We start from the raw sequence: 72,089 nt of genomic DNA on the forward strand, positions 1-72,089 counted from the left end.
TTGAATTATTTAAGAAAGACTGAATGTAATATTTAAAACAAATGATTCTCTCTTCTCCTCCTAGATATCATTTATTGAGCCCCATTACATTCTATGAAGTATGCTAACTTCTTTGTATACATTATGTTAAATCTCTACAACAACCTTGGTTTGGCAGGATTATTAAAGATGAAGAAATTGAAGTTCATAGAGGTTTGGTAACTAACTGGTAGTGGGGTCCCATAATTCAGAAGTGGCAGAGCCAAGTCTTAAATATAAACTTTCCATCATTCCACACCATGGACTCAGTTTTCTTCTTCACTCCTGATCTTCATAGCTACCCAGTTTTCTCTTAAACTTACTTTCTTCTTGGGGAAAGGACATACTATTTACTATGAAAGCTTCACTGACTTTGTTAACCAGGAAAAGGAATTCATTATCTGATCCCTATCTTAGTACCCTGAAACCCACTACAGCTTGGGGGCTGCCCTTCTGGGGCTCTGTGAGAATTGTTTCTGGAAAGTGTTTTGGGCTTCCAGGAAAACTGCAATCCTAAAGGTCCATTCCTAAGGGGAATTTCAACTTGCACAAGAGGTCTGGGTGACCATTGTACCCAAAGAATAGCCCTGTAGGCTGAAGAAAGAAACCCAAATAATCTTTCTTGGCCCTACTGTGGAATCCCATTGTGTCAATAGTTATCTGCACAAAGGACCAGTCTGAAATAGCCTGCTCTGTGAAACTTGTGGGAAGCAGGGCCTCTGTGACAGCTTCTTTAATTGGACTACCTTGTCCTTTCAGAAACTGGAAGAACTATACCACGGTAGCCTAGGGTTGGAGAAGGAAGAACCAGGGATCAGGAGACCTGAATTTCAGTCCTGGTTACCATAGCCCTCTGTGTGAACTTGAGTAAGTCAGTTCACCTTTCTGGGCCTCAGAGGTTCTGATATTTAACATGGAGACATTGGAGGGATTGGTTTCTTAAATTTGCTTCTGGACTCCAAAGTTTTATGATTGCAGATATCCCTTTAGATTGTAGACTGGCTTGGGACCCCTGACCCCAATAATGCCCCCTAGTCAGTCTTGTCTGGGCCCAGAGAGGCCCATGTGTCAGGTCTCTGCACCTCAGGCCTCATGTGGGCCATGTGTGTGTTTTCCTGGAAGCTGCATATAGGACACTCATTGATGGGGAGCCTGTGGTCTGGAGCTAGTGGTGAGATGGTAAACATCATGGAACAAGCAGTCCTTTCAAGCTGTCAGCCTTGGCAGGATAGTATGAAAAATAATTCTTGGGAAGCTGGGGACTGGTGGCAGCTGCTTCTCCTCAGCCTGCCTGCCAGGCCCTACCAGAGCTTGGAGGGCTGGAGCTCCTTGCTGGGCCTGCCACGGACTGTGCTGGTAGTTTTCCACTCTGGGAAGCTGGAAGAGTGAATTGGATTCTCTGTCCAGGAGATAGGTGGGTAGAGGAAGCATCAGAAAACCACTAAGGCAACTCAGCAGGAAAAACCAGGAGACACTTCTTTGCTGCAGGGTCTCCTGTTTCCCTTGACATTCCCCACTTTTTCATGCTTCTTTACAGTTCATAATAGAACAAAGACAAACTGGTGGGATTTGATGAATGAGGAAGTGGAGTTGGGGGAAAGTAAGGAGACCTGACATTTGGGTCTTGGGCCAACTTGGCAGTTCTGAATCTTGACTATTGGCTGAGATCCCTTCCACAGAAGGAGTTTACCCAAAATAGACACATTCAATGGGAAAACCACACTGGTACAGCTGAGAAGTGCCATGTTGGTTGCCCTGGGCTTCTCCTGGTTCCAAAGATTCAGTAGGATGAGAAAGGTCATCCAAGATCATCTTGTCCATTTTCCTGTGCCCTTTCTCTAAGGCCCTTGGACATACTGAATCACTGAGAAACATTGCCTATTTTCTTAATGTGGCTATTGCTGATTTACTAAATTCTTATCTCTGAATTGTCTATCCTCATCCTTATATTACTTTGTCCCAATTTCTAGACCTCCATCCTAACTTTCGTTGTCTGGAGATTGTGTGCAATACTTGTAGCCCTCTCTGCTTTTTCATCTACTTATTTATTTGCCAGATGTGTATTGAACAGCTCATGGATGTTGTGTGTTGGCAGGTACTGAGGGAGAAAAGGAAGAATCTGACATGATTGCTATTCTCAAAATTGCTCACAATTTCAACAAGGAGGTAAACAAGCACAAGAGGAACAGAAAATCTCCATTGAAGTTTGTTACTTAAAAGAGCCCCCCTACACACCATCAGCACTTCTATCTGATATCATGTTTTAGTATTTTCCATAGCTTCATCACACTACCTGAATAGAAAGAGCCAGTAATAGCTACTGTCAAATACATAATCAAATTGTGTCTATTTGATTATGAAAAATCTATGGTCTTTTTTTCTGTTTCTCCTACCAGAATGTAAGATTCATGAGATAAATTACTTTATCTGTCTTGCTTACTACTGTATCTTCAAAAGAACACCTGATACACAGCAAAAACTTATTTATTAAATAAATACATACATATTCATAGAAGAAATACATTTGTTAACTAAATACATGCAGGTAAAGATAGATTGCAAAAAAATATATCATGACTCAGACTTACAAGGAAGTTTCCTGTATCTGTTGTCTGCTAAAGCACCATTAGCCAAGGCAGCCCTTGATCAAACTCCCGGGACTTTGTTTTTAAGACTTGTAATAATGAACAACAGAAAACACTTCCTTTATCACTTTTCAACAGACGTTTATTGAGCATTTGATTAATGCCAGACATCCTACTAGAAACTGGAGATACAACAGAGAAAGATAGACATGATCCTTGACCTCATAACACATACTGTTGAGTGGGCAGACAAAACTTAAGCAATTATTTACATTACAAGTGTAAAAAGTGTTATGAATGAAAACCAGTGTGTTATAAGAGCATATAATAGAAATTCCTAACTTAGCTGGGGGCTTGGAGGAATTCCTTGGGGGAGTCACTGGCTGACAGCTGGAGGATAAGCAGGAGCTAGTGAGTGAAGGAGGGAGGATGCACATCCCAGGTAAAGGGAGCATCATGCGCAGAGACCTTGAGCCTGGAACTGAAATAAGGTCAGCATGCTTGGTAGAGAACAAAGAACAGGGAGTAGCCAGAGATGAGGCCAGAGTGTAGGCTGAGACCCGATCATGTGGACCTCATGGGTCACATTTTCTTGACAAGAATGGAAACCTGTTAGAAAGTTCATGACAGAATAAAGTTTTAGGAAGCTAATTTGGGCTGTTGTGTTGAGAAGGGATGATAGAGGAATGACGAAGAAGAGCTAGAAGGCATTATAGTGGCTCAGATGGGAGGTCATGGAGGTTGTGCACTGCATGGGAAGAATAGAGGAGAGAAACAGCTGGACTTGACTGCAGGAGATAGGATTTGTAGAACTTGCTGATGGACTGGATGATTCTCAAAGACCAAGCTTGCTTCTCATTCCTTGACTGCCTACTGTTGAGAGTAACATGTTACCTATCATTCCTGAACTCTTTCTCTCCAAGAATTCTATGTTGGTCTCCAGGCAGAGGTTGACTTAGGGAGAGCCTTTCCAATTTTCATCAATGTCATTGCCACGCTGCTGTCCACCATACTGTTGACCTAAACCCTCTGTAAGCTGGAAGGGCTAGAGGAGTTGAGGAGGAGGGGAGAGCAAATTATTTACATGAAGTGAAGCCTCATGTCCTCCCCTACTTCTAGTTCTCAAGCTTGAGTCTGCATTAGGGTCACCTAGAGGAGTGGTTAAAACACTGTTCCCTCCCCCCTCCCAGCAACCCCACCAGAACTTCTGATTCAATAGATCAAATGGAGACTAATAATTAGCATTGCTAATGAGTTCCCAGGTGATGCTGATGCTGCTGGTCCTGGAAGCATATTTGGAGGATCACAGCTCTAAATGGTAACTGAAATGCAATCACAGTACATAGATCAAAGAGCCTTCGGGAAGGAAACTGGCACTCCTTTGAAACCACATAGCAGAATATCCTATGTGGATCTATCCCCACCCTTCCATCCCACATACTTCACCTCTCTTTTGCTCCATTTTTCTAAAACCTCTCTAGGCTTTTCTAATGCTATTGGTCCATGGACTGGCTTTGGGAACCACTGCCTTACAGAAAGCCTAATAGAACTCCCTTGCTTTCCACATGAAGAAACAGACCCAAAGAGAGCCAGGAGCTTGCTCAGATCACACATGGTATAAGTGGTAGAACCGGAAGTGGATGTGAAGCCTTGATTTTCAAGGGTTGTGTGCTCAGTGGAATTACAGGCTTTAGAGCCAAGTTCTAAGATGAGTTAGTATTTACTCGATGAATGGTCTTTGCAGTTAAAACTTACCTGTTAGTGGGAAACATGAAATATTGGGTGGAAAATGCTTATCATATTGCCTGACACTTGATACATGCTTCTAAATGGATATCATCATTACTGCATTTTACTGAATTTAAGCAACTCACGACCCATTATCATTACTTTATGTGCCTCTAAGAAAGAAAAAAAAGCTACTGCCAGTTAAACTATGACACTATTTGCTTGTGAAGTGCATCCAGATTTCAGAGATGTTAATATGTGAAAGAATGGGCAGTGTGGTATTTCACTTCTCTTTTCTCAACTCTATTTTACTTTACTGAATTAGATACTTAATAGCACATTAAAATTCCTGAAGGAGAAGTATACTTAGTGTGTTTGAGGAACAACAAGGGTGCCAGTGTGGCTCATTGTAAGGACAAGGTCCAAGAGAGCCAGGGGGTGTCTGATTCCATGTCTTCACTATAGTGAATAGTGTCAGCAGAAGAGTTTCATGATCTGACTTACATTTTTTTATGACTACATAGTGCTCCATGCTGTATATGTACCACATTTTCTTTTCTCTTCTTTTCTTTTCTTTTCCTCTTTGCTTTTATTTTCTTTTTTTGTTTTGTTTTGCTTTTTGAGATGAAGCATCTCTCTGTTGCTCAGGCTGGAGTGCAGTGACACCAACTCGGCTCACTGCAACCTCTGCCTCCCAGATTCAAGCAATTTTCCTGCTTCAGCCTCCCGAGTAGCTGGGACTACAGGCACCCGTAACCAGGTCCTGCTAATTTTTTGTATTTTTAGTAGAGACAGGGTTTCACAGTGTTAGCCAGGGTGGTCTCAATCTCCTGACCTCGTGGTCCACCTGCCTCAGCCTCCTAAAGTGCTGGGATTACAGGCGTGAGCCACCGCGCCGGAACAATTTTTTTTAAAAATAGAGACTTTCCAACCAGTTGAATTAAATCAAAGGTTTACTTGTACAAGATGAATCAAGACATCACAATGCTATTTTAGAAAAAGCTTTTTTCTAGTTTTATTTGGTTATATAACACCTCCATTAAAAGAATAGTAAAACTCCATAAGATGAATTCACACATCACAAAGCCATTTCTCAGATAGCTTCTTTTTAGTTTTTATCTTGCTATATATCCTTTGTAGCCATTGGCTTCAAGGCGATCCAAAGAATCCCTCGTCAGAGTCCAAAACCAAAGTGCTAAAAAACTGCTCCATGAGAAAACTGGTGTATCTCTGTGAGACGAATGCACACATCACAAAGCTATTTTTCACAAGGCTTCTGTCCTCTTTTCATTTGAGGATATTTCATTTTTCACCATAGGCCTCAAAGTGCTCCCATATATCCCATTGCAGATTCTACAAAAACAGACTCAGCAAGCTGCTGAGTGAAAAAGTGTAACTCTGTGAGACGAATTCACACATCATGAAGCACTTTATCAGAGAGCTTATTTCTAGTTGTTGTATAGGGATATACCCTTTGTCACCATAGGCTTCATGGTGATCCAAAATAGCCCTTCTCAGATTCTATCAAAACTTTGATGCTAAACTGTGCTATGAAAAAGAATAGTTCAGCTCTGTGAGATGAATTCACACATCACGAAGCAGTTTCTCCAAAAGCTTCTTTCCCCTTTAATTTTTTTAAATTATATTTTAGGTTCTAGGGTACATGTGCACAACATGCAGGTTGGTTACATATGTATACATGTGCCATGTTGGTGTGCTGCACTCATTAACTCATCATTTATGTTAGGTATATCTCCTAATGCTATCCCTCCCCCCAATCCTCCCCACAACGGGACGTGGTGTGTGATGCCTTCCTTCTTGTGTTCAAGTAATCTCATTGTTCAGTTTCCACCTATGAGTGAGAACATGCAGTATTTGGTTTTCTGTTCTTGTGTTAGTTTGCTGAGAATGATGGTTTCCAACTGCATCCATAACCCTACAAAGAACATGAACTCATCAGTTTTTATAGCTGCATAGCATTCCTTTTTGTATGTGGGCCACATTTTGTTAATCCAATCTGCCACTGATGGACATTTGGGTTAATTCCCAGTCTTTGCTATTGTAAATAATGCCACAATAAACATACATATTCTTGTGTCTTTAGAACAGCATGACTTATAATCCTTTGGTTATATGCTCAGTAATGGAATGACTAGGTTGAATGGTATTTCTAGTTCTAGACCCTTGTGGAATAGCCACAATGTCTTCCACAACGGTTGAACTAGTTTACAGTCCCAACAGTGTAAAAGTGCTCCTATTTGTCCACATCCTCTCCAGCACTTTTTTCCTGATTTTTAAATGATTGCCATTCTAACTGGTGTGAGACGGTAACTCACTGTGGTTTTGATTTGGATTTCTCTGATGGCGAGTGATGATGAGCATTTTTTCATGTGCCTGTTGTCTGTATGAATATCTTCTTTTGAGAAGTGTCTGTTCACATCATTTGTCCACTTTTTGATGCGGTTGTTTTGTTTCTCGTAAATTTGATTGAGTTCTCTATAGGTTCTGGATATTAGCCCTTTGTCAGGTGAGTAGATTGAAAATTTTCTCCCATTCTGTAGGTTGCCTGTTCACTCTGATGGTAGTTTCTTTTGCTGTGTGGAAGTTTAGTTTATATCTCATTTCTCAATTTTTGCTTTTGTTGTCATTGCTTTTGGTGTTTTAGACATGAAGTCCTTGTCCATGCCTATGTCCTGAATGGTATTACCTAGGTTTTCCTCCAGGGTTTTTATGGTTTTAAATCTAACATTTATGTGTCTAATCAATCTTGAAATAATTTTCGTATGAGTAAGGAAAAGATCCAGTTTCAGATTTCTAATAAAGGCTTTCTACTAAAGAGGGCATCCCGGGTGTGGATTTGTCATAAATATTTCTTATTATTTTGAGATACATTCCACAAATACCGAATTTATGGAGACTTTTTAGCATGAAGAGCTGTTGAATATTGTCAAAGGCCGTTTCTGCATCTATTGAGATAATCATGTGGTTTTTGTCTTTGGTTCTGTTTTTATGCTGGATAAGGTTTATTCATTTCCATATGTCGAACCAGCCTTGCATCCCAGGGATGAAGCCCACTCGATCATGGTGGATAAGCTTCTTGATGTGTTACTGGATTCGGTTTACCAGTGTTTCATTGAGGATTTTTGAATCGATGTTCATCAGGGATATTTGTCTAAATTACTTTTTTGTTGTATCTCTGTCACACTTTGGTGTCAGGATGCTGTTGGCCTCATAAATGAATTAGGGACGATTCTTTCTTTTTCTATTTATTGGAATAGTTTCAGAATGAAGGGTACCAACTGCTCCTTGTACCTCTGCTAGAATTCTGCTGTGAATCCATCTTGTCCCGGACTTTCTTTTGTTGGTAGGCTAATTACTGCTTCAACTTCAGAATCTGGTATTTGTCTATTCATGGATCTAACTTCTTCCTGGTTTAGTCTTCGGAGAGCATGTGTCCAGGAAATCATCCATTTCATCTAGGTTTTGTAGTTTATTTGCCTAGAGATGTTTATAGTGTTCTTTGACGGTAATTTGTATATCTGTGGGGTCAGTGGTGATATCCCCTTTATCATTTATTGCGTTTATTTGATTCTTCCCTTCTTATTTATTAGTCTTGCTAGTGGTCTATCAATTTTGTTGATCTTTTCAAAAAAACCAGCTCTTGGGTGCATTGATTGGAGTTTTTTTTGTCTCTATCTCCTTCAGTTTTGCTCTGATCTTAGTTGTTTCTTGCCTCCTGCTAGCTTTTGAATGTGTTCGCTCTTGCTTCTCCAATTGTTTTAATTGTGATGTTAGGGTGTAAATTTTAGATCTTTCCTGCTTTCTCTTGTGAACATTTAGTGCTATAAATTTCCCTCTACACACTGCTTTAAATGTGTCCCAGAGATTCTGCTATGTTGTACCTTTTTTCTAATTGGTTTCAAAGAACATCTTTATTTCTGCCTTCATTTCGTTATACACCCAGTAGTTATTCTGGAGCAGCTTGTTCAGTTTCCATGTAGTTGAACCGTTTTGATTTTCTTAGTCCTGGGTTCCAGATTAATTCCTCTGTCATCTGAGAGACAGTTTGCTATGATTTCATTCTTTCACATTTCCTGAAGAGTTCTTTACTATGTGGTCAATTTTGGAATAAGTGTGATGTGGTGCTGAGAAGAATGTATATTCTATTGATTTGGGGTGGAGAGTTTTGTAGATGCCTAATAGGTCCACTTGGTGCAGAGTTGAGTTCAATTCCTGGATATCCTTGTTAACTTTCTGTCTCATTGATCTGTCTAATGTTGACAGTGGGGTGTTAAAATCTCCCATTATTATTTTACGGGAGTCTAAGTCTCTTCATAAGTCTCTAAGGACTTCCTTTATTAATCTGGGTGCTCCTTTATTGGGTGCATTAATATTTAGGACAGTTAGCTCTTCCTTTACCATTACGTAGTGGCCTTCTTTGTTTCTTTTGACCTTTGATGTTTTAAACTTTGTTTTATCAGAGACTAGGATTGCAATCCCTGCTTTTTTGTTTGTTTGTTTTCCATTTTCTTGGTAGATTATCCCTTTATTTTGAGCCTGTGTGTGTCTCTGCATATGAGATGGGTCTCCTGAATACAGGAAACTGATGGGTCCTGACTCTTTATCCAATTTGGCAGTCTGTGTCTTTTAATTGGACCATTTAGTCCATTTACATTTAAGGTTAATATTGTTATGTGTGAACTTGATCCTGTCATTATGATATTAACTGGTTATTTTGCTTGCTAGTTGATGCAGTTTCTTCCTAGCATCAATGGACTTTACAGTTTGATGTATTCTTGCAATGGCTGGAACCAGTTTTTCCTTTCCATGTTTAGTGCTTCCTTCAGGATCCCTTGTAGGGCAGGTCTGGTGGTGACAAAATGTCTAAGCCTTTGCTTGTCTGTAAAGGATTTCATGTCTCCTTCACTTACGAAAATTTTGGCTGGATATGAAATTCTTGGTTGATATTCTTGGTTGAGAATTTTTAAGAATGTTGAATATTGGCCCCCACTCTTCTGGCTTGGAGAATTTCTGTCGAGAGAGCTCCTCTTGATCTAATGTGCTTCCCTTTTTGTTTAAACAGACTTTTCTCTCTGGCTGCCTTTATTTCAACTTTAGTGAATCTAACATGTGTCTTGGAGTTGCTCTTCTCAAGGGGTATGTTTGTGGCCTTCCCTATATTTCCTGAATTTGTGTGTCAGCCTACCTTACTAGGTTGGGGAAGTTCTGGAAGTTCCTGCAGACTGTTTTCCAAATTGGTTCCATTTTCCCCATCACTTTCAGTCACACCAATCAGACGTAGATTTGGTCTTTTCACATATTCCCATCCTTCTTGGAGGCTTTGTTCATTTCTTTTTACTCTTTTTTCTCCACACTTCTCACTTCATTTCATTCGTTTGATCTTCAGTCATTGATGCTCTTTCTTCCAGGTGATCGAGTCAGTTACTGAAGTTTGTGCATTTGTCATGTATTTCTCATGTTATAGTTTTCATCTCTCTCAGTTCTTTTAATGTCTTCTCTGCATTGATTATTCCAGTTATCCATTCATCCATTTTTTTTCCAATGTTTTTCCTTCTTCGCTTTGGTTACGTAGTTCCTCCTTTAGCACTGAGAAGGTTGATCGACTGAACCTTCTCTCAACTCGTCAGTCATTCTCCATCCAGCTTTGTTCCATTGCTGGTGATGAGCTGTGTTCCATTGGAGGGGGAGATGTGCTTTGATTTTTTTGAATTTCCAGCTTTTCTGCCAAGCTTTTTCCCCCTCTTTGTGGTTTTATCTCCCTTTGGTCTTTGATGATGGTGACGTACAGATGGGATTTTGGTGCAGGTGTCTTCTCTTTGTTAGTTTTCCCTCTAATGGGAGCCTTAGCTGCAGGTCTGTTGGAGTTTGCTTGAGGTTCAATCCAGACCCTGTTTGCCTAGGTATCAACAGCGGAGGCTGCAGAAGATAGAATATTGCTGCACAGCAACTCTTGCTATCTGACTCTTGCTCTGGAAGCTTCGTCTCAGTGGTGAACACTGCCATGTGTGGAGTGAAGTGTCAATCTGCATCTAGTGCGAAATATCTCCCAGTTAGGCTACTCAGGGTACAGGGACCCCGTTGAGCAGGCAGTCTGTCAGTTCTCAGATCTCAACCTCCGTGCTGGGAAACCCACTGTTCTCTTCAAAGCTATCAGACAAGGGCATTTACCTCTGCCGAGGTTTCTGCATTTTTGTTTAGATATGCCCTGTCCCCAGATGAGGAGTCTACAGAGGCAAGTTGGCCTCCTTGAGCTGCAGTGGGCTCCACCAAACTCGAGCTTCCTGGTGGCTTTGTTTAAACACTTAAGCCTCAGCAATTGCAGGCAGCCCTCTCGCAGCCTCACTGCTTCCTTGCAATTAGATCTCGGACTCCTCTGAAAATAACGAGGCAGGTTTCTTGGGCATGGGAACCTCCGGGCCAGGTGTGGGATATAATTTCCTGGTGTGCCATTTGCTAAGACCTTTGGTAAAGCACAGAATTAAGATGGGATAACACCAGATATTCCAGGTGTTGTGTGTCTCCATTTCCCTTGGCTTGAAAAAAGGGATTCCCTTCCCCCTTTTGCTTCCCAGATGTGGCAATGCTTTGCCCTGTTTCAGCTCTCTCTGGTCTGGCTGTGCCAGCTGACTAGCTTCTATTTTACAGCACTACCTAGTGAGATGAATCAAGTGCCTCAGTTGATGCAGAAACCAACCATCTTCTGTGTCACTCACACTGGGAGCTGGAGGCTGGGACTGCCCTATACAGCCATCTTGGTCACGCCACTCTTTCCAGTTTTCACCTGAAGAAATTTCCTTAATGGAATACCAAATATCCCTTTGCAGTTTCCAGGAAAAAGTGTTAGCAAACTGCTGTATGAAAAGAAAATTGTAACTCTGTGAGATTAATTCAACATCACAAGGCAGTTTCTCACAGAACTTCTTTCTAGTTTTTATCTTGGGCTATTTCCTTTGTCACCTTCATCTTCAAGGCAATCCAAATTCTCTTCTCAGATTCCAAAAAACAGTTTTTAAAAACTGCTCCATGAAAATTAAGGGATAACTCTGTGGATGAATTCACACATCACAAAAAATTTTCTCAGAAGGTTTCTTTCCAGTATTCATCTGAGGATATTTTGTTTTTCACCATAGGTCTCAAGGCACTCAAGAATATCCTGTAGCAGATTCCACCAAAAGAGTGTTAGAAAACTGCTCAATGAAAAGAAGAGTGTATCTCTGTGAGATGAAATCACACATCACAATGCAGTTTGTCACAGATATCACTTCTTCCTAGTTGTTATCTTGGGCTATTCCGTTTGTCCCCCTAAGCAGTTTCTCAGAAAGTTTCTTTCCAGTTTTCATCTGATGATACATTGTTTTTCCCAATAGACCTCTATGTGTTCCAGAATATCCCATTGTGGATTGCACGAAAATAATGTTAGTAAGCTGGTCTATGTATAGAAAATTGAACCTCTGTGAGATGAATTCGTACATCTTAAAGCAGTTTCTCAGAAAGTTTCTTTCTAGTTGTATTCTGAGGATACTTCCTTCAAGGTGATCCAAAATATCCCGTCTCAGATTCCACAAAAACTGTGCTAACAAACTGTTCCCTAAGACAGGTATAACTCTGTGAGATGAATTGACACATCACAAAACAGTTCCTCAGAAAGCTTCAAATTCCACGAAAACAGTGTTATCTAGCTCCTCAATGTAAATAAATGTGTAACTCTGTGAGATGAATTCACACATCACAAAGCTTCTTCCTAGTTTTCATCTGAGGATATTTCATTTTTTTCACAACAGGCCTCAATGTGGTCCAGAATAGCCCATTGCACAATCCATGAAAAAAGTGTGAGCAAAGTGCTCAATGAAATGAAATGTATATATTTATTATGTATCTAATGCTTTGAACTATGTATACATTGTAAAATGGCACAATATTGCTGTCTAACATATATAACCTCTCATACTTACCACTCTTTAAGTGATTTTTGTATATACAATACATTATTATTTACTATGCTCACCATATTGTACCACAGATCTCTTGATGTAGAGATGGTTTAAGGTATACGAGAGAATATGTGTAGGTTACATGCAAATATGATTCCATTTTATATAAGTAAATTGAGCATCTGCAGATTTTGGTAGCTTTGGTGGTCCTGGAACCAACACTCTTTGGTTGCCAAGGGATCATTATAATCTTTTCATTTATCACATATTTTTTAACTGTCTGTTCTGCAAGAATTGTTAGATTAAGTTTTATGTATAAAATAATGTAAAAATAATATTACAAATATACAATCAAGGAAGTTTACACATATGCGTGCGTGTTAACATGTACTGTACCATATATAACACACCATTCCTAGGCTGGGCTTTGTTGGAAGGTTAAAGATGATACATAATGAAGCCATGATCTAGATAAAGTTTTTATTTTTTCTAAGGTGTATCTTGATGGCCTTGTCTCTAGGCCAGACTACCTGCCTGTCCAAGAATAAACTGATTCATCCGTAGTGAAGCTATGAGTCAAATATTTTGGCTTTGCTATAAAGCATTTGTTAACTTAAACACAAGATACTTGAAATTTGTCTTCCAATTTCCCAAATTCTGCAATCAAATCTTCTAAAAACTATTACACAAAGAATGAACAGTGGGAATTATCCAACAGACCTTCTAAATACAACACACAGTACAGCAACATTGGAATTACATAAGACTATTTTTCACTAATTTCTATCCTTGATCACAAGGAGTTTAGCCAACAGAACAAAGTAATCCGTTTGAAAGAAACCCAGTATTGCAAAATAACATCAGTGTTAGAAGTACTAATGAAACAAAACTCTTGGTATGTGAGTCATCATAAACTCACCAAATACAGTAGAGGAAACATGAACAATACTCTTATAATACAATGATAGTCAAAGCTATAAACACAAATAAAACATTAATCTGAAAAAAAATCACTTTTGAAAAAGTCAATTTCAAAACCTTTTTAAAAATCACAAGCAGGGGCTGTGTGAACCATTCAATATTTTTTCCTCAAATAATCTGCAAATGAATATTTTCTCAGTTCTATTACAAGAAGATTATCTGAGATTGCTTGAAAAGTTTGCTGTTTTCTGGATTTATGCCACAGACAAGAAAGACAGCAGTCATGTCCAAGATGCTCTGCCGAAGGACACCTGGGTCTTGGGAGCCAGTAATGTAGTGTAGGTGAACAATACTGTATAATACAGAGTCATATTTATCTTGTAACCTCAACCATTTCTCAATGGCTCCCAGGTAATTGCGCAGGTGGAGGATTCCTGTAATCTGAATGCCAGAAAAGATTCACTTCCTGTTGTCTTTCTGGAATAAAAGAAACAAGCATATATGTTTTTGAGGCAGAATCCCATGAATTCTATTCCCGTATTTTCATAGCTATGGCAGCTAGCTGTATTTCTGTAAACTACAATCTGAGTAGCATCATCCATTTATTTTGGGCCTACTGTGTAAATCACTATGCTAGATAGTACTAGGGAGAAAAAAATTAAAAATATTTTCACTCTCAAACACATACAAATGTAAAGACACAGGTGAAAATAACTGCAGGCCAGCCTACTGGCTCATGCCGGTAATCCCAGCATTTTGGTAGGCCAAAGAGGATGGATCACTTGATGTCAGTGGTTTGGAACCAGCCTGGTGAACTGGGGAAACCCGGTCTCTACTATTGTGATGTGTGAAAAAAAAGTACACCTTTTATTCATTGAGGACTTTGCCAACACTCTTCTCGTGGAGTTTGCAATTGGGTATTCCAAAGTGCATTGAAGCCTAGGGTGAAATAGGAAAAATCCTCAGATAAAAATAGGAGAGAAGGCTAATGAGAGGTGCCTTTTTGATACGGTCATTCATCTCATAGAGATAAATGTTTTTGTTGAGAGAGCAGTTTGGCATCAATATTTTCGTGGAATCTAAGAAGAAATATTTTTGACGCATTGAATGCTATGGCAACAAAGGGAATAACTTCAGATAAAGCTAAAAGGAAGCTTTCTCAGAAACAGCTTTGGGATGTGTGAATTCATCTTTTTTCATTGACCACTTTACTAACACTATTTTCGGGGAATACGCTTTGGGATATTCAGGAGCACCTTGTGGGTATGGTGACAAGCAAAACATCCTAGGAAAACTGGAATGAATCTTTCTAAGAAGCTGCTTCATGTTGTGTGCATTCGTATCACAGAGATACAGTTTTCTTTAAATTTACCAGCTTGTTGACACTGTTTTTGTGGAATCTGCAAAGGGACATTCAGGAGCAGATTGAGGCCCAAGGTGAAAAATGAAATATCATCAGGTGCAAACCGGAAAGAAACTTTCTGAGAAACTGCTTTGTCCTGTGTCAATTCATCTCACAGAGTTACCTCTATTCTTCTTTGCATAGCTTTCTAATACTGTTTTCGTGGAATCTGCAATGGGATATCCTGGAGCACTTTGAGGCCTATAGTGAAAAATGAAACATCTTCAGATGAATACTAGAAAGAAGCTTTGTGGGAAACTGCTTTGTGATGTGTGAAATCCTCTCACAGAATTACACTTTGCTTTATATTGAGCTGTGTACTCTCCTTGTTTCCGTGGAGTCTGCAATGGGATAATCGGGAGGGCATTGAGGCCTAAGGAGAAAATAGAAATATCCTGAGATGAAAACTGGAAAGAAGCATCCTGAGAAACTGTTTCATGATGGGCCTATTCATCTCACAGAGTTACACCTTACTTTTCATGGAGCACTTTATTAGGACTGGTGTTTTGGCATCTGAGAAGGGATATTTTGGTTGGCCTTGAAGCCCATGGTGAGAGAGGAATTATCCTCAGAGTACAACTAGAAAGAAGTTTTCTGAGAAATCTGTTTGTGATGTGTGATTTCATCTCACAGACGAACCCCTTTCTTTACATTGAGCAACTTGATAACACTGTTTTCATGAAATCTGCAGTGGGATATCCTGGATCGCACTGAGGCCTATGGTGGAAAAGGAAATATCCTCCAATGAAAACTGCACAGAAACCTTCTGAGAGCCTGCTTTGTGATGTGTGCATTCAGTCATAGAGTTAAACATTTCCATTGAGGGAGCAGCTAGCATGAACATTTTTATGGAAAGTGAGACTTCAAAGAAAGCTTTGAAGTCTATGGGGACAAAGGTAATATCCTCAGATAAAAACTAGGAAGAAGCTCTGTGAGAAACTGCTTTGTGATGTGTTAATTCATCTCACAGAGATATAACATTCCTTTCCTGGAGCAGTTTGTAAGCCCTCTTTTTGTATAATCTGGGAAGGGATATTTTTGATCGCCTTGAAGCCTATGGTGACAAAGGAATTATCCTCAGAACACAACTAGAAAGAAGGTCTCTGAGAAACAGCTTCATGATGCACGAATTCATCTCACAGAGTTACACTACTCTTATATTACAATTTGTTAGCAATGTCTTGTAGAAATCGGAGAAGGGATATATCGGATGGCCATGAAGCCGACGGTGAAAAGGAAATATCCAAATATAAAAACTAGAAAGAAGCCCTTTGAGAAATTGCTGTGTGATGTGCTAATTCATCTCACAGAGTTACTCTTTTCTTTTCATTGAGTTGTTTTCTTACTCAGTTTTCTTGGAATATGCAATGTGATAATTCTGAGCACCTTGAGGCCTAAGGTGAATAAAGGAACATCCCCAGATGAAAACTGGAAAGGTTTCTGACAAACTGCTTTCTGAAGTGTGAGTCCATCTCTCAGAGTTACACCAAAATTTTCACGGAACTGTTTGTAAACACTGTTTTGTGGAATCTGAGAAGGGATATTTTGGATGGCCTTGAAGCCGAAGGTCACAAATTAAATACCGTCAGAATACAACTGAAAGAAGCTTTCTGAGAAAAGGCTTTGTGATGTGTGAATTCATCTCGTAGAGGTACACTTTTATTTACATTGACCAGTTTGGTAGCACTCTTTACGTGAATTATGCATTGGTATATTCGGGAACACTTTGATGCCTATGATAAAAAATGAAGTATCATCACATGAAAACTGGAAAAAAGATTTCTGAGAAACTGTTTTGTGATGTGTGCATTCGTCTCATAGAAGTAAACTGTTCTTTTGAGGGTGCAGATTGGTGTCAATGTTTTTTGGAATCTGAGAACGGATATTTTGGAATGCAATGAAGCCTATGGCCACAAGGGTTTTACCCTCACATAAACACTTGAAAGAAGCTTTCTGAGAAACTGCTTTATGTGGTTGAACTCATCTCACAGAATTACCCCCTTGCTTTTCATTGAACACTTTGCTAACACTGTTTTCTTTGAGTTTACAATGGGATATTCGGAAGAGTATTGAGGCCTACGGTTAAAAAGCTTATATCCTCAGATAGAAACTGGACAGAAGCCTTCTGAGAAACTGCTTTGGGATTTGTTTATTCACTGATGGAGATAAACCTTTTTCTTTGTGGAATCTGAGATGGGATATTTTGGAACTCATTGAAGCCTATAGCGACAAAGGGAACACCGTCAAGCAAAAACTAGAAAAAACTTTGTGTTAAGCCGCTTTGTGATGTCTGGATTCATCTTGTACAGATAATTTTTTTTTTAATTCAAGTGATTGGAAAGGCTTTATTTTTTTGGAAAAATCATTTAAGGGACACTAGAGAGGCCTTTGAAACCTATAGTGAAAAAACCGAATATCCTCGGATAAAAACTAAAAAGAAACTGTGAAATCACTTTCCAATGTGTGGCTACATCTCCCAGAATTTAATTTCATTTGACTCAGCTTGTTGGAAAGGAATTATTTCTCTAATCGACCCTGGACATTTCTGAGCCCATTGAAACCTGCAGGATAAAAACCGTCTATCCACAGATGAAAACTACAAAGAAGCTATCAGCAAAACTGCTTTGCAATGTGTGGATTCATCTCACAGAGTGAAAATTTTCTTTTGATTCAGTACTTTGGGAAATTCTTTTTTAGAATTTGTGAAATTAAATCTGTGAACACATTGAGGATTATATGCAAAAAAAGTATGTCCAGTTAAAATCTTGAAATAAATATCTGTGAATTTGCTTTGTGATATGTGCTTTCATATCACAGAGTTAAACGTTTCTTTTGATTCAACAGGTTGGTAACGCTCTTTTTCAGAATCTGCAAGGGGCCATTTTGGAGGCTCTTTAGGCCTGCAGTGGAAAACAAAGTATCCATAAGTAAGTACTAGAAAGAAGCTCTCTGTGGAACCACTTTGGTATACGTGAATTCACCTCACCGGGTTAAAGGTTTTTCTTGATTTATTTGGTTGGAAACACTCTCTTGTAATATCTGCAAAAGGACATAGTGGAAGCCATTGAGGCCTAAAGTGAACAACAATGTAGCCTCAGATAAAAACCAGAAAGAACCGATCTGTGAAACTGCTTTGAGATGAGTGAATCCATCTCACAGTGCTACATGTTTCTTTTAATTCAGCATGTTAGAAAGAATCTTTTTATAGAATCTGTGAAAGGACACTTAGAGCCCATTGTAGCACATAGGGAAAAAAGGAATATCCCCAGTTAAAAACTACAAAGAAGGTATCTGAAATTGTTTGCAATGTGTCGATTTCTTTCACAGAATTAAACTTTTTTGACTCAGCAGGTTGGACATACGCTTTTTGTAGAATCTCTGAAGTTATATTTGGGTGACCATATCAGCTTATAGTGAAAAAGAATGTACACAAATAAAAAATAGAAAGAAGCTATCTGTGAAACTGCTTTGCTATGTGTGGATTCATCTCAAAGATTTAAATTTTTCTTTTGATTCAGTAGGTTGGAGACACACTTTTTGTAAAATCTGCAAAGGAGCAGGTTTGAGACACTATAAGACCGCTAAGACCTATAAGGAAAAACTGACTATCCCTTGATTCAGTCTAGAAAGAAGGAAAATGTTATATCAATTTGCAATAAGTGGATTTATCTCAAAAAGATAACTTTTCCTTTCATTCAGCAGCGCAGAAGCCGTCTTTTTGCAGGATCCACAATGGGACATACAGGAGCCCATTCTGGCCTATAGTGAAAAACTAAATATTCGCAGAAAAAAAAAAAAAAACTAGAAAAAGCATATCTGTGAAACTGCTTTGTGATGTTTGGGTAAGTTGTAACGATCCTTTGGAGAAACTCCAAAGAGACCTTTAGAGAACTTACAATGATAATGTAAATATCCCCGGATAAAACAAGGAAGAAACTAGTTGTGAAACTGCTTTTTGATGTATATATTCAACACACAGAGTAAATTTTTATTCAGCAGATAGGAAACACTCTTTTTATGAGTCTGTGTAGGGACATACGGATGCCAGTTGAAGCCTATAGTGAAAAACAAAATATTCCATGCAAAAGCCACAGACAATCTATGTATGAAACTACATAGTTCTGTCTGAATTCAATTCACTTAGTTCAAACTCTCTTTTGATTCAGAAAATGAAAAACTGTTTTTGTAGCATATGTGAGGGGACATTTTAGAGCCCATTGAGGTTTCTAAGAGAAAACTGAAAATCACTTGATGAAAACCACATAGGCGGGCGGAGCAAGATGGCCGAATAGGAACAGCTCCAGTCTCCAACTCCCAGCGCGAGCGACACAGAAGACCGGCGATTTCTGCATTTTCAACTGAGGTACTGGGTTCATCTCACTGGGGAGTGCCAGACGATCGGTGCTGGTCAGCTGCTGCAGCCCGACCAGCGAGAGCTGAAGCAGGGCGAGGCATTGCCTCACCTGGAAAGCGCAAGGGGGAAGGGAATCCCTTTTCCTAGCCAGGGGAACTGAGACACACAACACCTGGAAAATCGGGTAACTCCCACCCCAATACTGCACTTTAAGCAGACAGGCACACCAGGAGATCATATCCCACACCTGGCCGGGAGTGTCCCACACCCACGGAGCCTCCCTCATCGCTAGCACAGCAGTCTGTGATCTACCGGCAAGGCAGCAGCGAGGCTGGGGGAGGGGCGCCCGCCATTGCTGAGGCTTAAGTAGGTAAACAAAGCTGCTGGGAAGCTCGAACTGGGTGGAGCTCACAGCAGCTCAAGGAAACCTGCCTGTCTCTGTAGACTCCACCTCTGGGGACAGGGCACATAAATAATAACAAATGCAGCAGCTCTGCAGACGCAAATGACTCTGTCTGACAGCTTTGAAGCGAGCAGTGGATCTCCCAACACGGAGGTTGAGATCTGAGAAGGGACAGACTCCCTGCTCAAGTGGGTCCCTGACCCCTGAGTAGCCTAACTGGGAGACATCCCCCACTAGGGGCAGTCTGACACCCCACACCTCACAGGGTGGAGTACACCCCTGAGAGGAAGATTCCAAAGCAAGAATCAGACAGGTACACTCGCTGTTCAGAAATATTCTATCTTCTGCAGCCTCTGCTGCTGATACCCAGGCAAACAGGGTCTGGAGTGGACCTCAAGCAATCTCCTACAGCTACAACCTACAGCTGAGGATCCTGACTGTTAGAAGGAAAGCTATCAAACAGGAAGGACACCTACACCAAAACCCCATCAGTACATCACCATCATCAAAGACCAGAGGCAGATAAAACCACAAAGATGGGGAAAAAGCAGGGCAGAAAAGCTGGAAATTCAAAAAATAAGAGCGCATCTCCCCCGGCAAAGGAGCGCAGCTCATCGCCAGCAACGGATCAAAGCTGGACGGAGAATGACTTCGACGAGATGAGAGAAGAAGGCTTCAGTCCATCAAATTTCTCAGAGCTAAAGGAGGAATTACGTACCCAGCACAAAGAAACTAAAAATCTTGAAAAAAAAGTGGAAGAATTGATGGCTAGAGTAATTAATGCAGAGAAGCTCACAAACGAAATGAAAGAGATGAAAACCATGGCACGAGAAATACGTGACAAATGCACAAGCTTCACTAACTGACTCGATCAACTCTAAGAAAGAGTATCAGAGATTGAGGATCAAATGAATGAAATGAAGCGAGAAGAGAAACCAAAAGAAAAAAGAAGAAAAAGAAATGAACAAAGCCTGCAAGAAGTATGGGATTATGTAAAAAGACCAAATCTACGTCTGATTGGGGTGCCTGAAAGTGAGGTGGAAAATGGAACCAAGTTGGAAAACACTCTTCAGGATATCATCCAGGAGAAAGTCCCCAACCTAGTAGGGCAGGCCAACATTCAAATCCAGGAAATACAGAGAACGCCACAAAGATACTCCTCGAGAAGAGCAACTCCAAGACACATAATTGCCAGATTCACCAAAGTTGAAATGAAGTAAAATATCTTAAGGGCAGCCAGAGAGAAAGGTCGGGTTACCCACAAAGGGAAGCCCATCAGACTAACAGCAGATCTCTCAGCAGAAACTCTTCAAGCCAGAAGAGAGTGGGGGCCAATATTCAACATTCTTAAAGAAAAGAATTTTAAACCCAGAATTTTATATCCAGCCAAACTAAGTTTCATAAGTGAAGGAGAAATAAAATCCTTTACAGATAAGCAAATGCTTAGAGATTTTGTCACCACTAGGCCTGCCTTACAAGAGACCCTGAAGGAAGCACTAAACATGGAAAGGAACAACCGGTACCAGCCATTGCAAAAACATGCCAAAATGTAAAGACCATCAAGGCTAGGAAGAAACTGCATCAACTAACGAGCAAAATAACCAGTTAATATCATAATGGCAGGATCAAGTTCACACATAACAATCTTAACCTTAAATGTAAATGGACTAAATGCTCCAATTAAAAGACACAGACTGGCAAACTGGATAAAGAGTCAAGACCCATCAGTCTGCTGTATTCAGGAGACCCATCTCACACGCAGAGACATACATAGGCTCAAAATAAAGGGATGGAGGAAGATTTACCAAGCAAATGGAGAACAAAAAAAAGCGGGGGTTGCAATACTAGTCTCTGATAAAACAGACTTTAAACCATCAAAGATCAAAAGAGACAAAGAAGGCCATTACATAATGGTAAAGGGATCAATTCAACAGGAAGAGCTAACTATCCTAAATATATATGCACCCAATACAGGAGCACCCAGATTCATAAAGCAAGTCCTTAGAGCCTTACAAAGAGACTTAGACTCCCATACAATAATAATGGGAGACTTCAACACTCCACTGTCAACATTAGACAGATCAACGAGACAGAAAGTCAACAAGGATATCCAGGAATTGAACTCATCTCTGCAGCAAGCAGACCTAATAGACATCTATAGAACTCTCCACCCCAAATCAACAGAATATACATTCTTCTCAGCACCACATCGTACTTACTCCAAAATTGACCACGTAATTGGAAGTAAAGCACTCCTCAGCAAATGTACAAGAACAGAAATTATAACAAACTGTCTCTCAGACCACAGTGCAATCAAATTAGAACTCAGGACTAAGAAACTCAGTCAAAACCGCTCAACTACATGGAAACTGAACAACCTGCTCCTGAATGACTACTGGGTACATAACGAAATGAAGGCAGAAATAAAGATGTTCTTTGAAACCAATGAGAACAAAGATACAACATACCAGAATCTCTGGGACACATTTAAAGCAGTGTGTAGAGGGAAATTTATAGCACTAAATGCCCACAAGAGAAAGCAGGAAAGATCTAAAATTGACACTCTAACATCGCAATTAAAAGAACTAGAGAAGCAAGAGCAAACACATTCGAAAGCTAGCAGAAGGCAAGAAATAACTAAGATCAGAGCAGAACTGAAGGAGATAGAGACACAAAAAACCCTCCAAAAAATCAATGAATCCAGGAGTTGGTTTTTTGAAAAGATCAACAAAATTGACAGACCACTAGCAAAACTAATAAAGAAGAAAAGAGAGAAGAATCAAATCGACGCAATTAAAAATGATAAAGGAGATATCACCACCGACCCCACAGAAATACAAACTACCATCAGAGAATACTATAAACACCTCTACGCAAATAAACTGGAAAATCTAGAAGAAATGGATAATTTCCTGGACACTTACACTCTTCCAAGACTAAACCAGGAAGAAGTTGAATCCCTGAATAGACCAATAGTAGGCTCTGAAATTGAGGCAATAATTAATAGCCTACCAACCAAAAAAAGTCCAGGACCAGATGGATTCACAGCTGAATTCTACCAGAGGTACAAGGAGGAGCTGGTACCATTCCTTCTGAAACTATTCCAATCAATAGAAAAAGAGGGAATCCTCCCTAACTCATTTTATGAGGCCAACATCATCCTGATACCAAAGCCTGGCAGAGACACAACAAAAAAAGAGAATTTTAGACCAATATCCCTGATGAACATCGATGCAAAAATCCTCAATAAAATACTGGCAAACCGGATTCAGCAGCACATCAAAAAGCTTATCCACCATGATCAAGTGGGCTTCATCCCTGGGATGCAAGGCTGGTTCAACATTCGCAAATCAATAAACATAATCCAGCATATAAACAGAACCAAAGACAAGAACCACATCATTATCTCAATAGATGCAGAAAAGGCTTTTGACAAAATTCAACAGCCCTTCATGCTAAAAACGCTCAATAAATTCGGTATTGATGGAACGTACCTCAAAATAATAAGAGCTATTTATGACAAACCCACAGCCAATATCATACTGAATGGGCAAAAACTGGAAAAATTCCCTTTGAAAACTGGCACAAGACAGGGATGCCCTCTCTCACCACTCCTATTCAACATAGTGTTGGAAGTTCTGGCTAGGGCAATCAGGCAAGAGAAAGAAATCAAGGGGATTCAGTTAGGAAAAGAAGAAGTCAAATTGTCCCTGTTTGCAGACGACATGATTGTATATTTAGAAAACCCCATTGTCTCAGCCCAAAATCTCCTTAAGCTGATCAGCAACTTCAGCAAAGTCTCAGGATACAAAATTAATGTGCAAAAATCACAAGCATTCTTGTACACCAGTGACAGTCAAACAGAGAGCCAAATCAGGAATGAACTTCCATTCACAATTGCTTCAAAGAGAATAAAATACCTAGGAATCCAACTTACAAGGGATGTAAAGGACCTCTTCAAGGAGAACTACAAACCACTGCTCAGTGAAATCAAAGAGGACACAAACAAATGGAAGAACATACCATGCTCATGGATAGGAAGAATCAATATCGTGAAAATGGCCATACTGCCCAAGGTAATTTATAGATTCAATGCCATCCCCATCAAGCTACCAATGAGCTTCTTCACAGAATTGGAAAAAATTGCTTTAAAGTTCATATGGAACCAAAAAAGAGCCCGCATCTCCAAGACAATCCTAAGTCAAAAGAACAAAACTGGAGGCATCACGCTACCTGACTTCAAACTATACTACAAGGCTACAGTAACCAAAACAGCATGGTACTGGTACCAAAACAGAGATATAGACCAATGGAACAGAACAGAGTCCTCAGAAATAATACCACACATCTACAGCCATCTGATCTTTGACAAACCTGAGAGAAACAAGAAATGGGGAAAGGATTCCCTATTTAATAAATGGTGCTGGGAAAACTGGCTAGCCATAAGTAGAAAGCTGAAACTGGATCCTTTCCTTACTCCTTATACGAAAATTAATTCAAGATGGATTAGAGACTTAAATGTTAGACCTAATACCATAAAAATCCTAGAGGAAAACCTAGATAGTACCATTCAGGACATAGGCATGGGCAAAGACTTCATGTCTAAAACACCAAAAGCAACGGCAACAAAAGCCAAAATTGACAAATGGGATCTCATCAAACTAAAGAGCTTCTGCACAGCAAAAGAAACTACCATCAGAGTGAGCAGGCAACCTACAGAATGGGAGAAAATTTTTGCAATCTACTCATCTGACAAAGGGCTAATATCCAGAACCTACAAAGAACTCAAACAAATTTACAAGAAAAAAACAAACAACCCCATCCAAAAGTGGGCAAAGGATATGAACAGACATTTCTCAAAAGAAGACATTCATACAGCCAACAGACACATGAAAAAATGCTCATCATCACTGGCCATCAGAGAAATGCAAATCAAAACCACAATGAGATACCATCTCACACCAGTTAGAATGGCGATCATTAAAAAGTCAGGAAACAACAGGTGCTGGAGAGGATGTGGAGAAATAGGAACACTTTTACACTGTTGGTGGGATTGTAAACTAGTTCAACCATTATGGAAAACAGTATGGCGATTCCTCAAGGATCTAGAACTAGATGTACCATATGACCCAGCCATCCCATTACTGGGTATATACCCAAAGGATTATAAATTATGCTGCTATAAGGACACATGCACACGTATGTTTATTGCAGCACTATTCACAATAGCAAAGACTTGGAATCAACCCAAATGTCCATCAGTGACAGATTGGATTAAGAAAATGTGGCACATATACACCATGGAATACTATGCAGCCATAAAAAAGGATGAGTTTGTGTCCCTTGTAGGGACATGGATGCAGCTGGAAACCATCATTCTTAGCAAACTATCACAAGAACAGAAAACCAAACACCGCATGTTCTCACTCGTAGGTGGGAACTGAACAATGAGATCACTTGGACTCGGGAAGGGGAACATCACACACCGGGGCCTATCATGGGGAGGGGGGAGGGGGGAGGGATTGCATTGGGAGTTATACCTGATGTAAATGACGAGTTGATGGGTGCAGCACACCAACATGGCACAAGTATACATATGTAGCAAACCTGCACGTTGTGCACATGTACCCTACAACTTGAAGTTTAATAATAATAAATAAATTTTAAAAAAAAAAAGAAAAAAAAAAAAGAAAGAAAGAAAGAAAGAAAGAAAGAAAGAAAGAGAGAGAGAAAAGAAAGAAAGAAAGAGAGAAAGAAAGAAAGAGAGAGAAAGAGGAAGGAAGGAAGGAAGGAAAGAAGGAAGGAAGGAAGGAAGGGAGGGAGGGAGAGAAGGAAGGAAGGGAGAGAAAGAAAGAGAGAGAGAGGGAAAGAAAGAAAGACAGAAAGAAAGAGAGAAAGAAAGAAAAGAAAGAAAGAAGGAAAGAAAGAAGAAAGAGAGATTGAAAGGAAGAGAGAGAGAAAGAAAGAAAAGAAAGAGAGAAAGAAAGAAAGAAGAGAGAAAGAGAAGTGAAGAAAGGAAGGTACAAAAGAAAGAAAGTCAAGAAAGAAAGTAAAAAGGCCTAAAGCACCCGGTATTCCCAGACGGTCTCCCATCCAAGTACTAACCAGGCCCAACACTGCTTAGCTTCCGCGATCAGCCGAGATCGGGTGCATTCAGGGTGGTATGGCCATAGACAGCAGCAGAGTCCCATGGCTGTCCCATGAGTGCCACCCAGCCATGCCTGCTGGCTTCCAACCGGCACCACCGGGTTCGTATCTGGACCCTGGAGCCGCTAGCCCGAGGCCTTTCCCTGGCTCCCAAGCTCCAGAGTTTCCACCACGTCGGGCCTGCATGGAACAGGGAGTGCTCCAAGGCATCAGGGCCCAGGGCCCACAATCATGACAACCCGTCCACCCTGTCTCAGAGGTATTCTAGATCCATGGCCACTCAGGAGCTTCTGTGAGGCCCCCTCTTGCCCCACCCACCCAGGGGTGTCAGGGCTGGTCAAGGGCAAACAGCCAGCCATGCCGAGTGGCCTTTTTCTGAGAAGGCCCCTATCATGGATGCTTGTCCCAACCAAGGCCCAGCCTGTGGGCAAGAGGGTGTGGGGGTTTGGGGGATGGCTGATGGCCCTGGTTTGCCCCAGGCTGGCACTGGAGCTGGCAACCGGATTTCCAGAGAGAGGGGCTGAGAGAAACCCAGACACACCACACCACCATCAGGAGCAAATCCACAGGCCCACACACAGCCACATCCGGGTGGTCACATGTGGGAATGTACACACACATGCGTGCAGAGACACACACACACAGACATGTACACATGCACACACACACAAACAGCTTGAAGAAGAGCAAAGAAGAGATGTATGGAGAGACTGAAACCGAGGGAGGGAGAGAAACAGTGATCGAGAGAGACAGGGGAGTCAGACAGGGAAAGAGACAGAGAGGCAGAGAAAGAGAGAGGGACAGAGAAAGAGAGAGAGACAGAGACACAGAGGGAAGGCGACAGAAGTATCACAATGTGCAGGGGCACACCCAGAAGAGGGAGGGGGAAGAAGCTAGAGAGCAAGAGTGATAGAGCCTTTTAGAGGGAACAACCTGCTCTGTAGGCGGGGCCCTTTTGATCAGGCAGGGATAGGGTGGAGGGGGCTTGCACTGGGCCAGAATAGCTTGGCCAGGCCGTCCATTGGAGAGGAGCAATGGAGCGCTGAGACGAGTTTTGTCTTGGATTGATTGCTTGCTTTGGAGGTGGGTTTCATAGGCTCCTTCCTTTGTTGGCACCTCCCTGTGCTCTTGGTGCAGTGTGTGGGCCCCTTGATTTGCAGAGTGCACCCACGCATTTGGCGGGAGCCGTGACACCGGGAGTGTCCACGGTGCCTGAGACCTGGGTCTCTGGCATGTCCTCGGGACTGGAGTTTACAAGAAGTTGATGGCAATAGGAATCTGGGTGGACAGGGATGGTTTTCCTATTGGCTGGCAAAGCAACGTCTTCCCTCGGATAAAGTGGTCCCTGCATTCTGGAGCAGAGGTCTTGGCTGGCGTGTGTGGCACCCACTGCCCCTGCCCGCCCCTTTCCCCACTTTGGAAGATTGCAGAGGCGCCGGATGAGTGGATTGAATTGCCTGGGCCTTCCGGGAGAAGGAAGGCACTGCGAATGGCATGGAACCCGCGACTGCGTCTCTGGGGTCCGGCCCCCTGCCCTCCCAGGCTGGAGAAGGGGCCCTCGTGGGCGATGGCGAGGTGGAAGCAGTGGGATGCTGCTGACCAGTGGTGTTTTGTGATGGACTGCCAGCAGGAGATCCCCGGCTGCAGCAGGGGTGTAGGTGGGTGATAAAGGGGGAGCAGTCAGGGGAGGTTTGGAAGCATGTCGACAGGAGGGGGAAGGGAGGGAGGGGGATGCCACAAAAGCCTACAGTAGGCCAGGTGTGGTGGATCAAGCCTGTAATGCCAGTACTTTGGGATGCCGAGGCGGGTGTATCACAACTTCAGGAGATCTAGACCAGCCTGGCTAATACGGTGAAACCCGGTCTCTACTAAAACTGCAAAACATGAGCCGGGCGTGGTGATGGGCGCCTGTAGTCCCAGTTGCTCGGGAGGCTGAGGCAGGAGAATGGCGTGAACCTGGGAGGCAGAGCTTGCAGTGAGCCAAGATCGGGACACTGCTCTCCAGCCTGGGTGACAGAGCGAGACTCTGTCTGGAAGAGAAAGAAAGAAAGAGAGAAAGAAGAGAAAGGAAGGAAGGAAGGAAGGAAGGAAGGAAGGAAGGAAGGAAGGAAGGAAGGAAGGAAGGAAGGAAGGGAGGGAGGGAGGGAGGGAGGGAGGGAGGGAGGGAGGGAGGGAGGGAGGGAAGGAAGGAAGGAAGGAAGGAAGGAAGGAAGGAAGGAAGGAAGGAAGGAAGGAAGGAAGGAAGGAAGGAAGGGAGGGAGGGAGGGAAAGCAAAAAACTCTACAGCATCCGGTATTCCCAAGCGGTTTCCCATCCAAGTACTAACAAGGCCCAAACCTGCTTAGCTTCAGAGATCCGAGGAGATCGGGCGCATTCAGGGTGGTATGGCCACAGACGCCCACAGAGGCGCCTGGTTGCCCCAAGAGCCCTGCCCAACCATACCCACTGGCTTCCAACCGGCAACGCCAGCCTGGGACCACAGGGTTCGGATCGGGACCCCAGAGCCACTCGCCCACAGCCTTCCCCCAGCTCCCAAGCTCCCTAGCTTTCACCACGTCAGTCCCGCTCAGAACAGGGAGTGCTCCGAGGCGTCAGAGCCCAGGGCCCAGGTTCCTAGGACCCCGACCGGTCCTCCGCGGTGTCGCGGAGGTATTCTTTTGGATCCCTGGCCGCTCAGGAGCTCCTGAGAGGCCCCCTCTTGCCCCACCCACCCAGAGCCCTCAGGGCTGGCCAAGGTTGAACAGCCGGCCCAGTCGTGTGGTCTTTTACTCACAACACCCCCACCACGGTCGCTTGTCCCGACCAAGACCCGGAAGGTGGGCAAGAGGGCGTGGGGTGTTGGCGGTTGGGGGATGTCCCTGCTTTGACCCAGGCTGGCACTAGAGCCAGCAGCCTGATCCCCGGGAGAGGGGCTGAGAGATACCCAGTCACACCCCACCACCACCAGGAGCAAATCCACAGCTCCACACACAGACACACCCAGGCTCTCGTGTGCAGGATCCCACACACACGCGAGCACAGACACATAGACACACACACACACACACGCATACACACACAAATGGCTTGAAGAAGAGAAAGAAAGAAAGAAAGAAAGAAAGAAAGAAAGAAAGAAAGAAAGAAGAAAGAAAGAAAGAAGAAAGAAAGAAAGGAAGGAAGAAAGGAAGAAAGAAAGGAAGAAAGGAAGAAAGGAAGAAAGAAAGAGAGAAAGAAAGAAAGAGAGAAGGGAAGAAAGGAAAGTAGATAAGAGAGAAAGACAGCAAAAGACAAAGAGAAAGACAGCTCGCGGGTTGGAACCCACACACGGGCATGCACACACGCACAGACACACACGCATGCACACACAAAAAGCCTACAGCACCCGGTATTCCCAGGCGGTCTCCCATCCAAGTACTAACCAGGCCCAACCGTGCTTAGCTTCTGAAATCAGACGAGATCTGGCGCGTTCAAGGTGGTATGACCGCAGACGACGGCAGAGGCACCAGACTGCCCCAAGAGCCCGGCCCAGCCATGCCCGACAGCTTCCAGCCAATACTGCCAGCCCAGGGCCGCTGGGCTCGAATCAGGAACCCCGAGCAGCTCGCCCAAGGCCTTCCCCTGGCTCCCAAGCTGCCGAGCTTCCACCACGTCGGGCCCCCTCAGAGCAGGGAATGCTCCAAGGTGTCATGTCCCAGTGCCCACGATCCTGGGACCCTGTCCGGTCCTCCGCCCTGTCTTAGCGGTATTCTTTTGGATCCCTGGCTGCTCAGGAGCTCCTGCGAGGCCCCCTCTTGCCCCACCCACCCAGAGTTGTCAGGGCTGGCCAAGGGCAAACAGCCGGCCCAGCCGCAAGTGGTCTTTTTCTCACAACGCCCCCACCACAGTTGCTTGTCCCGACCAAGACCCAGCCGGTGGGCAAGAGAGCATGGGGGGTGGGGCGTTGGGGGATGGCCCTGCTTTGCCCCGGGCTGGCACTAGAGCCGGCAGGCTGATCCCCGGCGACAGGGGCTGAGAGAACCCCAGACACACCCCACCACACCCAGGAGCAAATCCACAGCCCCACACACAGACACACCCGGGTGCTCACAGGTTGGAACCCACACACGGGCATGCACACACGCACAGACACACACACACACACGCATGCACACACAAAAGGCTTGAAGGAGAGCAAGGAAGAGATGGATGGAGAGATTGAAACTGAGGGAGGGAGAGAGACAGCGATTGAGAGACAGGGGAGGGGGAGAGGAAAAGAGACACACAGAGAGGCAGGGAAAGACAGGGACAGAGAAAGAGACAGAGACAGACAGACAGAAGGAAGGCGACTGAAGTAGCACAAGGTGTAGGGGCAAACCCAGAAGAGAGAAGGGGAGGGATCTAGGGAGCGAGATCAATAGAGCCGTGGAGAGGGAGCACCCTGCTCCGGTAGGCAGGGCCCCTTTTAGAAGGCCGGGATAGGGTGGAGGGGGCTTGGGCTGGGGCAGAATAGGGTGGTCAGGCCTTCCATGCAAGAGGAGAAACGGAGTGCTGAGACGGGTTTTGTCTTGGATTAATCGCTTGCTTTGGAAGTGGGTTTAGTAGGCTCCTTCCTTTGTTGGCACATCCCTGTGCTCTTGGTGTGGTGCAGTGGGCCCCTTGATTTGCAGAGTGGCCCTGCTCGTTTGGCAGGAGCCATGGAACCGGGCGTGCCCACGGGTCCCGAGGCCTGGGTCTCTGCCGTGTCCTCGGGGCTGGAGTTTACATGAAGTTGGTGGCAATTTGAATCCAGGTGTACAGGGACTGTTTTCCTGGTGGCTGGTGAAGTAACGTCCTTCCCCCGAATAAAGCGGCCCCTGCGTTCTGGAGCAGAGGTCTTGGCTGGTGTGTGTGGCACCCGCTGCCCCTACCTGAACCTTCCCCTGGTTTGGAAGGTTGTGGCGGCACCCAATGAGTGTCTTTTTTTTTTTTTTTAATTATTATACTTTAAGTTCTAGGGTACATGTGCATAACGTGCAGGTTTGTTACATATGTATACTCGTGCCATGTTGCTGTGCTGCACCCATCAACTCGTCAGCACCCATCAACTCGTCATTTACATCAGGTATAACTCCCAATGCAATCCCTCCCCCCTCCCCCCTCCCCATGATAGGCCCCGGTGTGTGATGTTCCCCTTCCCGAGTCCAAGTGATCTCATTGTTCAGTTCCCACCTATGAGTGAGAACATGCGGTGTTTGGTTTTCTGTTCTTGTGATAGTTTGCTAAGAATGATGATTTCCAGCTGCATCCATGTCCCTACAAAGGACACAAACTCATCCTTTTTTATGGCTGCATAGTATTCCATAGTGTATATGTGCCACATTTTCTTGAATCGCCTGGGTGTTCCGGGAGCGGGAAGGCACCATGTATGGCAGGGAACCCACGCCTGCGCCTTTGGGGTCCAGCCCCATGCCCTCTCAGGCTGGAGCCAGGCCCCTGGCGGGGTGGAAGCGAGGTGGAAGCAGTAGGATGCTGCTTCCCAGTGGTGCTTTGGTGGTGGACCCCCAGGAGGAGGTCCCCGGTCGTGACGGGAGTGTAGGCGGGTGATAATTGGGGAGCAAAGTCAGGGGAGGTTGGGAAGTATGGCGACAGTAGGGGGAAGGGAGTGAGGGGGGAAGCCAAAATAGCCTACAGCAGGCCGTGACTGGTGGATCACACCTGTAATCCCAGCACTTTGGGAGGCCGATGTGGGTGGATCACGAGGTCAGGAGATCCAGAAAAACCTGGCTAACAGGGTGAAACCCAGTCTCTGCAAAAACTACAAAACATGAGCCTGGCATGGTGGCGGGTGCCTGTAGTTCCAGCTGCTCTGCAGGCCGAGGCAGGAGAATGGTGTGAACCCAGGAGGCGGAGCTTGCAGTGATCCGAGATCACACCACTGCACTCCAGCCTGGGTGACAGAGCGAGACTCCGTCTGGAAGAATAAAAGAGTAAGAAAGAAAGACAGAAAGAAAGAAAGAGAGAGACAGAAAGAAAGAAAAGAAAAGAAAAGAAAGAAAGAAAGAAAGAAAGAAAGAAAGAAAGAAAGAAAGAAAGAAAGAAAGAAAGAAAGAAAGGTAAGAAAGAAAGAAAAAATGAAAGAAAGAAAGAAGAGAGAGAGAGAATGGAAGAAAGGAAGATAGAAAAGAAAGAAAGAAAAGAAAGAAAGCAAAAAAACCTACGGCAGCCGGTATTCCCAGGCGGTGTCCCCTCCAAGTAATAACCAGACCGGACCCTGCTTAGCCTCTGAGAGCAGAGCTTGGGCATGTTCAGGGTGGTATGGCCATAGACCCCAACAGAGGCCATTGGCTGCCCCAAGAGCCCGGCCCTGCCATGTCTGCAGTGTTCCAACCAGCACCGCCAGCCCGGGGACACCGGGTTTGGATTGGGACCCCCCAGCTGCTCGCACGCGACCTTCCCCCAGCTCCCGAGCTGTCCAGCTTCCACTACGTCGGGCCCGCTCAGAACAGGGAGTGCTCCAAGGCATCAGGGCCCAGGGCCCATGATCCTGGGACCTTGTCCAGTCCTCCGCCCTGTCACGGAGGTATTCTTTTGGATCCCTGGCCACTCTGGAGCTCCTGTGAGGCCCTCTCTTGCCACACACACTCAGAGCCAACAGGGAAGGCCAAGGGCGAACAGCTGGCCCAGCCACGCATGGCCTTTTTCTCACAACGTCCCCATCACGGTCGTTTGTTCTGACCAAGAGCTGGCAGAGCGGCAAGAGGGCATGGGGCATTGGAGGTTGGGGGATGGCCCTGCTTTGTCCTGGGCTGACACTAGAGCTGGCAGCCTGATCCCTGGCGAGAGGGGCTGAGAGAAACCCAGACACACCCCACCACCACCTGGAGCAAATCCACAGCCCCACACAGACACACCCAGGCTCTCACGTGCGGGAACTCACACACTTGCAAGCTCAGGCACACAGACACACACACACACAGACACACACACATATACATGCACGCACACACAAACGACTTGAAGGAGAGCAAGGAAGAGATGGATGGAGAGTTTGAAACCGATGGTGGGAGAGAGACATCCAAGGAGAGAGACAGGGGAAGGGGAGAGAGGAAGAGACAGACTGAGATTCAGAGAAAGAGAGAGGGACAGAGAAAGAGAGAGAGACAGAGAGACAGAGGGAAGGCAACAGAAATAGCGGGAGTTGCAGGGGAAACCCAGAAGATAGAGGGGGAGAGAGATAGACAGCCAGAGCAATAGAGACATGGAGAGGGAGTGCCCTGCTCTGGTAGGCAGGGCCCTTTTGAGCAGGCTGGAATAGGGTGGTGGAGGCATGGGCTGGATCAGAACAGGGTGACCAGGCCGTCCATGCAAGAGGAGCAATGGAGCTCTGAGACGGGTTTTGTCTTGGGTTAATTGCTTGTTTAGAGGTGGGTTTCATAGTCTCCTTCCTTTGTTGGCACCTCCCTGTGCTCCTGGTGGTGTGCATTGGGCCCCTAGATTTGCAGAGTGCACCCGTCCATTTGGCAGGAGCCGTGGCACCAAGTGTGCCCACGGTGCCTGAGGCCTGGGCCTCTGGCATGTCCTCGGAACTGGAGTTTGCACAAAGTTGGTGGCAATAGAATCCGGGTGCACAGGGACTGTTTTCCTGGTGACTGGAAAGTAATGTCCTTCCCCTGGATAAAGCGGCCCCTGCATTATGGAGCGGAGGTCTTGGCTGGTGTTTGTGGCACCTGCTGCCCCTGCCCGCTCCTTCCCCCGGTTTGGAAGGTTGCAGCGGCGCCCGATGAGTGCATTGAATCGCCTGCGCGTTCCGGGAGCAGGAAGGCACCGCAAACGTCAGGGAACCCGGCGTCTGGCCCCCTGCCCTGGCAGGGCGGCAGCGAGGCGGAAGTAGTGGGATGCTGCTGCCCGGTGGTGCTTCTGTGGTGGATCCCCAGCAGGAGATCCCTGGCTGCAGTGGGGGTGTAGGTGGGTGATAAAGGGGGAGCAGAGTCAGGGGAGGTTGGGAAGCATGGTGACAGTAGGGGGAAGAGAGGGAGGGGGATGCCACAAAAACCTACAGTAGGCCGGGTGCAGGGGATCAAGCCTGTAATGCCAGGACTTTCAGATGCCAAGGCGGGTGGATCACGAGTTCAGGAGATCTAGGCCAGCCTGACTAATACGGTGAAACCCCGTCTCTACTAAAAATACAAAACATGAGCCGGGCATGGTAATGGGAGCCTGTAGTCCCAGGTGTTCAGGAGGGTGAGGCAGGAGAATGGCCTGAACCAAGGAGGCCAAGCTTTTGATGAGCCAAGATCGCACCACTGCACTCCAGCCTGGGTGACAGAGTGAGACTCTGTCTGGAAGAAAAAGAAAGAAAGACAGAAAGACAGAAAGACAGAAAGACAGAAAGACAGAAAGACAAAGAAAGAAAGAAAGAAAGAAAGAAAGAAAGAAAGAAAGAAAGAAAGAAAGAAAGAAAGAGAGAGAGAAAGAGAGAGGAAGGAAGGAAGGAAGGAGAAAGAAAGAAAAAGAAGGAAGGAAGAAAAAAAGAAAGAGATAGAAAGAAAAGAAAGAAAGATGGAAAGAAAGAAGAAAGAAAAAAAGAAAGAGGGAAAGAAAGAAAAGAAAAAAGAAAGAAGAAAGGAAAGAAAGAAAGAAGAGAAGAAAGAAGAGAGAAAGAAACAAAGAAAGAAATAAAGGGAGAAAGAAAAAGGAAAGAAAGAAGGAAAGAAAGAAGAAAGAAAGAATGACAGAAAGGAAAGAAAGAAAGGACGGAAGGAAGGATGAAAGAAAGAAAGAGATAGAAAAGAAAGATAGATAGAAAGAAGAAAGAAAAAAGAAAGAAAGAAAAAAGAAAGAAAAGAAAAATGAAAGAAGGAAGGAAAGAAAGAAGAAAAGAAAGAAAGAAGGAAAGAAAGAGAAAGAAACAAAGAAAGGAAGGAAGGGAGAAAGAAAGAAAAAGAAAGAAAGAAGAAAGAAGGAAAAAGAGAGAAAGAAAAGAAAGAAAGAAAAAAGAAAGAAAGAAACAAAGAAACAAAGAAACAAAGAAAGAAGAAAAGAAAAGAGAGAGAGACAGAAGGGAAGAAAGGAAGGTAGAAAAGAAAGACAGACAAGAAAGAAAGCAAAAAAGCCTACAGCGCCCGGTATTTCCAGGCCGTCTCCCATCCAAGTACTAAATGGCCCCGACCCTACTAAGCTTCCGAGATCAGACGAGATCGGGCGCGTTCAGCGAGGTATGGCCGTAGATGCCGGCAGAGGCGCCTGGCTGCCCCAAGAGACAGGCCCAGCCATGCCCGCCAGCCTCCAGCTGGCACCGCCAGCCCGGTGCCTCAGGGTTCGGATCAGGACCCTCGAGTCGCTCGCCCGCGGCCGTCCTCTGGCTCCCGAGCTGCCGAGCTTCCACCACGTCAGGTGTGCTCGGAAAGGGGAGGGCTCAGAGGCGTCAGGGCCCAAGGTCCAGGATCCTGGGACGCTGACTGCTACTCCGCCCTGTCGCGGAGGTATTCTTTTGGATTCCTGGCGGCTCAGGAGCTCCTGAGAGGCCCCCTCTTGCCTGACCCACCCAAAGTCGTCAGGGCTGGCCAAGGGCGAACAGCCGGCCCAGCCGCGCGTGGCCTTTTTCTCACATCGCCCTCACCATGCTCACTTGTCCCGACAAAGTCCTGGCCGGTGGGCAAGAGGGCGTAGGGGGTTGGGGGTTGGGGGATGGCCCTGCTTTGCCCCGCGCTGGCACTAGAGCCGGCAGCCTGATCTCCGGGGAGTGTTGCGGAGAGATATCCAGTCACACCCCACCACCACCAGGAGAAAATCCACAGCTCCACACACAAACAAACCTGGGCGCTCCCGCGCGGGATCCCACACGTGTGCGCGCACTCACACAGACACACACATACACACATACACACACACGTGCACGCACACACAAATGGCTTGAAGTTGAGTAAGGAAGAGATGGATGGAGAGATTGAAACCGAGGGAGGGAGAGAGACAGCAAGTGAGAGAGACAGGGTAGGTGGAGAGGGAAGGAGACAGACAGAGAGGCACAGAAAGAGAGAGGGACAGGGAAAGAGAGTGAGACAGAGAGACAGAGGGAAGGCGACAGAAGTAGTGCGAGGTGCAGGGGCAAACACAGAAGAGAGAGGGGGAGGATGCTAGAGAGCAACAGTGATAGAGCCTTGGAGAGGGAGTGCTATGCTTCCTTAGCCAGGGCCCTTTTGAGCAGGCTGGGATGGGGTGGAGGGGGCTTGGGCTGGGCCAGAACAGGGTGGTCAGGCCGTCTATGCGAGAGGACTAACAGAGCGCTGAGACCAGTTTTGTCCTGGATTAATTGATTGCTTTGGAGGTGGGTTTTGTAGGCTTCTTCCTTTGGTGGCACCTCCCTGTTCTCTTGGCACAGTGCAGAGGGCCACTTGATTTGTAGAGTGCCCCCATCTGTTTGGTGGGAACCGTGGCACCGGGCGTGCCCACGGGGCTCAAGGCCTGGGTCTCTGGCGAGTCCTCGGGACTTGAGTTTACAAGAGGTTGGTGGCAATGGGAATCTGGGTGGACAGGAACGGTTTTCCTGATGGCTGGCATAGCGATGTCCTTCCCCCAGATAAAGCAGGCCCTGCCTACTGGAGCAGAGGTGTTGGCTGGCGTGTGTGGCACCCGCTGCCCCTGCCCGCCCCTTCCCCCGGTTTGGAAGATTGCAGCCGCGCCCGATGAGTGGATTGAATCTCCTGGGTGTTCTGGGAGCGGGAAGACACTGCGAATGGCAGGGAACCCGTGCCTGCGCCTTTGGGGTCCGGCCTGCTGCCCTCCCAGGCTGGAGCCGGGCTCCTGGTGGAGCCGCAGCAAGGCAGAAGCGGTGGGGTACTGCAGCCCGGTGGTGCTTTGGTGGCGGAAACCCTGAAGAAGGTCCCAGGCTGTGGCATGTGTGTAGGCGGGTGACAAAGGGGAAGCAGAGTCAGGGGAGTTTGGGAACCATGGCGACAGTAGGGAGAAGGGAGGGAGGGGGGAAGCCACAAAACCCTACAGCAGGCCCAGCGCCATGGATCACGCCTGTATTCCCGGTACTTTGGGAGGCGGAGGCGGGTGGATCACGAGGTCAGGAGATCCAGACCAGCCTGGTTAACACGGTGAAAACCCGTCTCTACTAAAACTACAAAACATGAGCCCGGCGGTGGAGGGCGCCTATAGTCCCAGGTGCTCCGGAGGCAGAGGCAGGAGAATGGCATGAACCACGACTGCACTCCAGCATGGGTGACAGAGCGAGATTCTGTCTGGAAGAGAAAGAGAGAGAGAGAGAGAGGGAGGGAGAGAAAAGAAAAGATAAAATGATAGAAAGGAAGGAAGGAATAAACAAAGAGAAAGAAAGAAAAGAAAGATGGAAAGAAAAAAGGAAAAAACAAAGAAAGAAAAAAAAGAAAGAAAGAAAAAAAGAGGAGAGAGAGAGAGAAGGGAAGAAAGGACGGTGGAAAAGAAAGAAAGGCAGGAGAGAAAGCAAAAAAGCCCACAGCACAAGGTATTCCCAGGCAGTCTCCCATCCAAGTACTAACGAGGCCCGACCCTGATTAGCTGCCGAGATCAGACGAGATCGGGCGCGTTCAGGGTGATATGGCAGTAGACGCTGGCAAAGGCGCCTGGCTGCCCCAAGAGCCGGGCCCTGCCATGCCCACCGGCTTCCAGCTGGCACCGCCAGTCCGGGGCCGCCGGCCTCGGATCGGGACCCCCGAGCCACTCTCCCGCGGTCTTTCCCCGGCTCCGGAGCTCCCAAGCTTCCACCACGTCGGACCCGCTGGGAACAGGGGCTGCTCAAAGGCGTCAGGGCCCAGGGCCCACGATCCCCAACAAGACCTGGCCGGTGGGCAAGACTGTGTGGGGGGTTGGGGGTTGTGGGATGTACCTGCTTGGCCTGGGGCTGGCACTAGAGCCGGCAGCCTGATCCCCGGCGAGAAGGGCTGAGAGAAACCCAGACACACCCCATCACTACCAGGAGCAAATCCACAGCCCCACACAGACACACCCGGGCGCTCGCGTGCGGGAATCCACACACGCGCGCGTGCACACACACACACACACACAAACACACACACACATGCACGCACACACAAACGTCTTGAGGGAGAGCAAGGAAGAGATGGATGGAGAGATTGAAACCGAGGGAGGGAGAGAGACAGCGATCGAGAGAGACAGCGGAGGGGGAGAGGGAAAGAGACAGAGAGGCAGAGAAAGAGAGAGGGACAGTGAAAGAGAGAGAGACAGAGAGACAGAGGGAAGGGGACAGAAGTAGCGGGAGATGCAGGGGCAAACACAGAAGAGAGAGGGGGAGGAAGCTGGAGAGCAAGAGCGATAGAGCCTTGGAGAGGGAGCGCCATGCTCCATTGGCTAGGGCCCTTTTGATCAGGCAGGGATAGGGTGGAGGGGCCTTGGGGTGGTCCAGAACAGGGTGGCCAGGCCGTCCATAGGAGAGGAGCAACGGAGAGCTGAGACGAGTTTTGTCCCGGATTAATTGCTTCCTTTGGAGGTGGGTTTTGGGGGCTCCTTCCTTTGCTGGCACCTTCCTGTGCTCCTGGTGCGGTGCGGTGGTCCCCTTGATTTGCAGAGTGCGCCCGCCCGTTTGGCGGGGGCCGTGGCACCGGGCGTGCCCACGGGGCCCGAGGCTTGGGTCTCTGGCGTGTCCTCTGGACTTCAGTTTACACGAAGTTGGTGGCAATGGGAATCCGGGTGCACAGGGACAGCTTTCCTGGTGGCTGGCGAAACAATGTCCTTCCCCCGGATAAAGCAGCCCCTGTGTTCTGGAGTGGAGGTCTTGGCTGGCGTGTGTGGCACCCGGTGACCCTGCCCGCCCCTTCCCCCGGTTTGGAAGGTTGCGGCGGCGTCTGATGAGTGGATTGAATCGTCTGCCAGTTCCTGGAGCCGGAAGGCTCCAGGAACCCGCGCCTGCGCCTTTGGGGTCCGGCCTCCAGCCCCGCCCCCCGGGATGGAGGCAGGCTCCTGGCTGGACGTCCGTCCGGGAGGCGGAAGCGGTGGGGTGCTGCAGCCCGGTGGTGCTTTGGTGGCGGAAACCCTGAAGGAGGTCTCTGGCTGTGACGGGGGTGAAGGTGGGCGATAAAAGGGGAGCAGAATCAGGGGAGGTTGGGAAGCATGGCGACAGTAGGGGGAAGGGAGGGAAGCGGGAAGCCACAAAACCCTACAGCAGGCCGGGCCGGGCGCGGTGGATCACGCCTGTAATCCCAGCACTTTGGGAGGCCGAGGCGGGTGGATCACGAGGTCAGGAGATCCAGACCAGCCTGGCTAACACAGTGAAACCCCGTCTCTACTAAAACTACAAAACATGAGCCGGGTGTGCTGGCGGGTTCCTGTAATCCCAGCTGCTCGGGAGGCTGAGGCAAGAGAATGGCATGAACCCGGGAGGCGGAACTTGCAGTGAGCCGAGATCGCTCTGCTGCACTCCAGCCTGAGTGACAGAGCGAGAGTGGGTCTGGAAGAAAAAGAAAGAGAAGGAGAGAGAGAAAGAAAGAAAGAAAAGAAGGAAAGAAAGATAGAAAGAGAAAGAAAGGAAGGAATAAACAAAGAGAGAGAGAGAAAGAAAAGAAAGAAGGAAAGAAGAAAGGAAGAGGGAAAGAAAGAGAGAAAGAAAAAGAAAGAAGGAAAGAAAGTAAGAGAGAGAGAGAAAGAAAAGAAAGAAGGAAAGAAAGAAGAAAGAAAAAAGAGGGAAAGAAACAGAGAGAGAGAAAGAAAAGAAAGATGGAAGAAGAAAGAAAGAAAAGAAAGAAAGAAAAGAAAGAAAAGAAAGGAAGGAAGGAAGGAAGGAGAGAGAGAGAGAAGGGAAGAAAGGACGGTGGAAAAGAAAGAAAGGCAAGAAAGAAAGCAAAAAAGCCCACAGCTCCCGGTATTCCCAGGCAGTCTCCCATCCAAGTACTAAACAGGCCCGACTCTGCTTAGCTTCCGAGATCAGATGAGATCGGGGGCGTTCAGGGTGGTATGGCCTTAGACCCAGGCAGAGGTGCCTGGCTGCCACAACAGCCCGGTCCTGCCACGTCCACCGGCTTCCAGCCAGCACCGCCAGCCCGGGGCCGCCGGCCTCGGATCGGGACCCTCGAGCCACTCTCCCGCGGTCATCCCCCAGCTCCGGAGCTCCCAAGTTTCCGCCACGTCGGGCCCGCTCGGAACAGGGAGTGCTCCGAGGCGACAGGGCCCACGATCTTGGGACTCCGTCCAGTCCTCCCCACTGTCACGGAGGTATTCTTTCGGATTCCTGGCCGCTCAGTAGCTCCTGAGAGGCCACCTCTTGCCCTACCCACCCAGAGCCTTCAGGGCTGGCCAAGGGCGAACAGCCGGCCCAGCCACACGTGACCTTTTTCTCACAACGCCCCCACCACGGTAGCTTGTCCCGACCAAGATCCTGCCAGTGGGCAAGAGGGCACGGGGGGTTGGGGGTTGGGGGATGGCCCTGCTTTGCCCCAGGCTGGCAGTAGAGCCTGCAGTCTGATCCCCAGCGAGAGGGGCTGAGGCGCGCGCGCACACACACACACACACACATGCACGCACACACAAACGGCTTGAAGTAGGGCAAGGAAGAGATGGACGGAGAGATTGAAACCGAGGGAGGGAGAGAGACAGCCATCTAGAGAGACAGGGGAGGAGGACAGGGAAAGAGACAGAGAGGCAGAGAAAGAGAGAGGGACAGAGAAAGAGAGAGAGACAGAGAGACAGAGGGAAGGCGACAGAAGTATCTCCACGTGCAGGGGCAAACCCAGAAGAGAGAGGGGGAGGGAGCTAGAAAGCGAGAGCGATAGAGATTTGGAGAGGGAGTGCCCTGCTCTGGTAGGCAGGCCCCTTTTGAGCAGACCGGGATAGGGTGGAGGGGGCTTGGGCTGGGCCAGAATAGGGTGGCCAGGCCGTCCATGCGAGAGGAGCAACGCAGCGCTGATACGGATGTTGTCTTGGATTAATTGCTTGTTTTGGAGGTGGGTATCTTAGGCTCCTTCCTTTGTTGGCACCTCCCTGTGCTCTTGGTGCGGTGCGGTGGGCCCCTTGATTTGCAGAGTAGGCCTGCCCGTTTGGCGGGAGCCGTGGCACGGGGCGTGCCCACAGGGCCCGAGGCCTGGGTCTCTGGCGTGTCCTCGGGACTGGAGTTTACACGAAGATGGTGGCAATGGGAATCTGGGTGCACAGGGAAAGTTTCCCTGGTGGCTGGCGAAGTAATGTCCTTCCCCCGGATAAAGCAGCCCCTGCGTTCTGGAGTGGAGGTCTTGGCTGACCTGTGCGGCACCCGCTGCCCCTGCCCGCCCCTTCCCGCGATTTGGAAGGTTGCGGTGGTGCAGATGAGTGGATTGTATCGCCTGGGCGTTCCGGGAGCGGGAAGGCACTGCAAAAGGCAGGAAACCGGCGCCTACGCCTTTGAGGTCCTGCCCCCTGCCCTCCCGGGCTGGAGCCGGGCTCCTGGCGGGGCGGCGGTGTGGCGGAAGCGCTGGGATGCTGCTGCCGGGTGGTGCTTTGGTGGCGCACCCCCAGAAGGAGGTCCTCGGCTGAGTGTAGGGGGGGCGATAAAGAGGGAGCAGAGTCAGAGGAGGCTGGGAAGCATCTCGACAGTAGGGGGAAGGGAGGGAGGCGGGAAGCCACAAAAGCCTACAGCAGGCCAGGCGCGGTGGATCAAGCCTGTAATCCCAGCACTTTGGGAGACCGAGGCGGGTGGATCATGAGGTCAGGAGATCCAGACCAGCCTGGCTCACGAGGTGAAACCCCACCTCTACTAAAACTACAAAACATGAGCCGGGCGTGCTGGGGTGTGTCTGTAGTCCCAGCTGCTCGGGAGGCTGAGGCAGGAGAATGGCGTGAACCCTGGAAGTGGAGCTTGCAGTGAGCCGAGATCGGGCCACTGCACTCCAGTCTGGGTGACAGAGCGAGACTCTGTCTGGAAGAGAAAGAAAAGAAAGAAAAGAAAAGAAAAAAGAAAAGAAAAGAAAGAAGGAAGGAAGGAAGGAAAGAAAGAATTGAGAGAGAAAGAAGGGAAGAAAGGAAGGTAGAAAAGAGATAAAGACAAGAAAGAAAGCAAAAAAGCCTACAGCACCCGATATTCCCAGGCGGTCTCCCATCCAAGTACTAACCACGCCCGACCCTGCTTAGCTTCGAGATCAGAAGCGATCCGATGCGTTTAGGATGGAATGGCCCGGTGGTCTCCCATCCAAGTACTAACCAGGCCCGAGCCTTCTTAGCTTCGGAGATCAGAGGAGATCGGGTGTATTCAAGGTGGTATGGCCCAGAGGCGCCTGGCTGCCCCAAGAGCCCTGCCCAGCCATTCCCGCCAGCTTCCATCCGGCCCCGCCACCCCGGGAACTGGGGGACTGGGATTGGGACCCCCCAGCCATTCGCCCGCGGTCTTCCCCCAGCTCCCGAGCTTCCACCACGTCGGGCCCGCTCGGAACAGGGAGTGCTCCGAGGCGTCAGGGCCCAGGGCCTACGATTCTGGGACCCCGTCTGGTCCTCCGCCCTGTCACGGAGGTATTCTTTTGGATACCTGGCGGCTCAGGATCTCCTGCGAGGCCCTCTCTTGCCCCACCCACGCAGAGCCATCAGGGCTGGCCAAGGGCGAAAAGCTGACCCAGCCGCACGTGGCCTTTTTCTCACAACGCCCCCACCACTGTCGCTTGTCCCGACCAAGACCCGGCCGGTGGGCAAGAGAGCGTGGGGGGTGGGGCGTTGGGCGATGGCCCTGCTTTGCCCCAGGCTGGCACTAGAGCCGGCAGCCTGATCCCGGCGAGAGGGGCTGAGAGAAAACCAGACACACCCCACCACCACCAGGAGCAAATCCACAGCCCCACACACAGACACACCAGGGCGCTTGCGCCCGCGAACCCAAACGCGCGCGCGCGCGCGCACACACACACAGACACACACACACACACGCACGCACGCACACACGAACGGCTTGAAGGAGAGCAAGGAAGAGATGGATGGAGAGATTGAAACTGAGGGAGGGAGAGAGACAATGAGCGAGAGAGACAGGGGAGGGGGAGAGGGAAAGAGACTGAATGGCAGAGAAAGAGAGAGGGACAGAGAAGGAGAGAGAGAGAGACAGAGGGAAGGCGACAGAAGTAGCGCCACATGATTCTCAGAAGCTTGGGCTTACAAGATGTTTAAGGAAAATAAAGAAGGTGTGATGTGGATCAAGTTTTCAGTGATTGTTTTAAATGTAATTTTAAAAAGAACTTCTAGTAATGAAGTATATAATAGTCCTTGATACTAAATTTTTTCTAGTGAAATAAACTATGCTTTAATAAGACAATGTTGCTCTAAGTTTGACTGCCTGATTCTTTTCTTCTCTTTTTTAGAGGATACTGTTTCATTTATTGTGTGAGCCCCACAAATGTCTATTTTAAAAAGAGTATAGTCCCTGGCCGGGCGTCGTGGCTCTGCCTGTAATCCCAGCACTTTGGGAGGCCGAGGCTGGCCAATCACCTGAGGTCGGGAGTTCGAGACCAGCCTGAACGATATGGTGAAACCCCGTTTCTACTAAAAATACAAAATTAGCTGGGCATGGTGAAGCATGCCTGTATAATCCCAGCTACTCAGGAGGCTGAGGCAGGAGAATCGTTTGAACCTGGGAGGCTGAGGTTGCAGTGAGCCAAGATTGCACCATTGCACCCCAGCCTGGGCAACAAAAGTGAAACTCCATCTCAAAAAAAATAAAATAAAATAAATAAAAGATAAAAATAAAGTCCCCAATAGTTTCTCACAAATATTCCTGATTTATACTGGGGGAAGCGATGCATAATTGGAACATTAATCATTATGTTTTTGAAAATTAAATATTTCCTGCAAAACAATTCCTCTGCAAAATGCTAAGCTGCCAATGAGCTTACCACAATAGATATTGAGTCATTTCACAAAGTACCTGTTCAAAAGTTATAGAAACCTGGCCTTCCATTTCAAATTCACTGCAAAGAGAGTACATGCAGTAGTCCTATTTACAATTTAATAGAGATAAGGAAAGGGCACACCTAGGACAAAGAGGGTCATCACCCTACATACAAGTTTACAGTAGTGCAACCACAATATATATTTACTATATTCAACACTTCAGATAAAGGAAGAGGGAGGCCCTTCACAACACTAAAACTAAGGAATGTTAGTTTTATATAAGACCTACCAAAAAAAACAGGGAAACAAACAACACACATAGGCACTAGTCTCAAAGCTGCACAATGAAGAAGCAAAAGGTTTGAGATGAGAAATTCAGGAAAATATACACATAGGAGCTTGTTGAGGAAAAGGAAATCACAGTTCTAATCTTCAAGGCTTCTAATCCTCAAGGCTATGGAATGCATTCTGCAAATCTTCAAGAAGTTGTGCATAGTCGCTCTTGATCTTTGCCTCACCATCTTTCAGTGGATCCTTGAATTTCATGGAGGAAAGTTTATAGAGGATGTCTCCTATGTGCTCATGAACAATAGACCATGTGATTTTATTGTCACTCTGGGCAGTGGTTTCAACAGCTCTACGAGCCATATATAAAATGCAGTCATGTTGGACAGCATCCCTACTGTCTGGTAGAATGGACAGAACCTGTCATAAGGAGTGTATCCATTTTGTCGTAGGAAATCATCTTTGATAAGTTTTGTTACCTCCAGAGTGATTTTATCTGTTTCTGCCAAAGACGCCTTTCCGACAAGGTGTACAATTTCTGCCAGGTCTTCTTCCTGCAGAATATCCTTAGCTTTGGTCCTCAGTGGGACAAACTCTGTGAAGTGTTTGTCATAGTATTCATCCAAGGCACGCATATACTTGGTGTAGCTGATGAGCCAATTGACAGAGGGGAAATGCTTACGTTGAGCTAGTTTCTTATCTAAGCCCCAGAACACCTGAACGATACCAAGAGTGGCAGATGTAACTGGATCAGAAAAATCACCACCAGGTGGAGAAACTGCTCCTACAATGCTGACACTCCCTTCTCTTTCAGGATTTCCAAGACATTTCACCCTGCCTGCTCATTCATAAAAAGAGGCCAGATGGGCACCAAAATAGGCTAGATATCCACTATCTGCAGGCATTTCAGCTAAACAACCAGAGATTTCTCTAAGGGCCTCAGCCCATCTAGAGGTAGTGTCAGCCATCATACTGACATGATAGCCCATGTCACAGAAGTATTCTGACAGTGTGATTCCAGTATTAATAGAGGTTTTTGTAGCAGCAACAGGCATATTGGAGGTATTGGCTACCAAAGCTGTCCTCTTCCTAATTGACTCTACCTTACTTACCATCAACCTCCATTGTGAGCTCTGGGAAGTCCTGGAGGACTTCAGACATCTCATTTCCTCTTTCACCACATCCTACATAGATTATACATCACTGTTAGAATACTTGGATACAGACTGTGATATCACTGTCTTTCCACAGCCAAAGGCTCCCGGGATAGCAGTAGTTCCTCCCTGGACACACGGAAAAAGGGCATCAAGGACTCTCTGGCCAGTCAACAGAGGATGATTGGCTGGCACCTTCTCAGTGACAGATAGAACTTGACATACAGGCCATACTTGCACCATGGTGAACTTCTCCTTTACACCTTCAAATTCAAGCTCCAAGACAACATCAGAGGTATCATAATTCCCAGGTGGAGCAATATAAGTTACAGTTCCTCTATTTTGTGGGGGTAACATGATTTTGTGTTTGATAAGCGAGTTCTCATTGACAATTCCATAAATGTCTCCACCAGTGATATGACTACCAACCCGTAGGTTTTTGCAAGGTGTAAAGTTCCATTTGATATCTCTGCTAAGAGCAGACACGTTTACTCCTCTGGGGATGTAGATGCTTTGGGTCTGACTGCTGATATCCGACAAAGGTCTTTGAATACCATCAAAAATGGCTCCCATAATGCCAGGACTGAGCTCTACAGAGAGGGGTTTACCAGTGCGAAGTACAGGATCTCCAACAGAAACACCAGAAGTTTCTTAATACACCTGAATAGTAGCCATGTCACCCTCCAATCGAATAATCTCTCCAACCAACTTGCTGTGGCCCACTCTCACCAGCTCATACATGGCTGCACCCACCATGTCACAGGCTGTAACCACAGGTCCTGAGACCCCATGCACATAACCAAATGTGCTTTCTTTATCTTCGAGTATTTGGGGTAGCTTGGAAAAATCCATGTTAGTTTACCTGCTGGGGCACGAGGTGCAGAGACCATAACGATCGAGGACCCAGAGGCTCTGAGGGTCTTGACTCTTTATCCAATTTGCCAGTCTGTACCTCTTAATTGAGGCATTTATCCTGTTTACATTTAAGGTTAATATTGTTATGTGTGAATTTTATCCTGTCACTATGATGCTAGCTGGTTATTTTGCCCATTAGTTGAGGCAGTTTCTTTACAGTGTGGATGGTCTTTACAGTTTAGTATGTTTTTGCAGTTGCTGGTACTGGTTTTTCCTTTTCATATTTGTGCTTCTTTCAGGAGCTCTTGTAAGGCAGGCCTAGTGGTGACAAAATCTCCTAGCATTTGCTGATCTGTAAAGGATTTTATTTCTCCTTCACTTATGAAGCTTGGTTCGGAAGGATATGAAATTGTGAGTTGAAAATTCTTTTCTTTAAGAATGTTGAATATTGATCCCCACTCTCTTCTGCCTTGTAGAGTTTCTGCTGAGAGATCAGGTGTTAGTCTGGTGGGCTTCCCTTTGTGTGTAACCCAACCTTTCTCTCTGACTGCCCTTAACATCTTTTCCTTCATTTCAACCTTGGTGGATCTGACGAGTATATGTCTTGGGGTTGCTCTTCTCAAGGAGTATTTTTGTGCTGTTCTATTTCCTGAATTTGAATGTTGGCCTGACTTGCTGTGTTGGAGTTCTCCTGGGTAATATCCTGAGGAATGTTTTCCAACTTGGTTTCATTCTCCCCGTCACTTTCAGGTACACCAATCTAATGTAGATTTGGTCTTTTCACATAGTCCCATATTTCTTGGAGTCTTAGTTCATTCCTTTCATTCTTTTTTCTCTACTCTTGTCTTCACGCTTTATTTCATTAAGGTGATCTTCAATCTCTGATATCATTTTTTTTCCACTTGATCAATTCAGCTATTGATACTTGTGTATGCTTCACAAAGTTCTCATGCTGTGTGTTTCAGCTCCATCAGGTCATTTATTTTCTTCTCTAAACTGCTTATTCCCATTAGCAATTCCTCTAACATTTTTTCAAGGTTCTTACCTTCTTTGCTTTGGGTTAGAACATGCTCCTTTAGCTCGGAGAAGTTTGTTATTACCCACCTTCTGAGGCCTCCTTCTATCAATTCATCAAACTCATTCTCCATCCAGTTTTGTTCCCTTGCTGGTGAGGAGTTATGATCCTTTGGAGGAGAAGAGGCATTCTGGTTTTTGAAATTTTCAGCCTTTTGCACTGTTTATTCCTCATCTTTATGGATTTATCTACCTGTGGCCTTTCATGTTGGTGACCTTCCGATGGGGTTTCTGTGTGGACATCATTTTGTTGATGTTGATGCTACTCCCTTCTGTTTGTTGGTTTTCCTTCTAACAGTCAGGCCCCACTGCTGCAGGTCTGCTGGAGTTTGATGAAGGTTCACTCCAGACCCTGTTTGCCTGGGTATCACCAGTGGATGCTGTAAAACAGCAAAGATTGCTGCCTGGTCTTTCCTCTGGAAGCTTCATCCCAGAGGGGCACCTGCCAGATGCCAGCTGGAGCTCTCCTGTATCAAGTGTCTCTCAATCCCTGCTTGGAGATTTCTCCAAATTAGGAGGCATGGGAGTCAGGTACCCACTTGAGGAAGCAGTCTGTCCCTTAGCAGAGCTTGAGCGCTGTGCCAGGAGATCTAATGCTCTCTTTAGAGCCAGCAGGCAGGAACTTTTAAGTCTGCTGAAGCTGTGCCCATAGCTGCCCCTTCCCCCAGGTGCTCTGTTTCAAGGGGATGGCAGTTTTATCTATAAGCACCTGACTGGGGTTGCTGCCTTTCCTTCAGAGATGCCCTGCCCAGAGAGGAGGAATCTAGAGAGTAACCCCAAGAATTCTGATGGAAGAGACTCCTGGCTGATCACAGGCATTCTAATGATAGGAACGTCTTGGTGACCCCAGGCACTCTAATTAGAGAGACTCCTGGCTGACCGCAGGCATTGTAATGGTAGAGACTCCTGGGTGACCTCAAGCATTCTAACCAAAGACACTCCTGGCATTCTAATGATTGTCATAACTTGTCGACCCCAGTCATTCTAATGGAAGAAACGTCTAATGGATCCCAGGCATTGTAATGATAAAGACTCCTGGGCGACCCTAGGCATTCTAATGAAAGAGACTACTGGCTAACCCCAGGCATTCTAATAAAAGAAACACCTGGGTGACCCCAGCCATTCTAATGATAGAGACACCTGGGCAACCCCAGGCACTCTAATGGGAGAGACTCATGGCTGAACTCCGGCATTGTAATGATAGAGAAACCTGGGCGACCACAGATATTCTAATGGGAGAGATTTCTGACTGACCCCAAGCATCCTAATGATGGAGACATCTGGGCAATCTCAGGCATTCTAATGGGAGCGACTCCTGTTTGACACCAGGCATTCTAATGACAAAGACGCCTGATTGATCCCAATCATTCTAATGAAAGAGACTCCTGGATGACCCCACTCATTCTAGTAACAGAGACACCTGGGTGACCCAAGGCTTTTTTTTTTTTTTTTTTTTTTTTTTTTTTTTTTTGAGACAGAGTCTCGCTCTGTTGCCCAGGCTGGAGTGCAGTAGCACGATCTCAGCTCACTAAAACCTCTGCCTCCTGGGTTCAAGCTAACGATTCTCCTGCCTCAGCCTCTAGAGTAGCTGGGAATACAGCTGAAGACCATGCATCCAGCTAATTTTTGTATTTTTAGTAGAGATGGGGTTTCACCATCTTGGCCAGGCTGTTCTCGATCTCCTGACATCGTGATCCACCTACTTCGGCCTCCCAAAGCGCTGGAATCACAGGCATGAGCTACAGCGCCCTGCCAATCCGAGGCACTCTAATGGGAGGGGCTTTTAGTGGACTCCATGCATTCTAATGACAGAGACACCTGGGAGACTCCAGGCGCATTCTAATGGGAGAGTCTTAGGGCCGACCTCAGGCATTCTAATGAAAAAGATACCTGGGCAATTTCAGGCATTCTAATGATACACCTGGGAGACCCCAGACATCCTATTGAAGAGAATTCTGGCTAGCCCCAGGCATTATAATTATAATTACGGAGACAGCTAGAAGATTCTAGGCATTTTAATAAGAAAGACTCCTGGCCAATTCCAGGCATTCTAATAATAGACACACCCAGGCGATGCCAGGCATTCAAATTGGAGAGACTCCTGGCCAACCTCAGGAGTGCTAATGATAGAGACACCTTGGCGACCCTAACCATTCTAATGGAAGAGACCCCTGGCTGACCACAGGTGTTCTAATGCCAGGCAACACCTGGTATTCTAATGATAGAGGCCCCTGGATGACCCCAGGCATTTTAAAGGGAGAAACTTTTGGCCAACCCCAGGCATTTTAATGATAGAGACACCTGGGCGACCTTAGGCATTCTAATCAAAGGGACACCTTGGTGACTTCGGCATTCTAAAAGGAGAGACTCCTGGCTGAACCCAGGCATTCTAATGATAGAGACCCCTCTGTGACCCAGGCGTTCTAATAGGGGAAACCACTGTCTGACCCCAGGCATTCTAATGACAGAGACACCAGGGCAACCCAAGGCATTCTAAATTTAGAGACACCTGGGCGACCTCAGGCATTCTAATGGAAGAGACTACTGGTCAACCCCAGGCATTCTAATGATAGAGGCACCTGGGTCCCCCAGGCATTCTAATGGGAGAGACACTTGGCCAATTCCACGCATTCTAATGGGCAAGACACCTGGGCTACTTCAGGCAGTCTAATGATAGAGACACCTGTGCAGCGCCAGACATTCTAATGGGAGCGACTCCTGCCCAACCCCAGGCATTGTAATGATAGAAACACCTGGGCGAACACAGGTCTTCTAATGGGAGAAGAGACTCCTGTCCGACCTCAGGCATTCTAATAATGGAGACATCTGGGTGACACCAGACATTCAAATGGGAGAGATTTCTCACCATCCCCAGGCATTCTAATGATAGAGACAGAATGGTAACACCAGGCATTCTAATGGAAGAGATCCCCGACCAACCCTGAGTATTCTATTGACAGAGTCACCTGGGTGATCCCAGGCACTCTAATAATAATGACACCTGGGGCGATCCCAAGAATTCTATAGAGAGAGACTCCTGGCTGATTCCAGGCATTCTAATGGGCAAGACACCTGGGCTACTTCAGGCAGTCTAATGGTAGAGACACGAAGGCAACCCCAAGCATTCTAATGGGAGAGAGTCCTGGCAAACTGCAGGCATTCTAATGCTAAACACACCTGGAAGACCCCAGGTATTCTAATCGGAGAGACTCCTTTTCATCCCATGGCATTGCAATAATAGAGACTCCTGGGTGACCCTAGGCATTCTGATAGGATAGACTCCTGGCTGACCTCAGGTATTTTAATGAAACAGACACCTGGAAAACCCCAGGAATTCTAATGGGAGAGACTCCTAGTGGACCTCAGGCATTCTAATTAGAGGGACACTTGGGCAACCCCAGGCATCCTAATAAGAGAGACTCCTGACCAACCCCAGGCATTTTAATAATAGAGATACATGTGTGATCTCAGGCATTGTAATGGGAGTGACTCCTGTTTGACGTCAGGCATTCTAATGATAAAGACACCTGAGTGACCCCAATGATTCTAATGGAAGAGACTCCTGGACGACTCCATGCATTCTAATAATACAGACACCTGGGCGACCCCAGGCTTTCTAATGGAAAAGACATCTGGGCGATTCCAGGTATTCTAATGATAGGGACACCTGGGCAATGCCAGGCATTCAAATTGGAGAGATTCCTGGCTGACCCCAGGAATTCTAATGATAGAGACACCTTGGTGACCCTAAGCATTCTCATGAGAGAGGCCCCTGGCTGACCACAGGCATGCTAATATTAGAGACAACTGGGCAACATCTGACATTCTAATGATAGAGGCTCCAAGACGAGCCCAGGCATTTTAAAGGGAGAAACTTTTGGCAAACCTCAGGCATTTTGATGATAGAGACACCTGGGGGACCTTAGGAATTCTAGTGGGAAAATCTTTTGCCCAAACGCAGGCAATCTCATGATAGAGACACCGGGGTGACCCCAGGCATTCGAATTATAGAGATACCTGGGCAACCACAGGCATTCTAATGAGAGAGACTCCTGGTCGACCCAAGTTCTCTAAAGATAGAGACACTTAGGTGACTCCCATATTTCTAATGATAGAGACACTTTGGCAACCACAGGCACTCTAATGGGAGAGATTCCTGGCCAACCCCATGCATTCTAATGATAGAGAAACCTGGGTGACCCCAGGTATTCTAATAAAAGAGACTTTTGTCAGACCCCAGGCATTTTAATAATAGAGACACATAGGCGACCCAAGGCATTTTAATGGGAGACAACTCTGACCAACACCAGGCATTCCAATGGTATAGACAGCTGGGTGACCGCAGCATTCTAATAGGAGAGACTCCTGGATGAACACAGGCATTCTAGTTATAGAGACACCTCTGCCACAAGAGGCAATCTAATGGGGGAGACCCCTGGTCAACCCCAGCATTCTAATTATAGAGACACCTGGGCGACCCCAGGCATTCTAATGATAGAGACACTTGGACAACCTTAGGCATTCTAATGGGAAAAAAAAACTTGGCCAATATCAGGCATTCTAATGAGAGAGACACCTGGGTGGCCTCAGGCATTCTAATAGGAGAGATTTCTGGCCAACCCCAGGTATTGTAATGATAGAGACATTTGGGTAACCACAGGCATTTTAATGGAAGAAACTCCTGGCCAACATCAGGCATTCTAATGATGGAGACACCTGGGCGACACCAGCAATTTAAGTGGGAGAGACTCCTCACCGACTCCAGGCATTCTAATGATAGAGACAGCATAACATCCCCAAGTATTCTAATGGAAGAGACCCCTGGCCGACCCCAGGCATTCTAATGAGTCACCTTGGTGATCCCAGGTATTCTAATGATAAAGACACCTGGGCGACCCCAGACATTCTAATTGAAGAGACTCTTGTCTGACCTCAGGCATTCTAATGAATGAGACACTTGAGAGACCCCAGGCATTCTAATGGGAGACTCTCCTGGCCTATGGCAGGCATTCTAATGGGAGAGAACCTTTTCCAACCCGTGGCATTGTAATGATAGAGACACCTTGGTGAACCCAGGCATTCAAATGGGAGAGATTCCTGGCTGACCTCAGGCATTTTAATGGCTGACTCTAGGCATTCTAATGATAGTCACACTTGGGCAAACCCAGGCCATTCAAATGGGAGAGACTCCTGACGGACTCCAGGCATTATGATGGAGACACCTGGGCTATCCCAGACATTTTAATGGTAGAGACTGCCAGTCCACCCCAGACAATCTGATGATAGAGACACCTGGATGACTACATGCCTTCTAATTATAGAGTCACCTGTGCGACCACAGGGATTCTAATAAAAGAGACTCCTGGCCAACCCAGGCATTGTAATGATAGATACAACTTGGTGACCCCAGGCACTCTAATGGAAAACACTCTCAACGCCAGGCATTCTGTTAATAGAGACACCTGGGCGACCCCAGGCATTCTAATAGGAGAGACTCCGGGCCGACTTCAGGCATTCTAATGATAGAGATTCCTGGATGACCCCAGGCATTCTAATGTTATAGAATCCTGGCCTACCCCAGGCATTCTAATGACAGGGACACCTGGGGACCCCAGGCATACTAATGGGAAAGACTCCTGACCAACAGCAGTCATTCTAATAATAGAGACTCCTAAGAAACCCAAAGAAACCCATTCTAATGATAGACACACCTGGGTGACCCCTGGCATTCTAATGGGAGACACTGCTGGCCGACCCAGGGTATTCTAATCATAAAGAAACCTGAGCGATCCCAGGAGTTTCCATGGGAGAGACACCTGGAAAACTTTAGGCATTCTAATGACAGAGACACCTGGGTACCTCAGGCATTCCAATAAGGGAGACTTTTGGCCTACCCCATGTATTCTAATAATATAGACACCTGGGCGATCCCAAGCATTCTAATAATAGAGACACCTGGGCGACCCCAGCCATTCTAATGGGAGACTCTCCTAGCTGACGGCAGGCATTGTAATAATAGAGACACCTAAGTGGCGCCAGGCGTTCTAATGATAAACACACCTGAACCACCCCTGGCATTCTAATGGAAGACACTCCTGGCTGACCCAGGGCATTTTAATGATAAAGACACTTGGGTGATCCCAGGCATTATAATGGGAGAGATTCCTGACTGACCTTAGGCATTCTAATAATAGAGACACTTGGCCAACCCCACGCATTCTAATGATAGAGACACCTGGGCAACCCCAGGCATTCCAATGGGAGAAACTCTTGCCAAACCCAGGCATTCTAATGATAGAGACACCTGGGCATCCCCAGGCATTCTAATGGGAGAGATTTTTGGTCCCAGATATTCTAATGAAAGGAACAACTGGGCAACCCCAGGCGTTCTAATGAGAAAGACTCCTGGCCAACCCCAGGCATTCTCATGATATAGACACCTGGGCAACCCCAGCCACTCTAATGGGAGAGACTCCTGGCCAACCCTAGGCATTCTAATGATAAAGACACCTGGCAATCTCAGATATTCTAAGGATAAAGACACCTAGCCCACCCCAGGCATTCTAATGGGAGAGATGCCTGGCCAACCCCAGGCATTGTAATGACAGTGGCTTTTGGCCGACATCAGGCATTCTAATGGTAAAGACATAGAATGCCTGTCTGACCTCAGGCATTCTAAGTATAGAACCACCTGACTGGCTTCTGGCATTGTAATGGGAGAGACTCCTGGTCAACACCAGTCATTCTAATGATAGAGACTCATGGGTGACCTTATGCATACTAAGGATAGAGACAAGTGGCCAATCCTAGGCATTCTATTGACAGAGACTCCTGGGTACCCCCAGGCATTCTAATGATAGAGACAACTGGGTGACCTCAGGCATTCTAAAAATAAAGACACCTGGCTGACCCTAGGCATTCTAGCAGGAAAGACTCCTGGCCAACCCCAGGCATTCTAATCAGAGAGACACCTTGGTGACCTCAGGTATTGTAATGATAGAGATACCTGAAAGAGCCCAGGCATTCTAATGGGAGTGACTCCAGGCCAAAACTAGGCATTATAATAAGAGACATTTGGATGACCCAAGGCATTCTAATGATAGAGACACTGGGGCGACTTTAGTCATTCTAATGGGAGAGACTCATGGAAGACTCCAGCCATTTTAATGATAGAGACACCTGGGCAACCACAGGAATTCTAATGGGACAGAGTTGTGACCAACCCCAGACATTGTAATGATAGAATTACAATTACATTAGAATGCCTGTGGTCACCCCAGGCATTATAATGAGAGGGACTCTTGGCCAGCCCCAGGTATTCTAATGATAAGAGACACCTGGGTGACCCCAGGCATTCTAATAAAAAAGACTTTTGGCTAACTACAGGCATTCTAATGATAAAAACACTTGAGCGACCCCTGGCATTATAATAATACAAACACCTGAGTGACCTCAGGCACTCTAATTGGAGAGAGTCCAGGCCCACCCCAGGTATTGTAATGATAGAGACAATTAGGCGACCTCAAGCATTCTCACCAGAGAGACTCCTGGCCAGCCCCCAGACATTCTAATGATAGTCACAACTTCTCGAACCCAGGTATTCTAGTGGGAGAGATTCCTGGCCCACCCCAGGCACTGTAATGATAGAGACACCTGTTTGACTCCAGGCATTCTAATGGGAGAGACTTCTGTACAACCCCAGGCATTCTAATGATAAAGACACCTGGGCAACCCCAGCTATTCTAATGAGAGAGACTCATGGCTGACTCCAGGCATTGTAATGATAGAGACACCTGGGCGACCACCAGCATTCTAACGGGAGAGACTCCTGGCCAACCTCAGGCATTTTAATGATAGGGACATCTGTATAGAGACACGTATTTGACCCCAGGCATTCTTAAAGGAGAGATACCTGACTGACCCCAGGCATTCTTATGATAAAGACATCTGGCAACCTCAGGCATTCTGAGGATAGAGACATGTAGCCAACTCCAGGCATTCTAACAGGGGAGATGCCTGGCTGATCCCAGGCATTGTAATGATAGTGGCTTTTGACCGACGCCAGGCATTCTAATGGTAAAGACACCTGCACAACCACAGGCATTCTAAGGATAGAACCACCTGACCGACTTCTGGCATTGTAACAGGAGAAACTCCTGGCCAACAACAGTCATTCGTTCTAATGATAGAGACACAGGGGTGACCTCACACATTCTAAAAATACAGACACCTGGCCAACCCCAGGCATTGTAACTGAAGAGACTCCTGGGCAACCCCAGGCATTCTCATGATAGAGACTCCTGGGTGACCCCAGGCATTCTCATGATAGAGACTCCTGGGCGACCCCAGGCATTCTCATGATAGAGACTCCTGGACACCAGGCATTCTAATGATAGAGACACCTGGGTGACCTCAGGCATTCTAAAAATAAAGACATCTGGCTGACCCTAGGCATTCTAACAGGAAAGACTCCTGGCTGACCCCGGGCCTTCTAATACTAGAGTCTCATGGCCAACCCCAGACATTTTAATCAGAGATACCTTGGCGACATCAGGCATTGGAAGGATAGAGACACCTGGCCAGCCCCAGACATTCTAACAGGGGAGACTCCTGGCCGACTCCAGACATTCTAACGATAAAGACACCTGGGAGACCTCAGGCATTCTAAGGACAGAAACACTGGCTGAATTCAGGCATTCTAAAAGGAGAGACTCTTGGCTGACCCCAGGCATTCCAATGATAGAGACTCCTGGCCAACCCCAGGCATTCTAATAGTAGAAACACGTGGGAGACCTCAGCCATTCTAAAGATATAGACACCTGGACAACCTCAGGCATTCCAACCAGAGAGACTCCTGGACAGTCCCATGCATTCTAATGATAGAGACACCTCGGCAACCTCAGTCCTTCTAAAAATAGAGACTCCTGGCAGACCCCAGGCATTCTACTGATAGAGACTCCTGGCCAACCACAGGCATTCTAGTTATAGAGACACCTGGGCAACCTTAGGCATTCTAAGGATAGAAACACCTAGCCGACCCCAGGCATTCTAACGGGAGAGACTCCTGGCCCACCCCAGTCATTCTAATGACACCTTAGAGACCTCAGGCATTCTAAGGATAGAAAAACCTGGTTGACCCCAGGCATCCTAACCAGAGAGACTCCTGTTTGACCAAAGGCATTCTACTGTAAAGACACCTGGTGACCTCAAGCTTTCTACGGATAGAGACATCTAGCCCACCCCAGGCATTCTACTGGGAAAGATGCCTGGCTGATCCCATGCATTCTAATGATAGAAGCTCCTGGCCAACGCCAGGCATTCTAATGATAGAGACACCCGGATGACCTCAGGTATGCTAAGGATAGAGCCACCTGGATGACCCCAGGCATTCCAAGGGATAGACTCCTAGCCAACTGCAGGCATTCTAATGATAGATACTCCTGATTGCCCCAGGCATTCTAATTATATAGACACTTGGCTGACCTCAGGCATTCTAAGGATAGAGACAACTGGTTGACCCCAAGCATTCTAACAGAAGACAATCCTGCCCAACCCCAAGCATTCTAATGAGACAGACTCCTCCTGGTTGACCATAGGAATTTTAATAATAGAGATGCCTGGGTGACTTTAGACACTCTAATGGGACAGATTCCTTGCAGACCCTAGACATTCTAATGAAAGGGACACCTTGGGGACCTCAGGCATTTCAACAGGAGAGACTCCAGGTTGATGGCAGATATTATAATGATAGAGATATCTAAGTGACCCCAGGCATTCTAATGATAGACACACCTGGGAGACTCCAGGCATTCTAATGGGAGAGACTCCTGGCTGACCATAGGCATTCTAATGATAGAGACACCTGGGCTATCTCAGGCATTCTAATGGGAGAGACTCCTGGTTGACTCCAGGCATTCTAACGATAGAGACAACTGAGCAACCCCAATCCTTCTAATGGAAGAAACTCCTGCCCCACCTCATGCATTCTAATAAAGGAGATACCTGGGCGACCCCAGGCATTCTAACGATAGAGACACCTGGGCAACCCCAGGCATTCTAACGGGAGAGTCTTCTGGCCAACCCCAGGTATTCTAATTTAAAAAAGACACCCAGGCGATTCCAGGCATTCTAATGATAGAGACAACTTGGCGACCCTAAGCATTCTAATGCAAGAGACCCCTGGCCTACCACAGGCATTCTAATGATAGAGACAACTGGGCAACACCTGGCATTCTAATGCTAGAAGATCCTGGGAGACCCAAGGCGTTTTAAAGGGAGAAACTTTTGGCTGACCACAGGCATTTTAATGATAGAGACACCTGGACGATCTTAGGTATCCTAATGAGAAAATCTTTTGCCTGAATGCAGGCATTCTCATTATAGAGACACTTGGGAGACCACAAGCATTCTAATTATAGAGACACCTGGGCAACCCCAGGCATTCTAATGGGAGAGACTCCTGGCTGACCCCAGATATTGTAATGATAGAAACACCTGGACGACCTCAGGTATTATAATGAGAGAAACTCCTGGCCGACTCAGGCTTTCTAATGATAAAGACACCTGGGCAACCCCAGTAGTTCTAATGATAGAGACATTTTGGTGACCGCAGGCACTCTAATGGGAGAGATTGCTGGCCGAACCCAGGCATTCTAATAATAGATACACCTGGGCGACCCCAGGCATTCTAATAAAAGACTACTGTCCAACCAAAGGCATTGTAATGATAGGGACACCTGGCCTACCCCAGTCATTTTAAGGGGGAGACGGAGAGACTTCTGGCCAACCCTAGGCATTCTAATGATAGATACTCCTAGTTGTTCCCAGGCATTCTAATGATGTATATTTTTGGTTGACCCCAGGCATTTTAATGATATAGACACCTGGCTGACCTCAAGCATTGTAAGGATAGAGACACCTGGCCAACCCCAAGCATTCTAAATGAAGAGACTCCTAGCTGACCCCAGGCATTCACATGATAGAGACACCTGGGTGACCCCAGACATTCTAATAGGAGAGACTCCTGTCTGACTCCAGACACTTTAATGAATGAGACACCTGGCCAACCCCAGGCATTCTAACAATAGAGACACCTGTGAGACCCCAGGCATTCTAATAGGAGAGACTCCTGACCAACCTCAGGCATTTTAATGATAAAGACTCCTGGACCGCCCCAGGCACTTTAATGAGAGACATTCTTGGCCAGCCCTAGGCATTCTGATAGTTACACCTCAGCGAACCCAGGTATTTAAATGGTAGAGATTCCTGGCTGACTCGAGGCATTCTAATGATAGAGACACCTGGGCTACCCTTGGTATTCTAATGGGAGAGACTCCCGGCCAATTTCAGGTAATCTAATGATAGAGACATCTGAGTGATTCCAGGCCTTCTAATGATAGAGACACCTGTGCAACTACAGAGATTCTAATAAGAGAGACTCCTGGCTGACCCAGGCATTGTAATTATAGCTACACCTGGGTGACCCCAGACATTCTAATGGAAAAAAATCTTGGCCAACCCCAGGCATTCTAGTAATAGAGACACCTGTGCGACCCTGGCATTCTAATGGGAGAGACTGCTGACCAATGGCACGCATTCTAATAATAGAGACATCTAATAGCGACCCCAGGCATTCTAATGATAGACACACCTGCATGACCTCCGGCATTCTAATGGGAGACACTGCTGGCTGACCCAGGGATTCTAATGATAGAGAAACCTGAGTAATCACAGGCATTTTAATGGGAGAGACTCCTGGATGGCTTTAGACATTCTAATAATAGAGACACCTGGGAGACCCCAGGCTTTCTAATAAAAGAGACTTTTGGCCAACCCCACACATTCTAATGATAGAGACACCTAGGTGACCCTGGGCATTCTAATGGGAGAGACTCCTGCCAACCCCAGGCATTCTAACGATAGGGACACCTGGGTGACCCCAGGCATTGTAATGGGAGAGACTCCTGGTCAATGGCAGGCATTCTAATGATAGAAACACCTGAGTAACCCCAGGCAAGCTCACGATAAACACACCTGGGTGACCCCCAGCATTCTAATGGGAGACATTCCTGGCCAACCAAGGGCATTCTAATGATAGACACTTGGGTGATCCCAGGCATTCTAATGAGAGAGACTCCTGGCCAACTTTAGGCATTCTAGTAATAGAGACACGTGAGCAAACCCAGGCATTCTAATGAAAGAGACTTTTGCCTGACCCCATGTGTTCTAATAATGATAGAGACACCTGCATGACCCCAGGTATTCTAATGGGAGAGACTCCTGCCGACCTGGGCATTCTAATGATAGGGACAACTGGGCAACTCCAGGCATTCTATTGGGAGAGACTCCAGGCCAACCCCAGGCATTCTAATTAAAGGGACAACTGGGCGACCCCAGGCATTCTAATGATAGAAATGCCTGATGGATTTCAGGCATTCTAATGGAAGAGACTCCTTGCTGACCCCAGGCATTGTAATGACAGATGTTGGGGTGATCAGACCCAATACCAGGTCGTGGGTGCAACGAAGTCCAGCGGAGTCAAAGGAATGAGAAAAGACAGTTTGAGAGAGAAACTAGTCTAGGGGGCCAATGCTACTATGGAGGCTGCAAAGTCCCCAAGGTCTGGGAGCCCAGACTATTTATTGGTGATCAAAGAAAAAAATGGGTGGTGAGAATGTGGGGATCAAAAGGGCAAACGCATGACCTACAGCTGTGATGGTTTAGCATTTCCTTTGAAGCATGTGGAACATATTTTGCTACTTGAGATGATGGGGAGCATGTTATTCTAGTTTAACCTAGAAGCAAGGAGCCAGCAAGTCTAGACTGATTCCAGAGGCCACGAGGGGTTTTATGTTCTGAGCCCTGGACATTACGTCAGACATGCAAGCCCTGCCTCAGTTTTTTTCCCAACACTCAGCTCTTTCCCAACAGAAAGAGACATGTGGGAGATCCCAAGCATTCTAATGGGAGAGACTCCAGGCCAACCCCAGGCATTCTAATAATAGAGACTTTCAGGTTACCCCAGGCATTCTAATGATAGAGACACTGGAATGATTTCAGTCATTATAATGGGAGAGACTCGTGGACGATCCCAAGTATTGTAATGACAGAGACACCTGGGCGACTACAGAAATACTAATGGGAGAGACTCCTGGCTGACCCCAGGCGTTGTAATGACAGAGACACCTGGGCGATCCCAGGTATTTTTTTTTAATGAACGAGACTTTTGGCTGACCCTTGGTATTCTTATGATAGAGACACCTGGGTGACCTCAGGCTTTCTAATGGAAAAGACTCCTGGCCAACCACAAGCATTCTAATGATAAAAACACCTGAGCGACCCCAGGCATTATAATAATAGGAACACCTGGGCCACCCCAGGCACTGTAATTGGAGAGACTCATGGCCAACCCCAGGCATTGTAATGATAGAGACAGCTGGGCGACCTTAAGCATTCTAATAAGAGAGGCTCCTGGCCGACCCCAGACATTCTAATGATAGTAACAACTTCTCAACCCCAGGCATTCTAATGGACATATTCCTGGCAGATCTCAGGTACTGTAATGATAGAGACCCCTCTTCAACCCTAGGCATTCTAATGGGAGAGACTCTTGGCTGACCCCAGGCATTCTAACGGTAGAGACACCTGGGCAACCCCAGCCATGCTAATGGGAGATACTCACGGCTGATTCCAAGCATTGTAATGATAGAGACACCTGGGCAACCACTGGTTTTCTATGGGAGAGACTCCTGGCCAACCCCAGGCATTCTAATGATAAAGACACCTGGCGGCCTCATGCATCCTAGGAATAGAGACACCTAGCCCACCCCCAGGCATTCTAATGGGAGAAACGCATGGCCGATCCCAGGCATTCTAATGATAGAGGCTCTTGGCCAACTTCAGGCATTCTAATGGTAAAGACAACTGTGCGCCCTCAGGCATTCTAAGCATAGAGCCACCTGGCTGACTTCTGGCATTGTAATGGGAGAGACTCCTGGCCAACACCAGTCATTCTAATGATAGAGACACAGGGGTGACCTGAGGCATTCTAAGGATAGAGAAACCTGGCTGACCACAGGCACTGTAACCAGAGAGACTTTTGGCCAACCTGAGACATTCTAATGATAGAGACTCTTGGGCAACCCTAGGCATTCTAATGATAGAGACACCGGGGTGACCTTGGTGACCTCAGGCGTTGGAAGGATAGAGACACCTGGCTGACCCCAGACATTCTGATGGGTGAGACTGCTGGCTGACCCCAGGCATTCTGGGAGACCTCAGGCATTCTAAGGATAGAGACACCTGGCCGAATTCAGGCATTCTAAAGGGAGAGACTCCTAGCTGACCCCAGGCATTCTAATGATAGAGACTCATAGCTGAGCCCAGGCATTCTAATAATAGAGACACCTTGGCCACCTCAGTCATTCGAAGGATGGAGACACCTCGGCAACCTCAGGCATTCTAAAAATAGAGGCATCTGGCCAACGTCAGGCATTCTAACAGGAGAGACTCCTGGCTGACCCCAATAATTCTAATGATAGAGACTCCTGGCCAACCACAGGCATTCTAATTATAGACACACCTGGGCAAACTCAGGCATTCTAAGGATAGAGACACCTGGCCAACAACAGGCATTGTAATGGGAGAGACTCCTGGCCCTCCTCAGTCATTCTAATGATAAGACACCTTGGTGACCTCAGGCATTCTAAGGATAGAGAAACCTGGGTGACCCCAGGCATTCTAACCAGAGAGACTCCTATTTGACCAAACAGATGTCTGGCCATCCCCAGGCATTCTAATGGGAGAGATGCCTGACCAGCCCCACAGATTCTAATGAGAGAAGCTTCTGGCCGATGCCAGGCATTCTAATGATAGAGACTCCTGGCCAACCCCAGGCATTCTAATGATAGATCCTTCTGGCCATCCCCAAGCATTCTAATGATAAATACTTTTGGCTGACCCCAGGCATTCTAATGATATAGACAACTGGCTGATATCAGGCATTCTAAGAATAGAGACACCTGGCCGACCTCAAGCATTCTAACTGAAGAGACTCCTGGGTGACCCCAGGCATTCTAATGATAGACACCTGGGTGAACTCAGGCGTTCTAATGAGAGAGACTCCTGGTTGACTACAGGAATTTTAATAATAGAGATGCCTGGGTGACCCCAGGCATTCTAATGGGAGAGACTCCTTGCCGACCCCAGGCATTCTAATGATAGGGACACCTTAGCGACCACAAGCGTTTTGATGGGAGAGACTCCTTGCCAACTGCAGGCATTCTAATGATAGAGACACATAAGCGACCCCAGGCATTCTCATGATAGACACACCTAGGCAACTCCAGGCATTCTAATGGGAGACACTCCTGGCTGACCCTAAGCATTCTAATGATAGAGACACCTGGTGACCCCAGATAGTCTAATGAAAAAGACACCTGGGCAATTCCAGGCATTCTAATGATAGAGACACCTGGGCGACTCCATGCATTCTAATTGGAGAGACTCCTAGCCAACCCCAGGCATTATGATGATGGAGACACCTGGGAGACCCTAGGCATTCTAATAAGAAAAACTCCTGGCTGATTCCAGGCATTCTAATAATAGAGACATCAGGCAATCCCAGGCATTCAAATTGGAGAGAGACTCCTGGCCGACTCCAGGCATTCTGATGATGGAGACACCTTAGCGACCCTAAACATTCTAATGGGAGAGAACCCTGGCTGACTACAGGCATTCTAATGATACAGACAACTGGGCAACACTTGGCATTCTAATGATAGAGGCTCCTGGATGACCCCAGGCATTTTAAAGGGAGAAACTATTGGCCTACCCCAGGCATTTTAATGATAGAGACACCTGGGCAACCCCAGGCATTATAATGGGAAAATCTTTTGCCTGAAAGCAGGCATTCTAATGATAGAGGCAACTGGGTGACCCCAGGCATTCTAATTATAAAGACACCTGGGCAACCCCAAGCATTCTAATGGGAGAGACTCCTGGCTGACCCCAGGCATTGTAATGATAGAAACACCTGGACAACCCCAGGTATTCTAATGAGAGAGACTCCTGGCCAATCCGGGCTTTCTAATGATAGAGGCATCTGGGCAAACCCAGTATTTCTAATGATAGAGACATTTTGGCAGCCGCAAGCTCTCTAATGGGAGAGATTCCTGGCCACCCACAGGCATTCTAATGATAGAGACACCTGGGCAACACCAGGCATTTTAATAAAAGAGACTCCTGTCCAACCCCAGGCATTGTAATGATAGAGACCCCTGGGGGACCCCAGGCAATTTAACAGAGACACTCCTGATTGACACCAGGCATTCTAATGATAGAGACACCTGGCTGACCTCAGCATTCTAATAGGAGAGACACCTGGCCAAATCCAAGCATTCTAATTATAGAGACACCTCTGCGACCACAGGCATTCTAGCAGGGGAGACCCCTGGCCGACCCCAGGCATTCTAATTATAGAGACACTTGGAAGACCCCAGGCATTCTAAAGGCAAACTCCAGGCATTCTAATGGGAGAGACTACTGGTCTACCCCAGGCATTTTAATGGTAGTGACACCTGGATGACCTTAGGCATTCTAATGGGAGATACATTTGGCCAACCCCAGGCATTCTAATGAGTGAGACACCTGGGCAACTTCAGGCATTCTAATGATAGAGACACCTGGGTGGCCTCAGGCATTCTAATGGGAGAGACTCCTGGCCAACTTCAGGCATTCTAATGATGGAGACAGAATGCAACCTCAGGCATTCTAATGGAAAAGACCCTTGGCCGATCTTAGGCATTCTAACAATAGAGTCCCTTGGGTGACCCCAGGCATATTAATGATAGAGACACCTGGGTGACCCCAGGCATTCTAAAAAGAGAGACTCCTGGCTGACCCCAGGCATTCACATGATAGAGACACCTGGGCGACCCCAGGTATTCTAATGGGAGAGACCTTTGTCTGACTCCAGGCATTCTAATGAATGAGACACCTGGCTGACCCCAGGCATTCTAACGATGGAGACACCTGGGAGACCCCAGGCATTCTGATGGGAGAGAATCTCCTCTGACCTATGGCATGGCAATAATACAATAATAGTGACACCTGGGCAACCCCACGCATTTTTTTTTTTTTTTTTTTTTTTTTTTTTTTTTTGAGATGGAGTCTCGCTCTGTCCCTCAGGCTAGAGTGCAGTGGTGCATCTCTGCTCACTGCAAGCTCCGCCTTCCAGGTTCACACCATTCTCCTGCCTCAGTCTCCCATGTAGCTGGGACTACAGGCACCCGCCACCATGCCCAGCTAATTTTTTGTTGTTGTTATTGTTTTGTTTTGTTTTGTTTTGTTTTGTTTTGTTTTGTTTTGTTTGAGATGGAGTCTCACTCTGTTGTCCAGGCTGGAGCGCAGTGGCACGATCTCGGCTCACTGCAAGCTCCACCTCCTGGGTTCACACTATTCTCCTGCCTCAGCCTCCCGAGTAGCTGGGACTACAGGCACCCACCACCACGCCCGGCTAATTTTTTTTATATTTTTAGTAGAGACAGGGTTTCACCATGTTATCCAGGAAGGCCTCAATCTCCTGACCTCATGATCGGCCCGCCTCGGCCTCCCAAAGTGCTGGGATTACAGGCGTGAGCCACCACACCCAGCCAATTTTTTGTATTTTTTTAGCAGAGACAGGGTTTCACCATATTAGCCAGGATGGTCTCAATCTCCCGACCTTGTAATCTGCCCACCTCACCTCCCAAAGTGCTCGGATTAGAGGCATAAGCCACCACACCCAGCCGACCCCAGGCATTCTAATAGGAGATACTCCTGGCCAACCCCAGGCATTCTAATGATATGTGCTTTTGGCCGATCCCAGGCATTCTAACGATATAGACACCTGGCTTACCTCTGGCATTCTAAGGATAGAGACACTTGGCTGACCCCAAGCATTCTAACTGAAGAGATTCCTGGTCAACTTCAGACATTCTAATTATAGGGACATCTGGCAACCTCGGGCATTCTAAGGATGGAGACACCTGGCCTACCCCAGGCATTCTAATGATAGAAACACCTTGGCAACATCAGACATTCTAAAGATAGAGACAACTGGCATTCTAACAGGAGACACTCCTGGCCAAATTCAGACATTCTAATGATATAGACCCCTGGCTGACACCAGGCATTCTAATGATTGAGATTCCTGGCCTATCCTATGCATTCTAATGGCAGACACACCTGGGTGACCTCAGGCATTTTAAGGATACAGACACCTGGCCAACCCCAGGCATTTAAATGAGAGAAACTCCCAGCCGACCTTAGCCATTCTCACGGTAATGACGTCTGGGCAACCTCAGGCATTCTAAAGGTATAAACACCTGGCCAACTCCGGACATTCTAATAATGGAGACTTCAGTCCAACCTCAGGCATTCTACTGATAGACAGGCCTCGTGACCTCAGGCATTCTAAGAATAGAGATACCTGGTTGACCTCAGGCATTCTATGGATAGAGATACCTGGCCAACCCCAGTGACTCCACAGTGACTCCTTGACCCCTGCAATGCCACCATGCAAGGACAGAGGTGGCGCATGTGGAAGCAGTGTGAGGGACCCTAATGAACCCCTAATTTCACCTACCCTGGCCCCAGATTAGCCCAAGCCCAAACACAGATGTAGCCAAGGTTCAGTGGGATGGGCATGACACAACCCCATGTCTCACCACCTAGGGAACCAATGGCTACTGGTGGGCACAGACTCCTCAAGCTCTGACATAGCAGGTGCCACCCAGCACCCCAGCTTAGGCCCAGCAAGGCAACAGAAGCAAAAGCACAACTAAACCCAAAAAAATTGAACATGGGAAACAGACACAAGAAGTGACACCCACAAGTCAAAGGTCACCTGAAATACCAGCACTTTACCACTGCACAAAACCTCCCCAGGCACAGACGACACCACAGCACTGGCAAGAGACAGACACAGGAAGGGCAGAGGATAAGTCAGTTTTGGTACAGTTGCAAAAGATATCCAAGAGGACGGCCTTCTGGTTGGCTCACAGCTGTACCTTTTTTTTTTTTTTTTTTGGTGGGGGATCCTTTTTTAAACTAAGTTTTATAAATAATGTCTGATAACTCTGTGTATATACAAACTAAACTCCAATAGCCACAAAGAGTTTTCCATAAGTTTACAAGGGACTTATTTTTGTTTTTCTTTCTTTCTTTTTTTTTTTTTAACTAGCAAAGTTTCTATTATACTTTCTTCCCTTTTCCATTTATATGGTTAAATGGTCTTCTTGCTTTTCTTTTTCCTAAAAAACAGTTGTATAAATAGTCTGCAACTCTTTTTCTTTAACCTTTAAACATATAATTAATTTAATAACTTCGTACAAAGAATGTCTCTCTTTTAAATAAAGGGCTATGTAACCACACGAATAGGTCATGTAAACAGTGACACGGGATCGATTGCAGGGCACACTGGACTCACCCTGACATAAGTGCACAACCTGCGATTTGGTCTTGTTTGGTACAATGGGACAGGCTTGAACGCACAGCCCCTGGTCCCGGCTGCACGCCGCCAGCACCTCTGTGCCCAGGCTGGTGGCCCATCCATCAGGGCCCTCAAAGCTACCCTACTCTCAAAGTAGAGCTGAGCTGCCCTCCTGGGGCTAAAGAAAGTGAATCTCTCCCCCTTCTCTAGCGCTTGCTATTCTTGTTTTTTGAAGGCTGTAGTTGTCATTCATTTAGTTACTTTTCCAGAGTGTTTTTGCAGAGACGTATTACTTGTATATACTTGCTGAAGTGTCTGTATCTGTAGCTTGTGTTTATCAAGTGTTTTGACAGCAATTTGCTTGAATGCCAGGAGCTAAGAAAGAAAGAAAAGAAGAAGAAACAAAATCTCACCTCTTCCTCTTTCTGTGACAGGCTCTGTACTGGGGCATTCCTTTAACACGTGTCCAGGCTGTCAACAACTGCTCCAGCATTTGCTTTCTGCTGAACTGAGCCTGGAGATCATCCAGTGCTGAAAATAAGGCTTTTCTTAGGTCTTTAGGTCTTTAGGTCTTATCTGACAATGTCCCCTGGCTCCAGGCATGCATGGGGCTTTCTCAGTTCCCCATTATACCTGGGTGTTTTTGAATACCCTATTTTCTGAAAGAAATGTTCACTCCTGCTTCTCCCCCTGAGCTGTATATATGGTCTATTGTATGTGTCAATACATACAATATTGTAATGTATTCTTCCAGGTGACAGCAGACTTTTTATTTATTTAACATTTTCTTTTTTTTTTTTTTTTTTTTTTTTTTTTTTTTTTTTTTGAGATGGAGTCTTGCTCTGTCCTCTAGGCTGGAGTGCAGTTGCAAGATCTCGGCTCACTACAACCTCTGCCTCCTGGGTTTATGCAATTCTCATGCCTCAGCCTCCTAAGTAACTGGGACTACACCTGTGCACCACCATGCCTGGCTAATTTTTGTATTTTTAGTAGAGACAGGGTTTTGCCATGTTGGTCAGGCTGGTCTTGAGCTCCTGACCTCAAGTAATCCACCCACCTTGGCCTCCCAAAGTACTGAGATTACAGGCCTGAGCCACCATACCCAGCCTTACTTAACATTTCCAAGCAATTCCTGCCAGTTTTCCACATTGACTGGGTTCTGACTTGGACAAAACAGATAAGAGCCTTGTTTCAGACCTTCGCGTAGCCCCCAGACAGATTGGAACATAGAAACATGTTGCAAATAACATCTCTGCTCCCTCAGGAACCTGTGACCAGTGTCCCACACTGGAAACTCAGGTTGTTGTCTAAAAGACTGGCACCAAGCCAAGGAGAGGTTGGGGCAAGGACAAGTAAACAATCCAACAGGCTTTCCTTCCATTTTTCACTATTGTTTATTCTTCTTTACCTGGTTCCTGTAAACCTTTGACAGTCTTCAAGAATTTTGACAAAGTTACTCCTGGCCATTCTGCTTGTTTTTCCATGTTTCTGTGCAAGGAAAGGTGTTTGGAGAAGCTCATTCTGCCATTATACTCACCTCACTCTTCCTGGACTCTGTTGTCTTTCATTGATATAAAGGACTTTTCTTGTGTCATTACTATACAATCTAGATTACTGTTGCTTTGAGGCAAGTTTTAAAACTTTGAAGTGTGAGTTTTCCTATTTTGCTCTTTTTCAAGAGCGTTGTGGTATTCTGAGGCCCTTTTGTTCCCATATGAGTTTTAGCACTGACTTTTTAAATTCTGCAAGGTACTCAACTGACAGGAATTGTATGAAATCTGTGGATTGTTTTGGGTAGTGTTGCCATCTTAATATTAAGCCTACTTATCTACGCTCATGAAATCTAACATTTAAATCTTCAATGCCTTTCAACAAGGTTTGTGGGTTTCAGACTATAAGTTTTGTACTTTTGTTAAATTTATTACACCTCTTCCTCTTGGTTGCTGCCAAGTTCTGAAAAGTATGAACAATGCTGCTGTACACATCCCTGTACAGGTTTTTGTATGGATCTACATTTTCATTTAGGTAAACTCACCTTTGAGTATTGGCTTGTCATCCAGGGGACACCTCTCTGCCACATGGGATGCACTTGAGAACATTATGAAAACCAAGTGGTTGTGGACCTATGATGAGGTTTGTTAAAACCTGTGTGTGTGTGTGCACCCTCACGCATGCACATGTTTGTGTGTGTTTTAGCCCAAGTGATTCATCAAGTATTAATCTCCTCCTATGTAACAGACCTTCTAGTAGGGGCTACCATGAATAAAACAGAACAAATAACCCTGTCCACTTGAAGGTGACATTGTAGGAAACAGGGAACAAGAGATGTAAGTAAAACATACAGTGGACAGATGGTGGTTGTTGCTAAGGAGGGTAAGAAGGGCGGTGGTGACGGTGGCAGCCTGGGCTGTGTGTTTCTGAACATCTGTTGGTGTCTTTGTGCCATCTCTGAGGATTACTGAGCTCATGAGTCTGTCTGGTTGTTAATGTTAAGATGTTAATACTACCCCCAAATGATATACAAATTCAATACAATTCCTACCAAAATCCCAAAGACTTTAAACAAACAGAAACTACCATTCTAAAATTCACATGGAATAACAAGAAACTCTGATTAGCCAAAACCATTGAAAAAGCAGAACAAAGCTGGAAGTCTCACTGTTCTTGATTTCAAAACTTACTGAAAGTTTCAGTAATCAAAACAGCATGATACAGGCACAAAGACAGACACACACACCAATGTGTAGAATAGAGAGCCCAGATGGACACCCTCACATATATGATGAAATGATTTTCAAGACGGCGCCAGGATCACTCAGTGGAAAAGGAAGTATCGGAAAAAATAAAATGGACTAGGAACCCTGGATATTCACATGCAGAAGTGTGAAGTTAGACAGTTTCCTTACACTACATACAAAAATGAAATAAAAAAGGATCAAAGACCTGAAAGAAAGTGCTAACACTAAACAACCCTTAGAAGAACATATACGGCAAAAGTTTCATAGCTTTGGATTTTGCCATGATTTCTTGCATATAACACCACAAACCCAGTCAACACCAACCAAAAAAGGAAAAATTTGATTTCATAAAAATTTAAAACTTTTGTCCCTCAAGGGCACCTTTAATAGAGTAAAAATGCTACCCACACACTTGTAGGAAATACTTGGAAATAATATATCTGGTAAGGTATTAATATCCAGAACATATTTTTGTTTTGTTTTGTTTTGAGACAGGGTCTCACTCTGTCACCCAGACTGGAGTGCAGTGGTGTAATCACAGCTTACTGCAATCGTCCCACCTCAGTCTTTCAAGTAGCTGGGACTGCAGGTGCATGCCACCATGCTCAGCTAATTATTTGTATTTTTTATAGAGATGAGGTTTCACCATGTTGTCCAAGCTGGACTCAAGCGATCCAACTGCCTCGGCTTTCCAAAGTGCTGGGATTACAGGTGTGAGCCACTGTGCCAGGTCCAGAAAATATTTTTTAAAAAGCATTTGACAAGTTTCAACACCCCTTCAGGATGAAAACACTCAATAAACTAGCAATGGAAAGGACCTTCCTTGAGATGCTATGAGGCATCTATAAAAATCCCACAACTAACAAAGTACTTTACGCTGAGAGACTGAATGCCTTCCCCCTAAGATCAGAAACAAGACAAGAATGTCTGCTATCACCACTTCTATTCAACATGCCCAGGGAGGTGCTACCACAGAAATTAGATGACACAATGAAATACCAGTATTTCAGATTTTAAGGACATACACACATAGCTGTATGATTTTGTGTCTGTCTGGGGAGCTATGTGTGTATATCCTTTAAAATCTGAAATACTTTCCAGATTTGTGGCAGAAATGGAAGTGTTTTCCAGAACTGACATATGCCATTATTTGTAGAAAGCCTTGGTCTCCTTAGGTTACGACTTTTATGGAACTTCTAATTCCTTACCCCCATTACTAAGTCAGGCAGGTTAGAGTAAGATACAATTAGGTATTTCCCTTACACAAGGAGGTTTGGCGCTATTAAAATCTCAGAAGAGGAGGAGGAGGAGGAGGAGGAGGAGGAGGAGGAAGAAGAGGAGGAGGAGGAAGAAGAAAAAAAGAAGAAGAAGAAGAAGGAGGAGGAGGAGGAAGAAGAAAGAAGAAGAAGAGGAAGAGGAAGAGGAAGAAGAAGAAGAAGGAGAAGAAGAAGGAGGAGGAGGAGAAGGAGAAGAAGAAAGAAAGAAAGAAAGAAAGAAAGAAAGAAAGAAAGAAAGAAAGAAAGAAAGAAAGAAAGAAAGAAAGAAAGAAAGAAAGAAAGAAAGAAAGAAAGAAAGAAAGAAAGAGAAAGAGAGAAAAGGAAGAAAGCAGAGGAGGAGAAGGAGGAGGAGGGAAGAAGGGAAAGGGGAAGGACGAGGAGGGAAGAAGGGGAAGGAGGAATAAGAGCAAGAGGAGGAGAAGAAGGAGATAAGGGAAGGAGAATGAGGTGATGACAAAGATAGCCAAGAAGATGAGGATGGCAAAGAAAAATAAAGAGGAAGAGGGTAAAAAGATGACCACAAAGAAGATCATGATAATGAAGAAGAAGCAGAAAAGGAGGAGGAAAAGGAAGGGAAAATGAGAAAGAAAAAGGAGAAATACAAGAATAATGTAAGAAAAATGTGAGAGGAGGAGGGGAGGAGAAGCAGGATGGAGAGTAGGAAGAAGATGAGAACGTGGAGAAGAAGAAAAGGAGAAGGAGGCATTAGAAAAAGAAGGATATCAACTCCTGAGGTCAGAAGAACTTTTTGTTCATTTGATTAGCTAGTGCATTCCAAAGGACCTGAATGCCTGAGACAGATTTTTATGAATAAATAATCACTGTTGGGTACAAAATGACCCTACTTCATTTACTTCATTTAATTTAGTTCTTCTCCTTCCCTAAATGCTTGCTGTATCCCATCTGTCTCTTCTGCTGAACCTTGCTTCTCATCCTGAAGGCCCCAGCATCCTCGTGTGCCCCTGCTCAGTCCTGTCTCCTCAGGAGTGGCCAGCTTTTAGTGGTTTTTAGTCTTCATTGCACTCACCTGGTTGTCATTCAACTAACACCATCTCCAGAGTCTAAGACACAGAGGCGATCCTTAAATGTCCATGTTGGAGGGGCTCCTTGGCAGATCTGCTTGTTAGGGGGCTCTTCCAGCTACATATACAGAGCACTTTACATAATATTGAGAAAAAATACACGGTTTACATTAAAGAGTGGGAAGCCTTGGGAAGATAGGAGGGTGTGGTTGCTGCAAGGTACTCCTTGGGCCTGGACTAGACAGTGTGTAGGCAGAAACTGCAAAGCCTCAGGGAGTGAATTTACCATCCAAGAGTGAGGTGAGACAAATCATCCATGACTTGGGTAAATATTGTTTTAAATACTTAGAGGATCCGGAATCCCTGTGCACACAGTCCCAGGGGTTATGGGAAGCAGAAAGTTTGTGCAGGGAGATAGGGAGAAGGAGGAGAGATTAGGAAAAGTACCATTTGTCCTCCAAGACTGCCCCTATGGATTTGGTCTCATTATAGGACAGAGGGAGGGTCTACAGGGAAAACACCAGTTGAACTGTTTTCAGAAGGGCTTTGAGAAAAGAGGACACAAACTGGCCTGCTCAGGGCCCAGACAGCAAAGCTGGCTCCCAGGTCCAGAGCAGATGGAGGGGGAGGGAAATACAAGAGGACTCCTTCTGACAGAAAATCTCACTGACTTCTTGGGGGCCTTAGGGAAAACTGGGCTTCTGCACAGCAAAAGCAGCCATCAATGGAGTAAACAGACAACCTGCAGAACAGGAGAAAATATTCACAAACTCAAATACTCACGAAATACCACAAACTATCCGCAAAGAGCTGAGATCCAGAATCTGTAAGGAACCTAAACAATTCAACAAGCTAAAAACAAATAACCCCATTTAAAAATGGACAAAGGACTTGAACAGACACGTCTCAAAAAGACATACATGCAGCCAAAAAACGTGAA

The 72,089-nt window shown here is 46.3% G+C and overlaps 2 non-coding genes and 5 pseudogenes across 2 annotated transcripts; all 7 read right to left on the reverse strand.

Moving 5' to 3' along the window:
* Positions 1 to 25,419: 25,419 nt before the first annotated feature.
* On the reverse strand, positions 25,420 to 25,538 carry LOC119619897 (5S ribosomal RNA). The gene has a single exon (XR_005236333.1). It is a non-coding gene; the product is annotated as a 5S ribosomal RNA (ribosomal RNA).
* A 2,249-nt stretch (positions 25,539 to 27,787) lies between these two features.
* Positions 27,788 to 27,906, reverse strand: LOC119619832 (5S ribosomal RNA; annotated as a pseudogene).
* Positions 27,907 to 28,859: 953 nt separating this feature from the next.
* Positions 28,860 to 28,978, reverse strand: LOC119619891 (5S ribosomal RNA). The gene has a single exon (XR_005236328.1). It is a non-coding gene; the product is annotated as a 5S ribosomal RNA (ribosomal RNA).
* Positions 28,979 to 34,557: 5,579 nt separating this feature from the next.
* Positions 34,558 to 34,676, reverse strand: LOC119619876 (5S ribosomal RNA; annotated as a pseudogene).
* A 2,241-nt stretch (positions 34,677 to 36,917) lies between these two features.
* LOC119619821 (5S ribosomal RNA) lies at positions 36,918 to 37,036 on the reverse strand (annotated as a pseudogene).
* Positions 37,037 to 39,287: 2,251 nt separating this feature from the next.
* LOC119619908 (5S ribosomal RNA) lies at positions 39,288 to 39,406 on the reverse strand (annotated as a pseudogene).
* Positions 39,407 to 43,561: 4,155 nt separating this feature from the next.
* Positions 43,562 to 45,614, reverse strand: LOC103229944 (V-type proton ATPase catalytic subunit A pseudogene; annotated as a pseudogene).
* Between the last annotated feature and the right edge of the window lie 26,475 nt (positions 45,615 to 72,089).

This window comes from Chlorocebus sabaeus, chromosome 25 (genome assembly GCF_047675955.1).
Source record: "Chlorocebus sabaeus isolate Y175 chromosome 25, mChlSab1.0.hap1, whole genome shotgun sequence".
NCBI classification, from domain to species: Eukaryota; Metazoa; Chordata; class Mammalia; order Primates; family Cercopithecidae; genus Chlorocebus; species Chlorocebus sabaeus.